Here is a 72,089-nt window from a genome sequence, read left to right as displayed (position 1 = left end):
AGCAATGTATTTGCAATTTCTTATCCTCAATAGCTACATACTTGCATTATTTTACTGATAATATCGCTAAGTAACCTGAAACTTGTATAATGTATTTCTTTTTCCTCTTAATAGCAAAATACTTACAATTCTATTTGCATAATAGTAATGTAAGTTGCTATTCCCCACAAATTCCCTTAATATGCACATACATGCACACAATGAATAAAAACAAAGCATACAATCGTGTTTAAATGCAAGGATAACCAAACATAACATTCATTTTTCGACTTCAGTCCCATTTTCCTCAAAAGAAAACACCACACTTGAAATTTTTTGACATCTGAATCCATGTGTAGCAAGACTTTAAAGAAACATTAAAAAGTTCATATAACACATAACAAATCAATTGTAAACCATATACTTAGGAGTAGCACTAAACTTCTGGTACCCTTTAATGACTTTGTTAACAGCATCAAGGAAATCCTTCTCAGTCACTGTCTTCCTCCTTGCCCTAATTGCATACATTCCAGCCTCAGTACACACACTTCTTATATCTGCCCCTGTTGAATTAGGGCAAAGTCGCGCCAAAAGTTCAAATCTCACATCCCTTTCACAGTTCATTGTTCTTGTATGAATCTTAAATATCTGTGTCCTACTTTCCATATCTGGAAGCCCAAATTCCACCTTTCTATCCAGTCTCCCAGGTCTCAACAGTGCTGGATCCAATGTATCTGGTCTGCAATTACACATACATATTCAAATAAAGTGCTGTATACATGAAGACAGTTTCTTTTTGGACTTGATGAAAGATATGAATAAAATGTACCTATTTGTAGCCATCAAAACTTTAATATTCCCACGAGCATCAAATCCATCAAGTTGATTCACAATTTCAAGCATGGTTCTTTGAACCTCATTATCACCGCCAGCTCCATCATCAAAACGGGCCCCACCAATTGCATCAACTTCATCAAAGAAAACTATGCAAGCTTTTTTGGAACGTGCCATCTGTTGAATTGAAGTCAAAGTTGTAAGTTGCTTAAATTAATGTCAAATTATTGACTTATTGTCAATTGAATTTTGTTCATTATGATGACCTGGAATAGTTCGCGAACCATGCGGGCCCCCTCACCAACGTATTTTTGAACGAGTTCACTTCCAATGACACGTATAAAGCATGCATCAGTTCTATTGGCAACTGCTCTTGCTAAAAGTGTTTTACCAGTGCCAGGTGGACCATAGCATAGGACGCCTTTCGGAGGATCAATTCCCAATTTAACAAATTTCTCAGGGTGGAGCATTGGTAACTCAACCACCTAAAAAGAAAAAGATTTTATAAAACTATAAACACTAGTGTAATTATATAATCATAATCATTATTCATTACATAATCTACACACCTCTCTCATCTTTTCAATTTGTTCCTTGCATCCACCAACATCATTATATGTGACATCTGGTTTTTCTTCAACTGTCATCATGGTTACACTTGGGTCAATCTTGGGGGGTAAAGGGATCTGAATTTGATACTTGTTGCGGTCAACACTGTAATTAGACAAGGAGATTTTAGATAAAAAAAGATTTAAAAAAGAAAAGATTTTTATCATGTTATAATAGCAAATTCAAATTACCCAACACGCATTCCTTCTTCAATATCGGTTGGTGAAACTTTGTCACCCAATCCAACAACAAACTGTAGAATGATAAAACAGAGTATCAGTATGTTAGAGAAACAAGGGACTTTAAATTTGTAATTAGGATATAGGAGTTGTGTGTTTTATACATACCTTTGCAATTTGCTTGACATTTATTACATATTTGGCGTCTTCTGTGTTGGGATTAATTATTTTGGTGCATCTGGCTACCTGAAGAGGTTGCTCCTCTTGCATCATTTGCTTATCAGAAACAAGATCCCATTGGCTAGGTGCAGCCAAACCAGTGTCAGACTCTTTGATGCCTAAAGCAGTTGAAAAGAGAAACAAAGGAAATATCTTTAACCCTTCATATCTAATTATCTATATATGTACAGGTATAAGGCCATTTATAGTCTCTACAAAGAAGAATGTTCTAACTTCTAAGTAGTAAAACAAGCAAAAAAGTAGAGTCTTCATACAAGCTTATTTGAGTCAGAAACCTCACAAAAATAAGCTTACCACATAAATCGTTGATCCTTTTAGCCATTTCCTTCACATCCTTTTCAGCTTTCTTGATGCTTGTGGAATATGGCCCCAATCCCTGCACAAGTCTTCATCAATTCAGTTGCCATAAACAGAACATTTCAACCAACACAAACTATCAACTCAAAAGTTTCTCTATAATGCCCACGAACTCTAGTAAAATGCAAGATAAAGATCAAACTATCCTAAGTTCCTAACAGCTGAAGGCATTTAAAAATCAATCTTAAATCAAATTGTATTAAATTGCATCAATTCGTCAGCGCACAAAGCTAATCATTCAAATCTTCAGTAGATGCTACCTTTTCCTTGATTTGATGTACAAAACCATTATGTAAAAAGTTGAATTTTAAAACAGCAAAGCCTATTTTAGTACACGGGTAAACAGTAAAGAAGCTGCGAACAGCCGAATTTCATCAAAGAACTAATTTTCACCCGATCCGTAGTGTTGCTCGATGGGTTAACAAGTTAAAAAGAACAAGAGCCAATTAAATAAGGGCATCGAGTGGAACAAGTATTAGGTCTTTAGTTTGTAAGAATCGCGATTTAACTCACATAAGTCTTGAGAAGAGCGATATCGTCTTCATCAAGAGGGGGAGGATTCTTCTCGTCCCTAATCTCATCTTCTATGTCAGTCGGCATCGCTTTTTTTTTTGTTGCTACCGGAGGGCAAGGATTTGATTTGGATCTCCTCGACGGAGAAGCGTTTCTTGCCGAACAATAAACTGGGAGACAGGGTCGGTCCCGTCGAGTATCATCTTATGCTCGTATTTTAGTAGAAATACAAGAATAGTCCCTTGACTATTTTCCTATCCATAACTTGTCGAACTACTGTTTCTTTTGTGCATTATCGGTCCAAAATAACTTGAGTTCATATCAGGATGGGTATGACCATCCCTGAATCGATCCAAAGTCGGGTATGACCGGTTGACGAAACACATACACAAACATGTGGGGGCGAGGTGGGCCATATTCACTGTCTAGAACCCGATAAGAATCACCGATAAATATCCACTTCCGACCCATTATTAGGTATGTCTATCTCCAACCTGACCCAAATTCTTATGGTTTTGGATTTTCCCGTTAGGTGAACGCATTTTTTTTTTCATTTCTAAACCAATAAAATAGCACTCGTGTACACATAATGATCATTAGTACACGTATAATTATAACAATTGTTTATGATGACGAATACATTTATTTTCTATTTTGAATTCATTTGATGTGACTTAAAAAAATGTAAATTAAGAGTTGTACTTATGAAAATGAAGTGTTTTTTAGAGACTTTTAGACTACTATAAATGGAGTTGTATAATGAATTCACAAAAGATCAAGTATTATTAATCATACAACCAAATTGTAAGAAAATGACATTATTAATCAAGTTCAACTTGGCCATATGATGCAATAATCCCATATATATATCTACATCGCTTTACTATTAGTAGTAAGTTACATATATAGTTAAAATATCTCCGTAAAACAAAAATTTTCAATATTTTAATTTTAAATGTAACACCCAGTTTTTGGTTATTTATTAATTCAGGGTTGTGGACCGAAGGTCGATCATGTAAAAACTTTGGGCCTTAAGGAAGTAAAGTTTAGACATTTTGGGAGGTAATAATGTTGGTTGTGAGATCTAACCTTTGAATTGTGTGTTGAACCGAATGGTAGAAAGGGGAAAAGTTATGGACTGGGGTTTTCTTGCATGAATTAAGGATTTTAGTTCGAGATGTTTTTTGTAACACTCGGATTCAGGTATGTTATATTTAGTCCTTGGATCATTGTTTATTTTGCAAAAGAGGTCTTTCGTACGCTGGGCGTACATATATGTACGCTTAGCGTACATGGATGGAGGGATCGCGGACTTGAACCACATACGCGAGGCGTACGTGGCCAGAAGCAAAACCCTAATTTTTTCTGGCATGAGCCATATTTAAGCTCATTTATGACCTTTGGACCTTCTCCATTACCAGCCTCCACACCTCTAAATGTTCCTAAAACCCTAGTTTGCTTTGGAGTGTGATCTTTGAGCTTGAAAGTGACCTTGTGGCCCTTTTTGGTGTGTTTGCAAGAAGAAGAGCTTGGTGTGCAAGCCTTGGACGTGGTTGAGCTTCAAGATCCTGCATCTACATCATCTTAGGAGGCTTTTGGAGGTAAAAAGCTCCTACCTTGTTAATCAATTTGATACTTAGAGTTAGGGTTTGTTCATAAGCTCATTTTTGGTCCATGGATTCTCTTTTGTGAGTTTGAGCAACTCCAGAAGCTTGTAATGCTAGAACTTGGTCCCTTTGGTGTGTTAGAGGCATAAAAATGCTATCTTGAAGGTTGTTATGGCACCATGCATGAGTATAGGTCTTTAAAGTAAGTCTTAATGGACAAATGGGATGTTGGGCTCCCATAAGGCATGCAAAGGCATAAAGTTGCCAACGTTATGCTCTACGACCCCTTATGTAACGACCCATTTTTTTCAAAAGAAATTTTTTCATTTTTAATTAACCAAAATACGTTCCACCAATCATGTAATCCCAAATACAGTTGTTTTCAATTTCATAATAACAACAATTTTTATTTTAAAACATTAGAGTGTCCCATGATAACGACTGAGAGAGAGTGTGCACACCGCGCCATCAAACCTTGCCCTTGCCCTTGGGCTCAGATGTTCCTGAAACAAATCCACAAACTGTAAGCTAATGCTTAGTGAGTCCCCCAGAGCATACCCCACACACAATCCACATAACACATATCATATTAGCTATAAAAGCTACGTATATCACATAAGCCATGCATACCACATATAAGGAAGCCATGGAAACCCTCCAGGGTCTTACACCTAGTGCCACTAGAACCCCCACGTGGACTTAGCTACCCGCCATGGGAACCCCCACATGGTCTTCCTGCCATGGGAACCCCCGCATGGTCTTCTCTACCAAGCAAATACAATGCAAACTAAACATGTAATATATACTATGATGCCATGGAAAGTTGGAAACCCTCCAAGGTCTTATACCAAATGCCACGGGAACCCCACAGAGTCTTCCATACAAATGCCCTACTAACATAACGCATAGTCAAATGACAATCCACATATCATAAGATGGGCTGACCTTGGTGCCTTAGACCCATTGGTATGGTGAGAAGACTCACCTCCCGAATGCTGAACTGACAAGCTAAGATCAGATATATCCCACGCGCTGCTCCTCCTCAACTGCCTATAGTCAACATGTGATTGACTTGTCATAATCCCATAAATACCCTCAAAGTCAACCCTGGTCAAAGCCAAGGTCAACAGTCAATGTTACCTTTAACTCGTTGAGTGCATCCTAACACTCGTCGAGTTCCTCCCATTTTTGCACCCAAAAGTGACCACATCCTTCCATAAAATGAGATCTAAGCAAATAGAGATCAAGGTGGTAACTTTTTACCTCTAAATGGATGCTCACAACCAGTAGATGCTGGATCCCAAGCTTTCTCCTCTCTTCAAGCTCCTCTACCTTCAAGTTTCCTTCTTCAAAGGCACAAGTTTCACTCTCTAAGGCTCACACACACTCAAGGAAGCTCAAATATGCGACTAGGGTTTCTTTCTGGGCTGTAAGGACGATGAGGGAGGCTACAAATGAGCCATAAGTCCTTTAAATAGGGTGAAAACCCCTAAAAATTAGGGTTTCTTTCTACATCGCCTACTCGTTGAGTCGGGGCCTTCCGACTCGTCGAGTAGCATCCAAATCCCGCGTCCTCATAATAGTCTCTACTCGACGAGTTAGAGCACCCCAACTCGCCAAGTCCATGCACAAAACTCTAAAACTTAGATAAATTAAATAATACCTAGAACATGTGTTACACCTTAAATGACCAAGATCTGGAAGTTGACGAATTGACTGCATGGATTAAGCACTTAATGTCTAAATATGCTTAACAACTTAGTACGTTGGGCGTACTAAGATGTACGATGCGCGTACTACCTGAAGACTAAGTACGCTAAGCGTACTGATGATTACGCTGCGCGTACGCCCAGTGGGCTGTTGGACAAGTTTTGGACTTTTGGACTATTGGGCCTTAACTAGTTATGGGCCTTAGGCTGTTTTGGATAGATGGGCCCAGTTTCTATTGTGGGCCTTGTGTGGCATGGTTTTGGCCTTTTGGGCCATGGAGCCTGTTATTGTGGATGGGTTGAATATGGTTAGCCCCATTATGGGATGGGCGAAATGGGGCATATTTTAGGAGTTGGACTTAGGGTTTTGGCCCATGTCTTGAGTCTATGACCTAATTCTAATTAGTGTAATTTGTGTATATTCAGTGTGAGATTGTTGGATCGGTAGACGAGCCGTCAGTATTTACCAGTAGATCGAGGTGAGTCTTCTCACTATATCAATGGGTCAAAGGCACCAATGCTTACCCATTACTTGACATGCGAAATGATAGTTGTCTATGTGTTTGTTTGACTGAAAGACCTTGGGGGTAGCCTGTGACACTTGTATCGAAGACCATGGGGGTAGCCCATGGCACTTGGATGTCGGACCATGGGGGCAGCCCATGGTATTCCAGGGAAAAGACCATGCGGGGTAGCCCATGACAATCATATGTATTTTGTGTGGTATATTTGCGATTGTATGTTATGTGGTATTTGGGAAACTCATTAAGCTTTTGCTTACAATTTGTATTGTGGTTTCAGGTACTTCTGGTAATAAAGGGAAGGGTCTGGCTTGATGGCGCAACATTCACTCTCCACTCTTTTCCGCACTTACTGATATTGTTACTCTGATAATTAAACATGTTTATTCTGTAATGGATTTTGGAAACAATTTATGACTGTAATCTCCTATTTGAAAATCGAAAATTTTATCCGGTTTTTGGGCTGTTACATTTTTAGTCCAAAGTAATTAGATAGGATTGTGGGGATCTTCAATACATTTCCATGCATATAAAAGAACGCCGAAAATGGAGTTGAAACGAAGAAGTTATGGTCGTTTGAAGTTGAAGTGGAAATTGTGGATTTATGGATTACGCAGGGTGTAACTAGAAGTTACGTCGGACACCCATTCAACGACCCTCCACCACACAGTAGATCAGTGGGTGAGAGTGGACACCTATTCAACGACCATTTTATAGGCCGCTTCCCTATATCCTATTTATAACATGGTTTCATGAATGAGGCGTACTAACGATTTTGACTGACTATTCTTATACATATATATATAAACCTTTAATTATATACATAGTATAAGGTGTATTTTAAAACATTTGAAAATACAAGGTTTAATCTTTTAATAAATTAAACTTTTAATTTAATTAAATTTAAACCATTTTATAGATTTATTAAATATCTTTTAATTAATCATTTAATTAAATTAATAATAAGATCCATAAGGATAATATTAATTAATCTTATAATAAGCAATATCTTGTCTAAGATTATCTTCTAACATTTAGGGTTTTATTTAATTATCTAATATAAGCAAAATTAGGATTTGACAGATTTTCTAAGAGATAATTACCAAATAATAACCATATAAATCATATTAGGCAGAAAAATACGAAATTCTGGAAATATTGTGCTCATGTCGTGAGATCAGTTAGACAAAAACAAAATTCTGAATTCTATTGTGCTCATGTCGTGAGCATTAAATTCTCATGTCGTGAGATCAATCCGACATAATTTTGTTTTTTTTTTTGTTCAAGTTCAAGCAATGTATATTCAATTGTTAGACAACCATACGCTCTGATATCACTGATGGGTTGTACATGCAATAACGCGGATAAATCCTTAACACTTAAGGGTACATGCAACCTATTAGATCTATGTCATAACACTATTGAATTAACATTCTATTGAACAACAAGAAACCTATGAACCCTATGTTTTTTTGAGACTGACAAACAAAATAGAAATTACATACCTTTTTTTATTTTTGTAGTAAACAATCAAGAAACCTTTCTTCTTTGATTTGGAAGCTAGCACCACAAGTGTCGTACCTCTGATGGTTCACACCCAAACCCTAGCAACCAAGGAAACTTGAAGAAAGAGGAAATAAGAGACAAAATTTCGGCTATACTCTTGAGGAGTCAAGTGACCGAAATTTTGAGACTATGAGACCCTATTTATAGCTGACCAAGAAACCCTAGATAACCCTTACTTGATTAAAATAATAATATCTTAAATCAGGTAATTACCTGATTTCCTAATTATCTCCAAGGGATATTCTAGAAACCCTATAATCACCCCAAAAACCGTCGACCTCTCATGGGGAAGGTTCTGGAACCTTTTTGTTCAACTATTGAACAATTACAGCTTAAGTCCTTGTACTTTTAATTAATCCAATTAACCTTAAAATTAATCTAATTAATTTCTGGTTAATTCTTAATTAAATAATATTATTTCTAATTAATATATTATTCTCATAATATATTAACAAATCATTTATTTTGATTTCTAATTGATTTCTTAATCATATAATCAATTAATAAATTAGACTCTCTCTCCCTCTCTAAAAGTTATCATATTCAATTACCAGGTTTGAGGGCAACCCAAAAGGACTGTGCTACCATCAATTCAAGTATATGTCAATTATAGTAATGAGCTTAGACACCTAATCCAAAAGAAACACCTAACAACAATGAAAAGTACCTACTCAGTCTACACCCTAAATCCTCTAAATTGACCAAAAGTCAACTATAGTCAAAAGTCAATGGTCAAAGTCAACTTGAAAGGCTTCCACGTCGTGGGCACCCATAGGCCACGTCGTGGCCACTCCAAAACAAAACAGTTAGCCATCAGTCAAATCCACACTGTGGCCACCATTGGCCACACCATAGCGTAGTCCAAAGGAAAAGGTCGCGGAAACACCAGTCACTACGTCGTGTCAACTGGTAGCCACACTGTGGGCACTTGGCATCATCAACTTAATGGATTAAGTTGTTATACCTCAATCACAACAACTCTAACACTCAGATCCGGATCCCCACAAGGTCTTGATGGATAAAGTTTCCAACTTCATCCATTAGGACATGCTATAAAGTCAAGATCTTAAATTCTAAGTTCTTAATGACAACACCAAGGCATGGGTTCACTCAATAATCCATGCAAGCCAACTTTCCAACCAACCCCAAGGTCCAAAAGCTAACAATGCACTCAAAGGTTCTGGAGTTCACTTAAACTCCAAGAACAAGAAGATTTGGGGCTAAAAACTCATAAAATGACGTAGAATTAGATCTAGAGAACTAATGATCAAGGTAGAGACTTTATACCTCCAAAGATGCAGCAATGAGATGTATATGACGAATCTAAGCTAGAACCACACTCACAAGCAACACCAAAAGCTCATTCTTCCTTCAACCTTCACAAAAATTGAGTTCAAGCTCTCAAAGCACAAAAGGAGGCTAAAGTTTGGATGGGAGTTCTTTTTCAGAAGGTGGAGGCTGCCAAATGAGGCAACCCTAGGAGTTAGTGTCTTAAACAGGGCACCAACCCCGAGATTAGGGTTTTAGGCCCAAAACGACTGCCACGTCGTGGCCACACAACGCCATGTCGTGGCCAAACACGAATGTGCGTTTTTCATTAACTGAGTGTCACAATGTGGCACTCCAATGCCACATTGTGGCCAAGCCAAATTAAAACAAAATAAATAATTTAAGACTTGAAAATTAATACATGGAACAAGGATGTTACATACACGGGTACCAGTTCGGTTTCAATACGATATCAATATTTTGGTACCAATTCAATTCTAACACGATTTTGAAATGTCGAACTTACAAAGCCAAAAATACACACACAATTAAATTAGCAACATCTTCAAAATTGTTGCAATAACTAAGAAAACTGAAAAACTTTAAACTAAAACAATAGCGACAATTTTATCATAAGTAACAACAATTTTAAAGTGTTATAAAGCTGGGAAACAGAAGTACCAACAAAAAATAAGTACTTTCGCTTCCAAAACAACCTATCAACTATCAATTATAAGCTATCAACTCTTCATTATAATATAGTTTTCTTTTATTTATCCCACATTGTCTTATTTTTAAGTATTCTCAACAAAGATATTATCAGTATAAATCAGTATTGTAAAAATCGGTCTAGGCGGCCGATTAATCGGGGATTAATCGCTAGGCGGTCTTCAACCGAATAGGATTAAGGCTAATCGGTCGGCTTAAACGGTTTTGGTCAAAGGGGGTCAAAGTCGGAGCTAGACGGTTCTAATCGGTCCTAGATAGCCAAATCGGCCAAATTTTCAAATTTTCAAATTTTCAAATTTTTAAATATTAAACCAAACTTTTCAAAATTTCAAAAGTTCATAGTATTTCAATGTTCAACTAATATATAAACAAATTTTAAAAAAAATAATTTTTAAAGTTTTTTTCCAAAATTTTCAAAATTTCTATGTTTTCAAATATATAAATACCAAAATTTACTTCTTTTCTTAAGATATATGTAACACCCGGTTTTGAAAAGTACTTCGGTTGTGGGTTTGGAGACCCAGCCACCCAGGGTATAAGCGATTCGGTCTTTTATGGGATCTCGGGTTTATCCGCAAGGTTTTAGAGTGAGGTTCCGACTTTCGGCACCGACTGATGATGCGAGGTCATGGTTCAGGTCTCCTTGGAAGAAAAGAAGGTGAGTAACTCCAGATTGGAGATTTGGACAGAGGAGCTAGAGATAACGGAGTTGATAGACTCGGGAGCAGTCTAGACCGGGCTGAGAACCGTGTGAGGATATTCCAGTCGTAGGTCGTGGACCTAGGAATCGCGAGAGTAATGTTTCATGTCATGGTACGTTTGGAGTCGACGTGATATCGAGATTTGAGTGAGTTACACTCGGTTGTGTCGAATCAGAGTAGATTGAGGGAGCTGCAAGGTTGGATCCTTGGGCTTCAAGTATGGTTGTAGGCATGGGTTATGTGAGAAGTGGTATTCGAATCTAGGGTATTCCATCATGAGGATGACCGGATCCTATGATTGATTGGACCTGGTGTGTTTGGTATTCCAACCCGAGGGTTGATTGGGCCAAAACATGCGTGGGAACGCGAGGGTATACCATCCTTGGGATGACGGGACCCGTTATAGGCGTACTTGGTATTCCAGCCCGAGGCTGATTGGGCTAGGTACGAATGGTTATGTGATGTAGCTGGCTGATTTATGGGAGTTGCTAGAAGCTGAAGGATGCAATATCCTGTCATGGTAAAAAGGGAATAGATTTGGGATGGGAACAAGATTCGTTCCCTATTGCAGGTTATCCGGGTTATCGCCAGTTTTGGGCGAAGGAAAGGTGGATTAGTGTTATAGCAAAGCTCAGTGGATTATTGTGGTGTCTAACTTTCGCAAGTCTCGAAGGTGTGTTCAGGTCAGGAAGGTGGCAGTATCATCGAGTGATACTGGATTGATGTGTTCTGACATTAAGTAGAAAAGGTCGGTGGTCGGACGGGAGTATTGGCAAGGATACCACACGAGAAGAAGTTATTTTAAAAGGAGTACAGTGGTAGGGTCTGGAAGGACCTGAGTTGATTGGGAAATCGGAGTCTGCAGTGCAAGAGGTATATTCAAAATCGTACACTGCAGTAGGCTTCGAGGACGAAGCCTAATTTAAGTGGGGGAGAGTTGTAACATCCCAAAATTTAGAAGTATGATTGAAGGATTTAATTGTGAATTGAAAAAGGTACTCGACGAGTAGGTATGCTTACTCGTCGAGTCGGAGCGGGTTTTGGTCGCAAGTTAAGTGACCAACTCGCCGAGTCGGCAGCTGGACTCGACGAGTTGGTGCTGAAAACAGAAAACCCTAATCTTAAGGGTTGTACCCTATTTAAAGGACCATATGTCCTCCTTTCAGCCTCCTTATTGCCCTTGAGAGTCAGTAAACCCTAAAATCGTGTGAGCTTCCATTGTTAAAGAGATTTGAGCTTTGGAGGAGGAATTTTGAGAAGGGGGCTTGAAGATTAAGAGGCTAGCATCAAAGGATTGGTGTAGATCCATAATCTACTTCAGCTTGGGCAAATTTTGGAGGTAACAAGCTGTTACCTTGACTCTATTGCATTTATATCTATTCAAGAATGAGATTTGGGGCCATTTTGGCATGTTAAGGATCTATTTCGGGTTAGGGGTCTAGATCTGAGGTTGCTACTTCAGATCTAGACTTGTCTTGGTCCAGAAACTCACAAAGTATCAGCCTTTGGCTTGTTGGTGAAGCATCCTTGTCTTAAACCTTAGCCCTAGAGTGATTTGGGATTATAGCTCCTTGTTTCCACGTAAAGTTTGCAACTTTACGTGAGAGTCATGCCCTAGAAGAGTGGATCTACAGTTTGGAGCCCCTGCATGACTCGAAAAGCCTCTGTATGAATAAAGGACTGAAGGGACTCGACGAGTCTGTTCTTGGACTCGGTGAGTCTGTTGAAGATAGGCATGAACTCGACGAGTTGGAGGAACAACTCGACGAGTCTGTTGAAGATTGTCGTGGACTCGACGAGTCTGTTCTTGGACTCGGCGAGTCAGAACGCAAAACCCCAACCTCTTCTAGTTAAGACTCAGATCAGCGAGTTAAGCGGTGACTCAGTGAGTTGGACATGATAGGACTCAGAGATTGTTGAACTCGACGAGTCATGGGGTGACTCGGCGAGTCGAGTCGTGATATGAGAGTTTTCTGAGTTTAGGAACTCGGCGAGTCAGCGGGTTGACTCGGCGAGTAGGGTCAATCAGGAAGGTTGACTTTGGCCAGGACTTTGACTTTGACCAGTTTGACCTTCAAGGGTATTATGGTAATTCAGATATTTATGTCAATTGATCATTGATGGCTATAGGTATTGGAGTTTGGGGCAGTGCTTCGGGATTGTGCTTTCGTGGTTCGGCTCGGCATTTGCAAGGTAAGTTATCCTCACTATACCCAAGGGTCTAAGGCACCAAGGCCGACCCTTTGATTTGTTATTTGAGTTAGTTACTGCTGTGATATGTTAGTTGGTATCCTGGTAGATAGGATGGCTTTATGATGGTATGTTCTGTTAGTTGGCATCCTGGTAGATAGGATGGCTATATGATGGTATGCTCCGTTAGATCGGTATTCTGGTAGAGTATTCCATCCCGAGGATGATTGGACTCTTAGTATGTTGGCATTCCAACCCGATGGTTGAGGGCCTGGGGTATTCCAACCTGATGGTTGATTGGACCCATAATATGTTGTTCATTGCTGTATGTGTATGGTTGTGTGTACGGGTATTTTGGGGGAACTCACTAAGCTTTCGAGCTTACGGTTTTCAGTTTATTGTTTCGGGTACATCAGTCGATCGTGGCAAGGCAAAGGCGTGATCGTACCGCTCCTCATATTTCATGATTTTGTGATTCGGTTCTGGGGATACTCTAATGTTTAAACTATTTTGAAAACAAATTGTAATAACTTAATGGTTTTTTTGAATGGGTTAAAATGTTTTAAATTGGATTGAATTTTATGGGTGTTATAAGTTGGTATCAGAGCCTTGGTTTGAGTGAATTAGAGGAACATTCGTGTGAATCCAGTCTCAAATCAAGGAAAGATTTTCAAATGGTTTTCAAAATAAGTAAAGGATGATGCAGAGGGTACGATCAACCGGAGCCAGTAAGTTGACCCCAAAATACCATACAAGTTATTTGATTATGTGATATGATTAGAACAGCATGCTAGTACTAGGCTAGGGATCTTCAGGAATTGCATGATAGAATTGCCTGATTACATGATGCCTGCTAGCCTAGGGTTTTCCTTGTATGAGATTGACATCATTACTATAGTTACTTGTGTATGCCTCAGGACTGTATATAATTAAGATCTTATAGCCTGAGAATGTTTAATTCGGCCTTATGTTCTATTCTTATTGGTTAGGGCTTAGGGTAGGATCGAATATTCGAAAGTCTATGGGGTCCAGCGTTATGTATGGCTAGCATACACTAGTGCTGCAGGGTTCGTGGAAGTTTCATGGATGGGTGGATGGTGTGAGACCGGTAGGCCAGTTATGAGATAATTAGCATTCCTCTAGGAGTGAGGATTGAGCATTCGTTATGTTATGTATGTTATTAGGGTGTTGTGGTGATACTTGAGACAAATATGGGTAGGTGTGGAAGGTAGTATGGGCCCGTACTACTGAAAGCACATGACCCATACGCGTAGCAAGGAAGTCACAACCCCTAGGGTTTAGAAGGGAGTTGGTCCCCGGTTATCTAGGCAGATTGTCTGATATTTTTCCTCTTCTATTTTCAGTATGGTGGTTACGAGGCGCGTAGTGACTGGATCCGGATCGGGATCAGGTCAGGGTGATCTGGGGGCCCCAGTGGCACCTGAGATTATCGGTCAGGAGGGGCCAATGTTGACAGAGGATCGGGTCAGGGAGATCATCCGCGAGGAGGTGGTCGGGATTGTCCGGGGTCAGATTCCGGAGTTGTTTGGGACTATTAAGTCCGCTATGAGGGAGTACTTCGATGATCGTTATGCACTCTTACTGAGACGGCTGCCGCGGCAGCTACATCGGCTGTAACAGTGGCAGGGGGAAGAGTCGGTCGGGGCTTTCAGTATCGGGAATTCGATAATACGAAGCCCCTACCTTTGACCGAGTTCAGGATCCGATTGTTGCGATGAGATGGTTGTCAGACGTGGAGGGATGTTTCTTCACGTGTTCGTGCCCTGCCGAGTAGAGGGTGAGGTGTGCTCTGAACCTTTTGAGGCTCGGGGCGAAGGATTGGTGGAGGTTGACTACGGGATCATATTCTGACGCGCAGCGGGCTGCGGTTACTTGGGATCAGTTCCGAGACATGTTCAGTACCCGTTATGTTCCGCGGGTAGAGCGGGAGAGATTGGCTCAAGAGTTTTTGGAGCTTAGACAGGATTCAGAGTCGGTGACGGAGATCACCAGGATGTTTACGGAGAGGGCAATGTTCTGCCCTGAGTAGGCCGAGATGACCCGGTATCTGAGTATGCTCAAGAGGGACATCAGACAGTTTGTATCCATGCAGAGTTGTGATACTTTGTTGGAGTTGCAGGAGGCCGCCAGGCGGCGCGAGCTAGAGATTGAGCTCCAGCTGAGGGAGCAGAGGCAGGCCCCGGTGCAGTCGCAGCCTGCGCCGAAACGGATGAGGGCCGCTGATTCTCGTCAGACAAGCCAGAGGAGTTGCACTTGTGGGAAGTGCGGTAAGGTACATGATGGAGTTTGTCGATCTTCTTCTGGGTGCCACAAGTGTGGCAAGGAGGGCCACATAGCCAGGGATTGTAGGCAGCAGGCTCCAGCTGCCGGAGTCCGACTTTGTTATCATTGTGATCAGGTGGGCCATATGAAGGCCCAGTGTCCTCTCTTGGCTGCCAGGCCAGTGTAGGTCCCAGCACCAGCCACTTTGAGACTTACTGACGGGGGTCAGGGTCGAGCAGAGCCTCCGAAGGCTCCAGGGCGTGCTTATCAGCTTGTGGCCGAGGAGATCGGGACAGCGCCAGAGGTGACAGCCGGTATGTCTTTTCCTTCTATATCTTGTTCATGTTATTATGAGTTGTTTGTTTCCTGCATAAGTTATTAGAGCATAGTAGACGATAGTGAGAAGTGATTATTGAGAAATTATAGAGGGGTAGTATCTGGTGATGCATTGAAGAGAGAGGAAGGTCATGATCCAGAGATTCAGAATCATCAGCGGGAACTCGGATCCCTTGAAGTTCGTTGTCTTGGATTGGGAAGATTGAGTCGCGTACCAGCTTCGCCGCCGGTAGAGAGTAGTTAGTGCTATAAGTGGGGGAGAATTGGAAATTCTCGGATGGGGCGTGGTTTGGAAGGATGTCGCCTAACGCAGTTTGGATGTCGGTTACGGGAAGTGGTGCGATGAGGCGTTCCAGTTATGGTAAGAACCCTGTCTGTATGGTGGATCTTTGAGCGAGCAGTGAGGATACTGCTATGCTATAACAATCAGTGGGGTTGTTCCCAAGTGTCGGAAATATTGAGGGGCATGCGAAAGACTCTTTATGGATGGTAGGTTATGCAATCAGTTTCTGAGTATATGTACGTGTTATGGGATAGCGACGTGCTCCACAAGTGGATGATGTAGAGTGAGGTTCCGACTTTCGGCACCGACTGATGATGCGAGGTCATGGTTCAGGTCTCCTTGGAAGAGGAGAAGGTGAGTAACTCCAGATTGGAGATTTGGACAGAGGAGCTAGAGATAGCGGAGTTGATAGACTCGGGAGCAGTCTAGACCGGGCTGAGAACCGTGTGAGGATATTCCAGTCGTAGGTCGTGGACCTAGGAATCGCGAGAGTAATGTTTCCTGTCATGGTACGTTAGGAGTCGACGTGATATCGAGATTTGAGTGAGTTACACTCGGTTGTGTCGAATCAGAGTAGATTGAGGGAGCTGCAAGGTTGGATCCTTGGGCTTCAAGTATGGTTGTAGGCATGGGTTATGTGAGAAGTGGTATTCCAATCTAGGGTATTCCATCATGAGGATGACCGGATCCTATAATTGATTGGACCTGGTGTGTTTGGTATTCCAACCCGAGGGTTGATTGGGCCAAAACATGTGTGGGAATGCGAGGGTATACCATCCTTGGGATGACGGGACCCGTTATAGGCGTACCTGGTATTCCAGCCCGAGGCTGATTGGGCTAGGTACGAATGGTTATGTGATGTAGCTGGCTGATTCATGGGAGTTGCTAGAAGCTGAAGGATGCAGTATCCTGTCATGGTAAAAAGGGAATAGATTTGGGATGGGAACAAGATTCGTTCCCTATTGCAGGTTATCCGGGTTATCGCCAGTTTTAGGCGAAGGAAAGGTGGATTAGTGTTATAGCAAAGCTTAGTGGATTATTGTGGTGTCTAACTTTCGCAAGTCTTGAAGGTGTGTTCAGGTCAGGAAGGTGGCAGTATCATCGGGTGATACTGGATTGATGTGTTCTGACATTAAGTAGAAAAGGCCGGTGGTCGGACGGGAGTATTGGCAAGGATACCACACGAGAAGAAGTTATTTTAAAAGGGGTACAGAGGCAGGGTCTGGAAGGACCTGAGTTGATTGGGAAATCGGAGTCTGCAATGCAAGAGGTATATTCAAAATCGTACACTGCAGTAGGCTTCGAGGACGAAGCCTAATTTAAGTGGGGGAGAGTTGTAACATCCCAAAATTTAGAAGTATGATTGAAGGATTTAATTGTGAATTGAAAAAGGTACTCGACGAGTAGGTATGCTTACTCGTCGAGTCGGAGCGGTTTTTGGTCGCAAGTTAAGTGACCAACTCGACGAGTCGGCAGCTGGACTCGACGAGTTAGTGCTGAAAACAGAAAACCCTAATCTTAAGGGTTGCACCCTATTTAAAGGACCATATGTCCTCCCTTCAGCCTCCTTATTGCCCTTGAGAGTCAGCAAACCCTAAAATCGTGTGAGCTTTCATTGTTAAAGAGATTTGAGCTTTGGAGGAGGAATTTTGAGAAGGGAGCTTGAAGATTAAGAGGCTAGCATCAAAGGATTGGTGTAGATCCAGAATCTACTTCAGCTTGGGCAAATTTTGGAGGTAACAAGCTGTTACCTTGACTCTATTGCATTTATATCTATTCAAGAATGAGATTTGGGGCCATTTTGGCATGTTAAGGATCTATTTCGGGTTAGGGGTCTAGATCTGAGGTTGCTACTTCAGATCTAGACTTGTCTTGGTCCAGAAACTCACAAAGTATAAGCCTTTGTCTTGTTGGTGAAGCATCCTTGTCTTAAACCTTAGCCCTAGAGTGATTTGGGCTTATAGCTCCTTGTTTCCACGTAAAGTTTGTAACTTTACGTGAGAGTCATGCCCTAGAAGAGTGGATCTACAGTTTGGAGCCCCTGCATGACTCGAAAAGCCTCTGTATGAATAAAGGACTGAAGGGACTCGACGAGTCTGTTCTTGGACTCGGCGAGTCTGTTGAAGATAGGCATGAACTCGACGAGTTGGAGGAACAACTCGGCGAGTCTGTTGAAGATTGCCATGGACTCGACGAGTCTGTTCTTGGACTCGGCGAGTCAGAACGCAAAACCCCAACCTCTTCTAGTTAAGACTCAGATCAGCGAGTTGAGTGGTGACTCAGTGAGTTGGACATGATAGGACTCAGAGATTGTTGAACTCGACGAGTCATGGGGTGACTCGGCGAGTCGAGTCGTGATATGAGAGTTTTCTGAGTTTAGGAACTCGGCGAGTCAGCGGGTTGACTCGGCGAGTAGGGTCAATCAGGAAGGTTGACTTTGGCCAGGACTTTGACTTTGACCAGTTTGACCTTCAAGGGTATTATGGTAATTCGGATATTTATGTCAATTGATCATTGATGGCTATAGGTATTGGAGTTTGGGGCAGTGCTTCGGGATTGTGCTTTCGTGGTTCGGCTCGACAATTGCAAGGTGAGTTATCCTCACTATACCCAAGGGTCTAAGGCACCAAGGTCGGCCCTTTGATTTGTTATTTGAGTTAGTTACTGCTGTGATATGTTAGTTGGTATCCTGGTAGATAGGATGGCTTTATGATGATATGTTCTGTTAGTTGGCATCCTGGTAGATAGGATGACTATATGATGGTATGCTCCGTTAGATCGGTATTCTGGTAGATTGGATGAGGCTATGCTTAGTGACCCGTAGTTGGTCTGACTGTCTGTATGCTGGTAGGAGATTACCTGTTATATGTGCACGTGTTGAGCAGTAGTAGAGGGTATTCCATCCCGGTAGGATGATAGGGCCCTAGTATGTTGTCTTGTAGACTGTTATATGGTTATTTGATAGGTGTACATGGTTGCTAGTATGTGGGCATTCCAACCCGATGGTTGAGGGCCAGGAGTATTCCATCCCGGTAGGATGATTGGACTCATAGCAGGTGGGCATTCCAACCTGATGGTTGAGGGCCTGGGGTATTCCATCCCGAGGGATGATTAGACCCATAGTAGTTAGTGTATGTATAGTAGGTGGGCATTCCAACCCGATGGTTGAGGGCCATGAGTATTCCATCCCGGTAGGATGATTGGATTCATAGTAGGTGGGAATTCCAACCTGATGGTTGAGGGCCTGGGGTATTCCATCCCGCGGGATGATTGGACCCATAGTAGTTATTGTATGTATAGGTGTGTGGGCATTCCAACCCGATGGTTGTGGCCCGAGAGTATTCCATCCCAAGGATGATTGGACTCGTAGTATGTTGGCATTCCAACCCGATGGTTGAGGGCCTGGGGTATTCCAACCTGATGGTTGATTGGACCCATAGTATGTTGTTCATTGCTGTATGTGTATGGTTGTGTGTACGGGTATTTTGGGGGAACTCACTAAGCTTTCGAGCTTACGGTTTTCAGTTTATTGTTTCGGGTACATCAGGTGATCGTGGCAAGGCAAAGGCGTGATCGTACCGCTCCTCATATTTCATGATTTTGTGATTCGGTTCTGGGGATACTCTGATGTTTAAACTATTTTGAAAACAAATTGTAATAACTTAATGGTTTTTTTGAATGGGTTAAAATGTTTTAAATTGGCTTGAATTTTATGGGTGTTACATTATGATAGTTGGTATATTTGTTGTGTAGAGGTGTGTGACTTTAATATGTGATAATATGCGGTAGAGATAGCCTGTGTGGCTAACGGTAGAGATAGCCTTTGGGGCTGACGGTAGAGATAACCTTTGTGGCTAATGGTAGAGATAACTTGATAGCTATTTGATATGTGATACGTGAGAGAGGTAGCTTTTATAGCTAATGGATATGTGATATGTGGTAGAGGCAGCTTTTGGTAGCTAATTGATCTGTACTATGTGGTAGAGGTAGCTTTTATAGCTAATCGATATGTGGTATGCGGTAGAGATAACTTTTATGGCTAATATGATATGTGTTATGTGGATTGTGTGTGTGGTATGCTTTGGGGGACTCACTGAGCTTTGTACTTACGGTTTACAGTTTTGGTTTCAAGTCTCAACGTTTTGGAAAAGAAGAACTCGGATTGATCGCAGTGCACACACCTATGATTTCCGCAACGAATGATTTTGGGATGAACTATGATAAATGTTTTACTTAACGATGATTTGAAATGTTCGAAATAAATGGTATTAATGTGTTAGCTATATTAAAAATGAAATTTTTGTCCTTGATTTTTGTGTCGTTACAATATATTAAAATTTGAATAACTTTTCTTATTAATTGGATGATAAATTGTTGTACTTGTTACACTTATAATTAAACTTTTATGCTTATTTATTTATATTATTACAATTAAAGTTAGATTTATAAATTTTTGAATAATTTTCTTAATAATTAATGGTCCCCGATTAATCTCCCGATTAATCCTCGCCTAGCCGATTAATCCCTAGACCCCAGTCCACCAACTAGCTAACGTCTAACGTTTTTCTGCAACCTTGGTATAAATTATCAACCCTTCATTATATTATCATTTTATTTTATTCGTTTGTTCCATATTGTCTCATTTTTAAGTATTCTCCACAAAGGTATCATCATCATCCTAAACATGCACAGTACACCATTACAATAAAAATAAACATAACACAAGGATACATTAATGATATATATAAACAAATACATTAATGATATATATAAACAAATCGGTACAACACTACAACTAGAATACATGAATATAGACATCAATAAAGAACACCCGCACCAGTTTGATTAGGTTTGTGCGGTCCATTTGCTCACCCTTAACCTATGCCAAGTTACCAAGTTGGCAAGAGGTCAGCTTTATATCTTAAAAGAAGTCATTTAATTACGGATATTACGATATCATTTAATATAATATTTAAAAAAATATACTAATAAATGCATAAATCAACCAAATGGTCATAGTCATAGGGCTCGTTTGGTTTTTAGAAAAAAAAAACTTTTTGGGCTCTTTCATCTGTCGGCGGGTAGACATTTACCCAAAAATATTCTTTGTTTTCTGGAAGACAAAATAGCCCAAAAAGCCTTTTTCATCACTTTTCCGGAAAGACCTAATAATACCTCTTCTAATCGTGGAATACATTTGTCGCCTCCATCGCCCCCATCTGATCTTTCCCCTTTCACGAGTGCATCTTCCCACAACGACGATCTCTCCACAACAGCCAATACCTCCAGCGGACATCGGTCTCACTCAGCCTCCGCCGCTCTAGGTCGCCGTCGGCTCATCAGGTATCGTTCCATCTCTCTTCATCCTTCTGTTCTTGGCTCTTCTGTTATGCGACTCTTCTGTCTTCTGCCTCGTTTTTCTTTTCTTATCTCTTCTCAACTTGTATTATCACTTTAGACTCCATTAACAGTGAAATCCCATCTACTATTTTGTCAAATAAAAACCTCAATGTTGTTGATTTCTCAAATAACTTCCAGTTTTCCCACCTTTATGTTTTAAAATCAATCTTAAAATCAAAATGGGATTAATTGTTAAGAATTTTGAGAAACTCTGAAAACCCATTTGATTTCTGATGGCAATAATAGGAGGGATATGAACTTGGTGTTGAATTTCATAGGTAGACCATATATTTTTAAGATTGAAAATTAGTATACATATTTGACATAAGTAGAGTACCTTTTAACATATGAAGTATGTGATGTTCTGATCAGAATATGATCAATTCCCATAACAATGAGACTTGGCTGCATTAGAATGTTGTACTCTATGCTTGAATATGAGTATATTTGATGTCATCAAAGAATGCATTGTTAATGTTGTTGATTTCTCAATGTTGTTGATTTTGTTACATGCTTCTAGTGTAGTGCTTTTATTCAATTTTGTTTCTTGATCAACATCATGTTATTTGTCATCGACTTTAGATTCATTTGCATAAAATGTTTCTATTTTATATTGTTTGTCTAACATGTCGAGACAAACTACAGTGGTCGAACGAGCAAGTAAAATGTTTATTAGATACTAGTATCAAAGAGGTCAACAAAATTGGTAGAAAAGGAGGTAGCATGCACAAGGAGTCTTGGGTGACGTTAGGGAAAGCTCTAAAAGAAAAGTTTGACATGGATACTTCACAAAACAATTGAAATTGCTGACCAGTTAATGCAAACTGTACAAGATGATGATGATGAGGAGGAGGAGGAGGATGACGTGGATGATGATGATGATGATGATGAGGAGGATGACGTGGATGAGGTACAACCACACGGAAGTGTAAGAGACCGGGAATATATGGTTCATCTACGAGATCAAATTGCTGACCGGTTAATGCGAAATGTAAAATGAATGATTTCATAAAAAATATGTTAGTTTTGTGAATTTAGTTTTAATATTGTAAGACAATCATGAAAACAATGCTTTATGTTTTTAAAAATATCAACTTTAATAAGTAAGTGGCCTTCCGGTTTGAATTGAAATATATATAGTTTATCTAATGTTTTAAAAAGTATTATAGGTTTGAAACTGTATGAAATTGTTATTGGCAAAGTTTGAGTCAAATATAAATTTTAATAGATTAGTAATGTATGAGATGCTGAGTTTTTAACATTTGGGCTTTGGTTGTTTCAACATTAATTTCAATGATCGGTTTTGTTGTTGAATAATGGAAATTAATGCAAATCGGGTGGTAACGTGTAAGTATACAATTCTTATTAAGAAAAAATCTAATGTGTTTTTTTTATGTTGCTTTTTCATATTATCTAATATTTTCTTACAAAATACTATAAATCTATTAAATTGTTCGTAAATATTATTAAATGGATAGATTTTTCAATTTATTAAAAACCAACGTGAATTATTCATATTTTAATATTAGAAAAAAATATGGTTAATTGATCTCCTTTATTACAAGATCTCTTAAGTTTTAGTTCATTCTAATTAAAAAACAAACAATCTTTTTGCATTAAGACTTTTTGTATGAATACATAAAAAAAGACTTTTAGTCCACATCTTCTTAGGCAGACATGGAAAAAGACAAAAGACATTTGACCACTTCCAAAACAAACACCACCATAGTCTATCGATATTATAAGCGCACTTATACGATGCATATTAATTGAATGTTCAAATCTTATTTTAGACAAATATATAAGTTTAAGAGTATATTAGAAGGTACATAAGTAAACTCTTATCATAAATCAATTTCTTTGATTCACTTTCTTGTATTTTAATTTTCAAGTAAGATGGAAGGAATTTCAAAACTATTTTTTTAGAACCGATGACATCACAATCACAATCATCGTTTTTGTTTTAGTTATTAACAATTTAACATTATCATATTTTAATGCATAAAACAGAATAACAAGAAGTCAATGCATAGGTTGATACCAAGAAATGTCTTGTTGACGTGAAGCTTCTAGATAGATATCTAGATACATGACTCGTTATATTATTCAAACAGAAAAATCCATCCCCGAGTCCTTCAAGTTTGGTTGCCAACATATAACTGACTTCTAAACCAAACCCCACAACCACATAGATTCTAAAAAGTGGATGGATGGATGGCTGCTCAACAACACAGATAAGGGCTGAATCTTTGTAAATTAACGCTTTCAATTTATATCCCATTATTTGTTCTTTAGATCAGGATAATACGATATTTAATTATTCATTCTGTTAATTTGCATTTAAATGTTTAACAAAGAAAAAGGTTTAATATTATTATTATTTTTTTATAAATTTTCAAGGAAAAGGTTACTAAATAAACAAGTAAAAGATGAAAATGAGTCTAAACGGTTGAGAAGTTTAGATTCTACCCGTCTGTTGAATTCGTCAAATAGCTATACATGGTCAAACAGATTGCCACTTTGAATACTTCTTCCTCTTTGGCAACCTAAAACGCCGCCACTACTTCACCTCATTTCACCTCCTTTTCCTCCTCCCTATAATATTCTCCCACTTCCTCCTCAACCTCCAATTTAGTTTTTGTTTTTCACTTCTTGGTTTCTCTTCCAATCAACAATTCTAAACCTTTTTCTAATTCTTGATCAAATTAAAGATGAGCGATAACAAATTGGATGATCCAGGTGTCATGGAGGTCACCGGAAGAGTCTTGATTGCCACCATCATAGCTTTATTCGTCGTCCTCATCCTTGTTTTCTTATTCCATATCTACGCCAGGTGGTTATGGCACCGCCGTCAACGGAGTATAGACGCCCACACCAACCGCCATCGCCAAGATCAGCACTCCGGCGTCACTGTCCTCCGCCGTGGCCTCGACGCCTCCTTCCTCAACACTTTACCGGTCATACTATTCGATGTAAAAGACTTCAAAAACGGGTTGGAATGTTCGGTTTGCTTATCCGAAATCATGGAAGGAGAAAAAACTCGAATTTTGCCTAAATGCAATCATGCGTTTCATGCGGAATGCATTGATATGTGGTTTCATTCACATTCAACTTGCCCTATCTGCAGAAACCCAGTTCAAGAACAAGCCGAAGTTTCGGTGGAGAGTTTACTTGAGAATCATCAAACACAAGAACAATCGACAAACAGTGGGGATTCAAACTCGCACACTTTCCCCGCAAATATGTTGTTTTGGGGTGACGAAACGGAAGTAAGCACTTTGACTTCTCAACTGGAAGAAGTGACTAATCAGCATCAAGCTCCTATTTTACCTTTCGAGCCACCTTCATCTTCTTCATCATCATCATCATCGCAGACAAATAATGATAGAGGGAAACCAGATTTGGTAATTGATATACCAAGGCAGGTGGTTAGTGAGGATGATGATGAGAAAACTCCAGTGTTTTCTGGAATGAGGTCATTGAGGAGAATTTTGAGCAGCAGGTTTAATCCTTTTAGCCCTGGTAATAACAATGGCGACGGCGGTCAAAGTTAATCGGTTTGTTCATTTTATGTTAATGGATGTGACAAGAGGCACCGCCGGCGGGGCTGCTAGCTGAGTTTGGAGACATAAGACATTGTCCCAATTAATTTGTTTATTTTTTTGATTTAATTTTTCATTTGTCAATTATGTATAGAACAATTGAGTAAATATGAATGTTTGCTTAGAAACATGTTTGATATGTATAATGGATGGGTAATAGTTCTAGTTAATTTGGGGGAGGTGATACTTCCACGATCCTTTAAAACAAATATGCTTCTTTTAAAAAGAATTGAAGATAAAGAATTTTACGAATCAAAGATGATAGTTTGTCATGTATGTACTTGAATTTGCATCCTTTAAAACGAATTGAAGATGAGAATTTGTATGGATCATTAACGTATTTTATTTATTTTAGGGATAATACTTATAGGGTAAGATACTTTTTGAAATGTACACATTTAGTCCCTATTCTTTTTTTTTTTGTAAAATAAACCCTTATACTTTATTAATATGTACACATTAGGTCATTTTCACCGGATTCTACAGGGTTTGCTGACGTGGAAGAGTTTATTTTACAAAAAAAAAAGAATAAAGACTAAATGTGTACATTACAAAAAGTATCTTACCCTATCAAGTCATTTTCCCTTTCTTTTATTTTGTTGAAATGAAATACCCAGGTGACATCCACATATCCACAACGAGATTTTTCCAACTTTTATTCATCATGAAAAAGAAGGAGAACCCCGATCTCCGACGACTCCTTTGTGTGTTCCTACACATCACTGGTAGCAAGGAGGAATGATGACAAAAACAACAAGGTCGAATGGGGAGGCAGGAGGAAGTAGAGACGGTAGTTGGCGGCGAGGAGCTGCTCTGGTAGCCCCCTCGTCGATTCTTACTTCTTTTTCTGGCAACATATCTCAAAGATGGAGGCAAAGAGAGACAGATCGGAGAAACACAACATGTAAAGGGTGTTTGGCTGTTGCTGTTCGACCGGAAGGAAGAGACGAGAAAGAGAAGGGTCGCCGCCCTTTTCTTGTTGCTGGAGGATCACCCACCTCCGGTGACTAAGCTAATTAATTGCTATTTAGTGCCACTTGTGCTTCCATATCAGCAAAACCTGTAGAATCCGGTGAAAAGGACCTAATGTGTACATATTAATAAAGTATAAGGGTTTATTTTACAAAAAAAAAAAAGAATAAGGACTAAATGTGTACAATTCAAAAAGTATTTTACCCTATCAAGTCATTTTCCCTTTATTTTATTGATTTTTATAAGAAAGTCTTTTTTTTTGTTTGGTTTCAATTAAAAATAGTGTAAACAGTACCAAAAAACAGTGTAATATGTTTTATATTTTTCAATTTTCATGTGTTAATTTTTATTTTAAATAGACTAGCGTATTTTCCATTTTCTATTTTTTTTTTCCAATTTTGACATCACATTTTTCATCTTACATGCCAAATCGGGTACTTTATGAGGTCATGATAAAATATCAAAATTGAACAAAATTGAAAAATATTAAAAAGTATGATGTTCGATTAATGTCAAAAAATATAATATGTTTGGTAGATATTTTATCCAACTCATTTTACTTTTTTCATATGCTATCTAACCCATTTTACTTCTAACATGCATTACCAGGTGATAAACCATGAGAGCTCACATGTATTTATTACTTAGGGGCTGTTTGGCAGGATCTTAATTTTTAAGCTCTGAATTTTTAAGAGGTCTGGATTTCTAAAAGGCTCTGAATTTTTAAGATCTGATTTTTTAACATACTGTTTGGTTGGAACCTCTGAATTAATGTGCTAAATAAGAAAAATGACCATTTTACCCTTCTATATTATTTTAAGCTAAATTCAATGTTTCTGTTCTATATAATAATTTAACCAACTTCTTGAATAGTTATAAAAAAATATAAGCATCATACAAAATCCAAATTAAATACAAAATCCAAATATAAACACAACACCATAAGAAATCCACAATAACATTAAAAATGAAAAAGATGTAAACAATTGATAAATAGAAATAGATAAACTATTGCAAACATTAAAAATGAAAAAGATGTACACAATTGATAAATGGAAACAGATACAACTATTGCAAACATGAGCTACACATTTCCACCTACCAACCACACTTTTAAAAATGACATACAAACTATTAGTAACCGGTTTGTCTGACGCCCGTATTGTCACCACCACCTGCCTCTTGCTGATCTTAACCACCACCTCTTGCCCCAAACCAGAGGTTTGTTGCAGGAATCTATTAACATCCATTTGAATATCATAATAGCCAAAATTGCTGCCAGGAATAACGCCTTTAGGAAGTGCTCGTTTCACCTCAACAAACTTCTTGTTGGGTTCATGGAAGGTCAAACGTGATTACTACATCAATTATATAACCATAAATTTCAAAGTATTGATAGAATTTTATGTCCATGTACCCCTGGAGCTCCTCCTAACATTGCTTCAGGTCTAGACATTTGTTGTTCTTCCCTCCACAAATCCCACTTAGCTTCCACCTGCACATCACAAATGAATGACATACAAACACCAGAGCATATACACTATAGATTTTGTTGCCAAATGCATAAATTAAATTCTCATTGATTTGAATTTCAAATGGAATACATGAATAGAAGAAGTTTATAACCAGAAAATGAGCCCTCTAAATCTTGTATATGAACAAGTTTAACCATCTGATGTAACATATTGATGCCACCATAATAAATTATTTGATTATTGTATAATACATAATGAAGATGTATTGAGTAAGAAGCCTCACAGTAGCATGTCGAATTTCATGGATTTCCAGGAAAGCCACAAGTCATTGCACCCAATATATAGAACTTGTCACAAATTTCATAGCAACTCACTGATTAACTCCCATGAGATCAACCACTTCGTATTAGATCCTCACCCAAAACAGAGATCGATTAACTAGAGCTCTTATTATCGAGTTTTAGGGCAAAGGAATAAAATTTCACTTGGAATCGGAAAATTTGGCTACTTCGACAAAGGGAGTCGACACTACCGACGGCGATCGAAGAGGCGGCCTCGTTGGAGGGGTTGTCGGCGGCGAAGTCGATGGTGAAGGGAGGCAGCTCGGAAAGGGGTTGAGTGGGAGAAACGGACGCTGGTCTCGTGAAGTATGGAGTGACGAAAAATAGCGCTGAAATTTTAGGGCAGGAAGGGAAAGCGTGTTTTTTTTTAAGTTCAGACATGGCTCTACATCTGAAACTTTAAGAGGTATTAACAAAATTAAGAGGCAAAAATTAATACCCAAACAAACGGTCTAAATCTGAATTTTTAAGAGTTTGCCTCTTAATTTACAGATTAAGAGGCTAATTTTGGGCGATGTTTCAAAAATAACGAGTCATTCTATTTTTTTTTTTTTTTTTAATTTTTAAATCCAGTCATATTGGTGCATAAAAAGCAGGCCTAGTGTAACCCAGTCTATTATAAGAAATTTCATAAAAGTTGTTATTAAAAAAACTATAATACCAATCTTATGGATTTATCGACCAAAAGCTTAGTGTAACCCCAACCGGTGGACGGGCTGCCCGATAAAAGTTGCATACTTTTTATTTTTATTTTTTGCATCTAGACACTACTATTTAGAAACAATTTTTGCTAGTTGAACATAAATACCTATAATAGCAACATACTTTGACATAAAAAAAAACAATATTGATAATATTAAATCGTAATGACTAATCAAAATATTTTACTTCTCATTCTTCCCACCCAACACATGCCAATAGTACATCACATTCAAGAATCAAACAAAACTAAAACAAAGGAAATAAAACATGAAAAAACCACCTACCTAAATCCATCATATTCTTGCCACAAGAGACATCGCTGCTAGTCTGCTACCATTGCCAAAGAGTGTTCACAATGATTTGAAAAAAAATGATGAAACCTCTCATGAAATTTTCAAAATACAATGTCTTATAATTAGGAAAAAGTAGAAGGTATAATGATGTAATAGGAAGAAGTAAAAATAGAATGCTATAACAAACATATTAACATAAGTATTCGCTATTTTTTAAATTGAAAACTTTAAATTAACATTACAATAGATATATGCACACTCCTTATGCACACTCACAACTACACCTTCTCAGCCAATACTAATCAAGAAAGATAAAAACTTACGTTCCTGCCATCTTCAATCGACCAATCTTCTCAAGAAGTGCCATGAGACTTTCGTAATGATAATCAGATCCACCTATAAAAGGGTAATCAAGAATAAATGTTAAAAATCGTGCATGGTTTCATGAGTCTAATTTAGTAGACGTGCATCAAACAATTAAAGTGAGTGTTTTTTTTTTTTTTTTTTTTTTTTTTTTTAATTCTTGCTATTTCATAGTATCATAGAAATCAACTAAAATCAATGTTGGACTCTAAAATAATATATGAAAAAGAAAAAAAAATAACTTGATTAATATGGGATAGAACTTAAACTTTTGTAGGCGTATAATCTTCAACTAAATAATAGCATAAACCTACACACCATGAGTTGAATAAAAGATAGAAGGCATAAGTAAAACAACTTCCCCAAATCAACAATTACAAAACCCTAAATCCTAATACAGGCTACTTCGAGGAATCTTTCATGGTTTTGATTAAAAATGCCCTGATAAGGCATTACTACCAAAGCTTATTATATTGACTACATATAACCAGAATTGTTTTTATACAAACCCCTACAAAAATATATATGATTTATTTAACAAAGTATAATTTGACTGCAAGTCACAAGCGATTTTCTTTTTATAATTGAGAGAAAACCCCTAATTACACACTACTTGAGATATGTATATATACCTGCAAATCACATCCAACCACCACTTCTGCAAACAATTCGAAAATAGGAGAACCAAAAGTTGGCGTGGGCGTATAGACGTATAGTTCTTGGTTGCAAACAGGGAAATAAATTCGGGTTAGCGATAAGATGCAAGAGAAATAGATTTTAGAATCGTTTGTGTTAAGGAGTTGTTCTTCGAATCAAAGACATTTGTCGACGATGTAAGAAAGGACGAAGAAGGATAGGAGGAGATGTTCTTCATTGTCTGACTAATCAATGACAGTAGCAAACACAAATAAATAGACAAATTGAGCAATATATATGGAATTGATCACCTTCATGATGCTAATCCGATCGAGATTTTCTATGAGCTCGCTGATTTCTCGTTCATATAGGTACCTCCAGTCCGTCATTTTAGATTGCGTTAATACTGAAAGGCCAAAGGGGTATATCAGGTATTCAAATCGTAGCTTAATTTACAAATGAATGATGTTGTAAACACGATGCTGTAAAGGAACGACTGATAGATTGATATCATATGTTTGAAGTATATATTGAGCAGAATACATCAAATTGAATGCAATTGATATCATACCTTATATACGAAATCGGATACCATAATAACATGCTATTAATCGGGTATGTAATGAATTTTTGAGTTAATATCTACAACTGTTATCACCAAGTAAATGGAAAGAAAACAGGGCGTTTTATCGATATTGATTTGTAGTTGAAACAAAGAAGGGTATAATTGATATTTAACTTTGGAATAATTCAGTTGTTTTGAATGGACACATGTACTTTTGGTTTTGTTTATTAGATAGGGAGATTTGAATGCCAAAAACAAGAAAAAACAAAAAACAAAAAAAGTCAAAACACATGTTGATACTTGATACCAAGAAATGTCCTGTTGACTTGAAGCTTCTGGATAGATACATGACTCTGCATATTATTCAAACAAAACACAGGGGGGAATCTTTGTAAATTACCTTTTATTAATTAATCCCATTACTTATTTTCTACACACTATTAGACAAAGATTAACATGTTTCTCGATTATATAATTAAAATATGAAATGAGTCAACCCTTTATAAGTTTAGATTCTACCCGTCAGTTGAATTCGTTAATGGCTATGAATGGTCAAACTCATGGCTACTTTGAATTCTCCTTCGTCTTTAGCAATTTCATCATCCTTATAATCTTCTCCCGTATTCTCCTCAACCTCCAATTTCAATTCTCACTTCTGGGTTTCTTTTCCATTCAACTAATCAAAGCTTTTCTAATTCTTTATAAAAGATGAGTGATCAAAGATTAGTTGATTCAAGTGTCTCGAAGCTCAGTGGGAGAGTCTTGATGGCCACCATCATTGCCTTGTTCATCGTCCTCATCCTTTTTTTCTTGCTTCATATCTACGCCAAGTGGTTATGGCACCGCCGTCAACAAGGTATAGATGCCCACAGCAACGGCCGTCTCCAAGACCAGCACTCTGGCGTCACTTCCCTCCGGCGTGGCCTCGACGCCTCCTTCCTCAAAACTATACCAGTCATACAATTCGAGGCAAAAGACTTCAAAGACAGTTTGGAATGTTCAGTTTGTCTATCTGAAGTCGAGGAAGGAGAAAAAGCCCGAATTTTGCCTAAGTGCAATCATGCGTTTCATGCGGAATGCATTGATATGTGGTTTCATTCGCATATAACTTGCCCCATCTGCAGAAACCCTGTTCAAGAACAAGCTGGAGTTTCGATGGAGAGTTTACTGGAGAATCATCGAACACAAGAACAATGGACAAACGGTGGGGATTCACATGGTGATGAAACCGAAGTAAGCACTTTGACTTCTCAGCTGGAAGAAGCCAATAATCAGCATCAAGTTCCAATTTTACCTTTCGAGCCACCTTCATCTTCATCATCATCGTCATCATTGTCATCGCAGACAAATAATGATAGAGGAAAACCAGATTTAGTAATTGATATACCAAGGCTGGTGGTTAGTGAGGATGATGTTGAGAAAACTCCAGTGTTTTCTGGAATGAGGTCATTAAGGAGAATTTTGAGCAGCAGTAGAAGGTTTAATCCTTTTAGCCCTGGTGATAACAATGCTGAAGGAGGTCAAAGTTAATCGGTTTGTTCATTTAATGTTAATGGAGACATTGTCCCATTTAACCTGTTTATTTCTTGATTTAATTTGTCAATTATGTATAGAAAAATCAAATGGATATAAATGTTTGCTTATAAACATGTTTACAGAGTTTGAGATGTATAATGATTAATGGATGGGGTATTGTAGTTAATTTGTTGGAGTAAAGAATTTTGGTTCAGAACTCAGAATGCTCTCGTTGGCATGTACGTGAATTTGCTTCCTATAAAACAAATTAAATGAAGATGAGATTTTTACAATGTGCTTATTCAACATACGTGATACTTTCAATTGTTATTTTGGTGTACATATTTTTATTATTTCTGAACACCGACATTATATCGAAGCAAAAAGCTAGCAAGAAGTCAGGAGGTAAAAGCAAAAACAGAAACAAACAAAGAAATAGTAGTGGGAGGATGATGCCATCAATATAATTGCGTAAAGATGATACGGAGAACAAGTTGGAATTGTCAAGAGTCCACCACCACCCACCATTTGGTCCAAACTCATCACTCGTCTCATCTTTATACCCCAAATTTATCACGCTGCAATTTTCTTACAGATTGAACAATAATACTATCTTTTTTCAACACGAGTATTAAAAAATTAATTTTGCTAATCAAACTAAGAAATTTGCATCCTAATAAAATGTTACATGTCTTATAATGTAACACCGTACCCATCAAAATTTTATGATTTTCTGATTGATTTTGTAACGTATTTACCCCTCTTCTTCCACAAATAAAAACAAACATAATAAAGTGAAAAGATTTTTCATAGTATGGTGTAATAAAAGCAAAAATATGCTTCATCAAATTGTTTGATATGTAAGTATCACATCATATGCGAGTGTCTCTTGTTCCACCCACTTCATTTAATACGTTTTCCCTTTTTATTTGAACTATTTAACAAAACTGCTAGATGCACCAAATCACAAGCGAAGCAATTAAGTTCATTATGTAGCTTCCACAATCTTTAGTCAATTGTTGTTTGCTAACATCATTTGTACATGTAGGCGACTTTGACAAAAAATAGATGATCTTGTTGTCTCCCATGAACACACAATACCCGGAGGTGGACTGTCTCGTGGCAAGGCATCCACCCCAGTCGTCAAGTAGGCGACTCAATGTGGGAGAAACGTGGATCTATAGGCCATGATAAATAACGCCTTGTAAGTAATGAAAGGTGCGTTTCAAAGTGTGCAGGTGAGGCTCATGTGGATCATGCATAATCAAACATATATGCTGAACAACAAAAGAGATGTTTGGTCGTGCATACCTTCTCAATGCATATATACCATCTCCAAAGAGAGACAAGTTAATCGTGGGAACAGGTTTTAACGACAACATAACCCTCCAACATGGCCTTGGTGCATTTATGAGAAAAGATTCTTAAATGTTGAGGATTAATGGACTTAGGATAAAATGATTTTTTTTTTGACGGACTTAAGAGATTTTGTGATAATATGGCACCCTTAGTCAAACATCATATTTAATGACTTTTGTATGGTCGGGTAGCATTTAAAAAAAAAACATTTACCAAAGTATTGCAGTTTCAAAAATATTAAAAAAAATGGTTTTTCATGTACCCAACATATTTTATTAAAAGCAGTTAAATTCAATAGAACCAAATATCTATCGTCGGAGACGATTCTCTCTTATATGTTTAGTTTCTTTGCCAGAAAATGAAATTGACTGATTCATATTGTTATTGTTATGGTAAAGACTATGTAAAAGTTTACAAAGTTATGTTTAAATCGTTGGCTGACGAAAGCATATACAAGCTTGGCAGAAAAGGAATATGCTCATGTTCATGAAACCATGAGGTTTTGGATCTTATATTATAAAAGAGTTGGATGCTTTCAAGATTGATGTTAATTAAACATTATTTAACAGAGAAAAGGACTGATGGGTTTCTTTGGGGGTACGTGAAAGGTTCTCCGAGGACTGATGAGAGGGCGACGAGGGTTCTTGTGGCCGTTATAGTGGTTTTCCAGGAGAAGAAAGTAACAAAAGAACAATCACGGGCCAAAATGAAGTGATCATTTTTCATTTTTTTTTCTTTTATGTTTAAAAGGTACTATATATTAAGTGGTAAATAAACTTAAAAGTACTATAATTTGGATAAATACGTTTTTCAACTACAATATTCTGGACTTCAGTGTTTAAAGTCTAAGTTACTGAATACTGATGTACTACTCATGTACAATAAAATGCTTAGGATAAGAAAGTAAAATGATAGGAATGGACATAGGGCCCATGAAAACACGTGTTAGGGAAAATTAAAGCCATGCCAAACACATTACCATCAAATGGATTATTTAGGTAGGAACGGATTAACAAAATTGTTTTATCATATGCATTATACTTATAGATTACCGAACGATGATACAGTATAAATCATACAAGTTAAACTACATATGTATAACTATATCATAAGCCAGATTTAACTAGGAAGACCAATCCTTATTCAATTGTGCCCCATGATATGGGGCATTATTCATTTTCATTAAAAAATGTATAAAAAAACCGATATAAAATTATACTGCATTTACTACAAATTGAGAACCACAATGTCTAAAACATAGAAAAATAGTTAACGTAAGCATTTTTAATTAATTACTTCGTTTTATTCAATTTGGTAGCAATTACTCAATTTAATAATACGGAAAACTACAATAAAGTCCTTACATATTAGCCTTTTAAACGATTTAGTTTATATATATATTTTTTATTTAATTAAGTCTCAAATACCGGTAATCGTATTCAATTTAACCATTTGACTCGGTCAACAGGTCATCCAACTTTCAAAACTTACATTTTTGGCCCAAATTTCAAAATTTATTACAAATTTGGTCCAGAATTTACACTTTTAGCCCATATTTTAAATTTTGTTACAAATTTGGTCCAAACTTATCCTTTTTGCCCAAATTTTAGAATTTTATTATGAATTCATCCTAACTTTAGATTTTTTACAACTTTTTTTTCTCAAAAAGTTATTTCTAATATGTTTTTTCTTTATAAAATCATATTTATAAAAAACATATTTTCACATAAAAATCTTATATTTTCTATATAAAAAAAAATTTTAAAAAGTTTTTTGTATATGAAATATCAAGTTATAAAAATAGGTATTTATTAAGTATATAAATATATACAAATCCGTTTTTATAAAAAAATGTATACAAACACCTATCACCTTATATATATATATATATATATATATATATATATATATATATATATATATATATATATAGGTGTGTATCTATATTTTCTTTATAAAATCGTGTTTGTTTATAATTTTTTTTATAAAAACGTGTTTGAATAATTTTTTATATAATACATGTTTGTATACATTTTATAAAATGTATACAAACACGTATTATATAAAAAATGTAAACAAACATGATTTTATAAAAAATATATATAGATACACACCTATATATATATATATATATATATATATATATATATATATATATATATATATATGTTTGTATACATTTTTTTTGTAAAATACGTTTTTGTATACATTCTTTTATAAAAACGGATTTGTACATATTTATATACTTAATAAATACTTATTTTTATAACTAGATATTTTTCATATACAAAAAACTTTTTATAAAAGTTTTTATATAGAAAATATAAGATTTTTATGTGAAAATACGTTTTTTTTTTGTATAAATATGATTTTATAAAGAAAAAACATATTAGAAACAATTTTTTGAGAAAAAAAGTTGTAAAAAAAACTAAAGTTAGGATGAATTCATAATAAAATTCTAAAATTTAGACAAAAAGGTAAAGTTTGGACCAAATTTGTAACAAAATTTAAAATCTGGGCCAAAAGTGTAAATTTTGGACCAAATTTGTAATAAATTTGAAATTTGGGCGAAAAATGTAATTTTTGAACGTTTGATGACCTGTTGACCGGGTCAAAGGGTTAAATTGAATACGATTACCGGTATTTTGGACATAATTGAATAAAAAAATATATAGGAACTAAATCGATTATGAGGCCAATATGTAAGGACTTTATTGCAGTTTTTCCTTTAATTTATTTATGAATTTAAATTTATCATAAAAGCTTTATGGTGGAAGAGATCTAGTGGAGGATGATGATGATAAATATCCGACTTTCACTCGTTCGTCTTCCACTCAAACAACATAGCTTTATTCTCATGAATATATCCAACTCCGGTAAAGCACTTTTATTTCTAGTTTCTTCCCTCCTACTAACTTTACTTGTCCATGGAACTCGTGATCTTCCAGATTCCAAACTCATCAAATCCTCCTGTTCCACTACATTATACCCAGACATATGCTACTCCACCCTCTCCACCACCAAAACCCTCGCAACTAAAAAGGACATAATCGAACACACAATCAATAAAACAAAGGAGATCATCCATGCCAACTTGCACGCCATAAACAAGCTCACGACCACCGCCAATGTCACCAAACGTGGCAAAATCGCTATCCATGACTGCTTACAGATGGCAGCTGGAACGCTAGAAGCACTCGACAAGGTGATCGGAGACCTCAGAGAGTATCCAACTAAGAAATCTCTTCGGAGACATGCCGACGACCTCAAAACACTCATGAGCACCACCATCACCAACAAGGAAACTTGCTTAGATGGCTTATCCCATGATGCAGAATGTAAGCTGTTGCGTAATTCAATTGTCGGAGGCCAGGAGCACGGGGGAAAGATGTGTAGTAATGCGCTAGCTATGATTGTAGACATGACGAATACGGATATGTTGAATTCGAAGGAGGCAAAGTTGGATGTGCAAGTACAAGAGGTGACGATGTGGCCGGAGTGGTTGTCTGCGGGAGACAGGAAACTGATGCAGTCGGGAGACGTGACGCCAGACGTGACTGTGGCGGCGGATGGTAGTGGAGATTATACGTCGGTGGCGGCAGCGGTGGCTGCGGCACCATCTAAAAGTACAAGCAGGTATGTGATAAAGATAGCGGCAGGAGTGTATAGGGAAAATGTTGAAGTTCCAAGCAGCAAAACCAATTTAATGTTTATCGGGGACGGAAGAAGTAACACGATTATTACGGCAAGCCTGAGTGTCGCCGGGGGAAGCACCACCTTCAACTCTGCCACCGTAGGTTAGTGAAGTGTTTACTTAGCATCCCTTCAACTTTTACTGATTCATTAGTTCTACCATATACATTTATTTGCAGGTTTTAAAATACTATTTAAAAAGCCAATTATCTTATCCCTCATGATCAACCATTTCATAATTCATTGAACCCAAATTCATATCGATCCGGGTGGATTTTTATATTAACTTTTAATATAAAATAGATAAGTTATGGATCTGTTTGTTATAATTAATTATAAGGAAAAGTGAATAATTATGTATTTCGTAAAAAGATTTTTTTCTTGCAAACGACAATTATTCAAACGACACTTTCACAATTCATTAAATAGTTATTAAAAACGGTTGGTAAGATTTGCTTGTATGTTTAGAAAAATAATTTTGCAAATTTCAAAGGTTTTGTGAATTTTTTATGAGAGATGCATAGTAGTACTTTTTTAATAATTTTAGAAAAAAATAATGATAATTCAGGGTTAATATTCCTCCTGTTTTGCTTATTTTAGTGAGTATATATCTAGATTATTATATTAATCAAGCACGTGTTAGGTGAAAATTAGGTGTACATAATTAAAACATTTTTTGTAATTTGCATGCATTCTCTTTAGTTTAATATATATTCTAACTTTCCTTCACTTTAACTTTTAACTTTTAATATTTTAAAGTTATCATGGATATATTTACCTTTTCAATGATCAATCAAGAGATATAAAGCAAGAGATATAAAGGGTATTATATAAGATTGTAATAATAACAATAAAAGACAATTTTGATGAATATAAAGAAGGAAAATAGTTAATATTTGAGGATACACAAAATATATATTGATTTAGCAAGAGAAAAAAAAGGAGCTTTCAATTCGAATTAAGAACTGACTAAATATCTTGATCACAGCTGCGGTAGGTGATGGATTCTTGGCACGAGATATAACATTTCAAAATGCAGCCGGGCCATCGGGAAATCAAGCAGTAGCACTACGTGTTGGGGCCGATTTATCTGCATTCTATAGATGTGGTATACTAGCCTACCAAGATACCCTTTACGTCCATTCCAATCGTCAATTCTTCGTTGACTGCATGGTCGTCGGCACCGTTGATTTCATCTTTGGCAACGCCGCCGTCGTCCTCCAAAACTGTAACATCCAACCCCGCCGCCCCAATCCCAAACAAAAGAACATGCTCACCGCTCAAGGTCGAACCGACCCAAACCAAAACACCGGCATCGTCATTCAAAAGTGCACCATCGTTGCCAATTCAGACCTGCTACCGGTTCAAGCCAGTTTTCCGACGTATCTTGGAAGGCCATGGAAGGAGTATTCAAGAACAGTGGTGATGCAGTCGTCGATAAGTGACGTCATTGACCCTGCTGGATGGTACCCTTGGGATGGGGATTTTGCTCTAGATACGTTGTATTATCGGGAGTATCAAAACACAGGGCCTGGGGCAGATACGTCTAAGAGGGTAACATGGAAAGGGTGGGGTGTGATTACGGATGTTGCGGAGGCCGAAAGTTTTACTGCTGGAAGCTTCATTGCAGGTGGAAGTTGGTTGCCATCCACTGGTTTCCCTTACTCTCTTGGTTTGTAAATTGTAATGCATGCATGGCCTTGTAATGATACTTATTATAATAATTATGGAGTTGGTGCTCCCGTGTGGTGTAGTATGTATTAGTTTTCGGAATAATTTTATAATATTCTAAGATATTGATTAGTTTGTTTTACATAAACTTAGGATTGATTGCTAGATATGTCAATTGCTAATATTGTCATACTAAAGAACTGAGACTAGGGAAAGCCCACCAAGAAAAGAAGTAAGCCAACACAATTCGTCTACATGAGAAAGATCAAGAGCACAATATGATAATATCACTACTAGAAAACAAGGGCAAAAACTGCGTAGGTAAATTTGTGACAGTTTTCTGACGGAAGTAGTTGTGACAGATTCTTGTGACGGATTCCAGACGGTTTGTGTTTGTGAGTTTTGACAGACTACCGACGGATTGACCATTTCAACTTCTCAAACACTTGCAATGGGAAATCATCTACCATACAATATTATTTAATATACCCCCTTGTATCCACTTATCCTTTTGCTCAAAAGTATGAATTGGGATGTAATTTTCAAATAATTGATTTGGTAATACACTTTTTGTGGTCAGATTTATTCAGATATGAAAAATAAATACAAAGCCACAATATGCCAACATTACAGATCGTTACGTTCAATAACACTCCAAAGTAGTCTCCATAGATCAAGATTCTTCTCAATGGTGTAACAAGAAAGACAATCATTTTCCTTAAACAAGTGACTAATCTGTCCGTATTCAGTCTCTAAATTCGGATTACCCACATCCACAAACAGATTTTCGTTTTTCAAGGTTCATTTTTTTTTCACTCAATCTTTTGTACAACTAAATTATTCATGGTCCATGGTATACCTTTATTTAACCAAATTATATGTACTATTTACATATGTACGAACACTACAAGAAAAAAGGGAATTAGCAGTGACAAAAGTCGTCAATAAAGACTAGAAAAGTCGCCGGTAAAGGTAATAGCGGTACATTTTGTGCACATTTTTGCACACCTTTTAGTCCCTTTTTATGCATTTAATTAGCTTAGTTATACTTCATTCTTCTTGCATTTTATCATATTCATTTTAGTATCTAGAACAACCTTATTTGCACACTTTCATGTCTTTTTCAGGTAAAACGGAGGTTGGATTGTGATTTTGGAGGTGCCGGGAAGCATTGGTGAAGATTTCGGATTGATCGAACGCAAAGCGGAAAAGTTGAAAAAATAAAGTTTGAAATTGGAGTCAGAGGGGTAAACGGACCATGTTGGTTTTACACTGCAGAATGGGCACGAGCCGTGTTGACCATAAAAGAAGAGTTTGACCCTGCTGAACACGACCCGTGTCATTTTAGCCTATTTTGACACGGCCGTGTTGGCCCAGCTGAACAGTTTTAAGCATCAAACTTTGGAGTTGGAATTGAGGATTGAAGACCATTTTTCACTAAACATGACCCGTGTTGATTTACTCTATTTTGACACGGGCCGTGTTCGACCCAAAAACTGTCTTTTGACAGTTTTTCCTATTTTTCTTATCACGGGAATTGGGTCATTTTTAGGCATACACAACATATCAGAGCACTATTGGTGAGGGAATCTCGAAGGTTTTTGCAAAGATTTGATCGTTTAGCATTTGGAAACATTATTTCTCTTATTCGTAAGTTGTAATTGCACATCATTTCCATCTTTACAACTTGTGATTTTGTTCTAGCCATGTGTGGCTAGAACCCTAGTCTCTCCAACTTCATGTTTTGACTTCTTGGTTGTGATTTCAATCATATGACTTGATGTTTGCTTTTAATTTCTATATAGTGAAATTGATTTTGCTTCAATTGAATGTTTGATTCTAATTGTGATTCTTATTGGCCATTTGAATTAGGGTTAGGTCATTCAAGTTATTTATTTTGCAAAATCCGTAATTGTTTTGTGAATTGGACTAAGTAACAAGCATTAAATTGTTTCCGATTGAATGAATTTAGTGTAAATCATTTCACACACTTTTACACTCCCGAGCTTGTGAGAAGTATTGGGTGCTGTTGGGAATATTCACATAAAGCTTAATACAATCTTTTAATCTAATTCTAAGAGCTTGTTTAGATTAGGTTAGTAAGGTTAGGGTTAATCAAAGAGTTTGTTTTGGTTAATTAATGTGGTGAATGGGAAGTGTTAGAGCTTGTTAACACTTTCAAGTACCAACTTAGATAGAATTGAGCAAATATCATGTTATCTTGGAATCGCACTGCTAAGTTGTCATACATAGAGTTGGAGTCCTTATAAATTCTGAATTTAATTCACTCATTTAGCTGATTACTTGTGTTTTTAATTGTTTGTTTTAATCATTGCATTCTAAACCCCTCCTTTTTACTGTTGGTGACCATAGTACCTTGTGCAAAGAGGTATAGACTGATTATCCCGTGTCTCTGTGGATCGACCCTACTTGCCTTGTACTACCTTTTAGTGCAATATAGTGAGTGAAACGTCCCAAAATACAACCCAAAATATTTTTGTTTGAAAACTTTACTAAACCATAATATCAAATATTATAAGATAAAACCATGAATCATGTATCTCAAAACGTCATAATAAACTTATCAAATCGAAACTAGTGTCAAATCATATCAAGATAACAGAGTAAAACTCCCACGATAAAACTATAACTGTGGTGTGTGCCATGCTATCATCCCGAGCTCTTCCCCTTGCTAGCGGAAGTACCTGAAACCAAAACTGAAACTGTAAGCACAAAGCTTAGTGAGCTCCCCCAAACTACCACATACCATACAATAACATATAAAGCACATACTGGGCCTTGCCCACTGCATCAGACCGAAGTCCGGAAACTGCATCGGACCGAAGTCCGGAACTAACCATGGCCTTGCCCTCTGCATCAGACCAAAGTCCGGAAACTGCATCGGACCGAAGTCCGGAACTAACCAGGGCCTTGCCCTCTGCATCAGACCGAAGTCCGGAAACTGCATCGGACCGAAGTCTGGAACTAACCAGGGCCTTGCCCTCTGCATCGGACTGAAGTCTGGCAACTGACTGAACATAGCATAACATAATCGTAACTACTAGCATGAACACATATACTACATACTGCATCGGACCGAAGTCCGGAACACATAACACAAAGACATGCTTGAATCAAAAAGACCTCAAGCACACTGAACTACTGCATCGGACCGAAGTCCGGAACTACTGCTAACTAAACGGGTTGGCATTGTGGCCGTAGACCCGTTCCTACTGGAAGGAAACTCACCTTGTAATGCTGGCTGCTGAGATGCTAAATCTGAAACTGTCTGACTGCTGCTCCGGAACTCCCTGGCTACAAATCCCATAAACACTAAATCAGATACTGATAACTACTCTCAGGGTAAAATGACTATTTTACCCCTAGTCAAAGTCAACATCCTGGTCAAAGTCAACTTTCAGTTGACCGGACTCGCCGAGTTGGGCCGCCAACTCGCCGAGTCCCTATCATCCTTTCTAATCCTCTACCCGCTTCTACTCGTCGAGTTTGGCAAAGGCTCGACGAGTTCTTCTTCGATACTAACATCTAGTTCATCTTCATCTGACTCGCTGAGTTGTATGAACAACTCGTCGAGTCCTCCTTCATCGTATGAATGAGATCAGTCCTTGACTCGTCGAGTTGTATGAACAACTCGTCGAGTCCCTCCACTACTAGATCTGAGTCTTAACTCACCGAGTCCATTACCTACTCACTGATTCCACCTTAAACTCTCAAATGGGGAAAATCGGGGACTCGCGACTCGACTCGTCGAGTCTGAAGAACGACTCGCCGAGTCCCATGTATGTCATTACTAAACAGTCGATTCTTCTCTAATCCAGTGCATTCCATTCATAGATCTGGGCTCCTAGGGCTGGTTTTTCACGTAAAGTTTCTAACTTTACGTGCATGCATGCTAATATGAAGCTCAAATACCCAAAATAAGCTAAAGGAAGAGATCTAACCTTGGAATGGAAACTTGGATCAATAAAGGTGGCAACCTTGAGCTTAAGAGGCTCTGGAAAGCTTAGATCTGAAGTCCATTCATCATATTAACTCTTAATTTGACCTTAAGGTCTAGAAAGGGCTCAAAATCAACAAGAGCAAACTTCTCAAGAGATCTAATTGATAATAAGCAAAGATTCAAGCTTGATACCTCAAAGGGGACTGAAATGCAACCAGAAGTCTGGATCTACTTGCTCCCCTTGAATACTTCTCTTCTCTCTTCTTTCCCAAATCCCCAAGATGCACTAAAAACCTTCACAAGTGAGAAAATGCTCCAAAAATGCTTAAGAACGGCTAGGGTTTCGTATGAGACTCTTTGCGAGTGAGGGAGGCTGGTCTTGGGGCACATAAGATGTTTAAATAGGGTGCAAACCCTTGAAATTAGGGTTTCATCCAGACTGGCAGACTCGCTGAGTCCGGGAATATGAACTCGTCGAGTCGCCAACTTAAATCGCGTGCAAATCCTGCTTCTACTCGACGAGTCGGGCTACTGACTCGTCAAGTACCCCTTAAGAAATGAAAATTACTTTATTTAAATCACATACCAGAAATGGGGCGTTACAACTCTCCCCCACTTATCTTAGACTTCGTCCTCGAAGTCTACTGCTGCTGAATCTATAAATATCTCTGGGTAATGCTCCCTCATTTCCTCATCGGCCTCCCACGTCCATTCTGAACCCTTCCGGTGCTGCCACTGCACCTTCACTAGCTGGACTACCTTGTTCCTCAAGGTCTTCGTTTTCCGATCCAAGATTGCAACGGGCCTCTCAATATAATTCAGGCTGCTATCAACCTGAATATCCTCCAAGGGTACAACTGCTGACTCGTCCGCCAAACACTTCCTCAACTGAGAAACATGGAAAGTGTTGTGGATCTGGCTAAACTCTGCTGGAAGATTCAACCGATAAGCAACCCGAACCACCCGGGCTAAAACCCTAAACGGACTAATGAACCTGGGGCCCAACTTGCCCCTCCTCCGGAACCTGATAACACCCTTCCAGGGTGATACCTTCAGGAGGACCATATCACCCACCTGAAACTCCAAATCCGAATGCCTCCTGTCGGCGTAACTCTTCTGCCGACTCTGCGCAGTCTGCAGTCTGCTACGGACCTGCTGGATCAACTCTGTGGTCTTGAGTACCACCTATGTACTCCCCGTGACTCGCTGACCGACCTCACCCCAACAGATTGGGGTCCTGCACTTCCTCCCGTAGAGCATCTCGAAGGGAGGTCGGTCTATACTGGAGTGGTAGCTGTTGTTATACGAAAATTCCGCCAACGAAAGATACGTATCCCAACTTCCACCAAAATCTAGTACACATGCCCGAAGCATGTCCTCGAGAGTCTGAATCGTCCTCTCGCTCTGTCCATCCGTCTGAGGGTGGAAAGCGGTGCTGAAATGGAGACGAGTACCCATATCGTCATGGAACTGCTTCCAAAATCTGGAAGTAAACCGGACATCTCGGTCTGACACCACCGAGACAGGCACTCCATGCCGTGCCACTACCTCACGCACATAAATATCAGCTAGCTTCTCGGCCGATATACTCTCCTGAATCGGTATGAAATGAGCGCTCTTGGTCAGCCGATCCACTATGACCCAAATCGAATCAACTCCACGTGCGGTCCTGGGAAGCTTAGTGATGAAATCCATGGTGATATCCTCCCACTTCCACATGGGAATGTCTAACGGCTGCATCTTGCCGTGGGGTCTCTGATGCTCCGCCTTGACCTTCCTGCAGGTTAGGCATCTCTCCACGTACCAAGCTACGTCTCGCTTCATGCAGGGCCACCAATAATCGGGTCGAAGATCTCTATACATCTTCATCGCCCCTGGATGGATGGAGAATCGAGACTTGTGGGCCTCATCCATCAACACCTTCCGTACTCTTCCCCAGTACGGCACCCAAACCCTCCCATGAAGGGTCAACAATCCTCGACCCTCATAATCGAAAGAAGCTACTCAGCCCACAATCCTCTCACACTTCTGCCTCTCCTCCTTCAGGCCCTCGACCTGTGCCTCTCTAATCTGCTCCAACAATGGAGTAATCACCGTCATCCTCAGACATATATTCCTGATCGGGGCTGCTACCGCCTTGCGGCTCAGGGCGTCAGCCACTACGTTGGCCTTGCCCGGATGATAAAGGATCTCACAGTCGTAGTCCTTTACCACATCTAACCATCGGCGCTGCCTCATGTTCAGATTCGGCTGATCCATGAGGTACCTCAAACTCTTGTGATCCGTGTAAATGGTACAGCGGACCCCATAGAGGTAATGTCGCAAAATCTTGAGGGCAAACCCTACTGCCCCCAACTCTAAGTCATGAGTCGGATAGTTAGCCTCGTGAGGCTTCAACTGTCTAGAGGCGTAGGCTATCACATGGCCTCGCTGCATCAAAACCGCTCCCAAACCTGTGATCGAAGCGTCACAGTAGACTATAAAATCCTCTACTCCCTCTGGAAGGGTAAGAATCGGCGCCTCGCACAATCTCTGTCTGAGGGTCTCAAATGCTGCCTGCTGCTCAGGCCCCCATCGAAACACCACCGACTTCTTAGTCAGTCGGGTGAGCGGAACTGCTATCTTGGAGAAATCCTGGATGAATCTCCTGTAGTACCCTGCCAGTCCTAGGAAGCTCCGAATCTCAGTTGGAGACCTCAGGACCTCCCACTGCATCACAACCTCTATCTTGGCCGGATCTACTAGTATACCCTTCTGGTTGACGAGGTGACCAAGGAACTGCACCTCGCGCAACCAGAACTCGCACTTGGAGAACTTCGCGTAAAGTCTCTCCCTCCTCAGCGTCTCTAGCACCTCTCTCAGGTGCTCCTCATGCTGCTCCTGAGTCTTGGAATAAACCAAGATGTCATCAATGAACACTATCACTGACCGATCCAGCATCGGTCTGCATACGCGGTTCATGAGATCCATGAACGCGGCTGGAGCGTTGGTGAGCCCGAACGGCATCACCACAAACTCATAATGACCATAGCGGGTCCTAAAAGCGGTCTTCTGCACATCCTCATCCCTGACCCGCATCTGGTGATATCCTGACTGTAGATCAATCTTGGAGAACCAAGATGCTCCCTGAAGCTGGTCAAACAAATCGTCTATCGCCGGAAGTGGGTAACAGTTCTTCACCGTTACCTTGTTCAGCTCCCGGTAATCTATTCACATACGGTGCGACCCATCCTTCTTCCTCACGAATAGGATCGGGGCTCCCCATGGTGAACTACTCGGCCTGATGAAACCCTTGTCTAGCAGCTCCTGCAGCTGCGTAGACAACTCCTGCATCTCTGGAGGAGCCAGCCGATATGGTGCCTTGGCTATCCGAGCCGCACCCGGAACCAGGTCAATCCAAAACTCGACCTGTCTTTCCGGAGGTATCCCAGGCAAGTCCTCAGGGAATACGTCCGGATACTCTCGCACTACTGGTACATAGTCAACTGTCGCCTTACCCTTCTCCCGGGCATCTATAACATAGGCGATGTACCCTGCGCAACCCTGCTGAACGTAGCGCCTCGCTCTCGCTGCTGAACAAAGAATCGGTCCTCGCTGTGGCCTCTCGCCCTGAATCACTAACTCTCGCCCACTAGGAGTGCGAACCCTCACTAACTGCAGTTCACAATCAATCACTGCCCTATTGGGGCTCAGCCAATCCATACCCACTATAACCTTATTCCCTCGCAGGGGAATGGGAACCAAGTCCACTGAAAACTGCTCATCAAATAACTGCAGCGAACACACCCTATGTACTCTCGCGACCCTGACGGTCCTGTCATTAGCTATCTCAACCTCAAGTGGGAAATCTAGCTCCCCCGGAGCTCTGCTAAACCTCTTGCTAAGTGCAAGTGAAACAAATGATCGGGTAGCCCCCGAGTCAAACAATACTGTAGCTGAAATGCCGTTCACTAAGAACGACCCTATACGAAAACATATAACCATGAGAAACAATCAATATCAATCAAGAGATAAGAGGAAAATACATACCCATCACCACATTATGAGTCGCTCGCGCCTCCTCTGCTGTCATCTGAAAAGCTCTACTCTTCGCCACTGGCGCCTCACCCCGGCCCTGACGGTCGTCTGTAATCCTCAAAGTAGCAGGGGCAGGTGCTGCCACCTTCCCTGCTGCTGCTAAACTCGGGCACTGAGACTTTTTATGTCCCCTCTGATTGCAATCGAAGCAAATCAGATCAGCTGCTGTGGTGGTGGTGGTAGTAGCTGTACAATCTCTACTCATATGCCCGGTCCGGCCGCACTTATAACAACCGACACTACCGACCTTGCACGCCACATCGTGCAATATCCCACACTTGCCACTCCGTCTGTGGCTCTGCTGTCCTCTAGATCTGTGATATGATACATTGGGCTTTTTGCCCAAACTCCCTGTGCCAGATGCCGCCTATGGCTTCCTCTTCTTCTCCATCTCCAAATCTATCTCTCTCTCACGAGCCCTCGCAATCATATCATCCAGCGTTTTACAGCTGGACCGGCTCACAAACTGGCGGATATCACTCCGCAACATCTCATGATAACGGGCCTTCTTCATTTCCTCATCAGCTGCGTACTGAGGAACGAGAAGAGCCCTCTCCCTGAACTTGGCGGTAATCTCCGCCACTGTCTCTGTAGTCTGGGTGAGATCCTGAAACTCCCTGGCTAACTGCTACACCTCAATAACCGGTGCAAACTCGGCTCTGAACTTGGTAGTAAAATCAGCCCAAGTCATCACATCAAGTGTTGCGTCATCCCCGATGACATGCCCGATCTCCTCCCACCAATCTCGTGCCCTGTCCTTCAGAAGACAGGATGCTAGTCTGACCTTGTCCCCCTCGGGACATCTGCTGGTGCGGAACGCATTGGCGACATCTGCCAACCACCTGGTACTCGCAATGGGATCCCGCGCCCCATGGTAGTCTGGAGCTCCACAAGCCCGGAACTCCCTGAAGGTGAGTGTGCGCGATCCCATCATGGCCACCACCTCAGCACGGAAGGTGCTCAACCTCTCGTCCATCAGCTCTAAAATACCCTCCTTGATCGAACCGAAGATCACAGGAGTCTGCTCAAGTATGGTGCGAGTAACCTCTGAAGAGAGGAACTCCATGGTCTGCTCATCTAGATGCTCGGCCCCCGAGCCTGATCCTGATCCCTCGCCAGCTCCTGAACTGCCGACTGCTGGCCTAGGGCGTAAAACCACCATTCTGAAAACACATCATGACAAACGTCAGAAACACTGATATATCTCAAGGGATTGCTACTACTACAAGTTTCCTGGTCTCATCTCAGCCTTCCTCGATTCAAGTACGGATCCTCTGCTTTCAGTAGTACGGGCCCATACTACCTTCCACATCTATCCGTACTTTCCTCAACTACTGCCTCGACTCCACCAAGTCACTTCTACTACTACTGATCTCTTCTACTCTCATCCTAGGCTTGCCCTAGGGAAATCTCTGACTCCACCCGATCCAGTCCTCAGCTGCTGAAGGCCTCCTTGTAATGCCAATTAGCCATCACTTGAATACCATCACATGTGACGAGGCTCAGATAATCCTTCGAGTAAAAGACTCGTCCCTACACCGGTTAGACTCAAACAAGAGCTGTGCAATAGGGCCAAATCCAGCACTCTGAGATTATTCAACCCTGATCACATGTGACGTGACGTATTCACCTAATGGCTAACTCCCATCACTCCGAGTCCTACAAAGCACGAAGCAAGCAGCATTCGGACACAGGAAATTACTCAAGCAATTCTATCCTCATAACAAGAAACTGTACTAGCATACAATGCTAAGCTCATACTATCAGACATAACCTAAACAGGCTATCCTACTACTGTCTACTCAATACTAACATGCAATTCTCGTAAAGCTGAAACACATATAGCGGGCACAAAAGCCATCCTCCTAGATCCTTAGTCCTATTCTAGCATGCTGTTCTACTGAAACTGAAACTGATAATCATAACATAAACTGGTATGGGTAATTTGGGAGTACTTACTTGAGCTCGGCTGATCACATGCACCACACCCTTTTTCCCTTTTCAAAAACGCTTTTCTTTTTCAAAAATTCTTTCGGAAACATTTTTTTTTGAAAATCTTTTTACCATTTCCTTAGCTTGAGTCCAGTCACACCCGACAGTGTGCCTGAATCCCTCAAACCAAGACTCTGATACCAACTTGAAACGTCCCAAAATACAACCCAAAATATTTTTGTTTGAAAACTTTACTAAACCATAATATCAAATATTATTAGATAAAACCATGAATCATGTATCTCAAAACGTCATAATTAACTTATCAAATCGAAACTAGTGTCAAATCATATCAAGATAACAGAGTAAAACTCCCAGGATAAAACTGTAACTGTGGTGTGTGCCATGCTATCATCCCAAGCTCTTCCCCTTGCTAGCGGAAGTACCTGAAACCAAAACTGAAACTGTAAGCACAAACCTTAGTGAGCTCCCCCAAACTACCACATACCATACAATAACATATAAAGCACATACTGGGTCTTGCCCACTGAATCAGACCGAAGTCTGGAACTAACCAGGGCCTTGCCCTCTGCATCGGACCAAAGTCCGGAAACTGCTTCGGACCGAAGTCCGAAACTAACCTGGGCCTTGCCCTCTGCATCAGACCGAAGTCCGGAAACTGCATCGGACCGAAGTCCGGAACTAACCAGGGCCTTGCCCTTTGCATCAGACCGAAGTCCGAGAACTGACTGAACATAGCATAGCATAATCGTAACTACTAGCATGAACACATATACTGCATATTGCATCGGACCGAAGTCCGGAACACATAACACAAAGACATGCTTGAATCACAAAGACCTCAAGCAGACTGAACTACTGCATTGGACCGAAGTCCGGAACTACTGCTAACTAAACGGGTCGGTATTGTGGCCGTAGACCCGTTCCTACTTGAAGGAAACTCACCTCGTAATGCTGGCTGCTGAGATGCTAAATCTGAAACTGTCTGACTACTGCTCTGGAACTCCCCGGCTACAAATCCTATAAACACTAAATCAGATACTGATAACTACTCTCAGGGTAAAATGACTATTTTACCCTTGGTCAAAGTCAACATCCTGGTCAAAGTCAACTTTCAGTTGACCGGACTCGCCGAGTTGGGCCGCCAACTCGCCGAGTCCCTATCATCCTTTCTAATCCTCTACCCACTTCTACTCGTCGAGTTTGGCAAAGGCTCGACGAGTTCTTCTTCAATACTAACATCTAGTTCATCTTCATCTGACTCGCCGAGTTGTATGAACAACTCGTCGAGTCCTCCTTCATCCTATGAATGAGATCAATCCTTGACTCGTCGAGTTGTATGAACAACTCGTCGAGTCCCTCCACTACTAGATCTAAGCCTTAAATCACCGAGTCCATTACCTACTCACTGATTCCACCTTAAACTCTCAAATGGGGAAAATCGGGGACTCGCGACTCGACTCGTCGAGTCTGAAGAACGACTCGCCGAGTCCCATGCATGTCATTACTAAACAGTCGATTCTGCTCGAATCCAGTGCATTCCATTCATAGATCTGGGCTCCTAGGGCTGGTTTTTCACGTAAAGTTTCTAACTTTACGTGCATGCATGCTAATATGGAGCTCAAATACCCAAAATAAGCTAAAGGAAGAGATCTAACCTTGGAATGGAAACTTGGCTCAATAAAGGTGGCAACCTTGAGCTTAAGAGGCTCTGGAAAGCTTAGATCTGAAGTTCATTCATCATATTAACTCTTAATTCGACCTTAAGGTCTAGAAAGGGCTCAAAATCAACAAGAGCAAACTTCTCAAGAGATCTAATTGATAATAAGCAAAGATTCGAGCTTGATACCTCAAAGGGGACTGAAATGCAACCAGAAGTCTGGATCTACTTGCTCCCCTTGAATACTTCTCTTCTCTCTTCTTTCCCAAATCCCCAAGATGCACTAAAAACCTTTACAAGTGAGAAAATGCTCCAAAAATGCTTAAGAACGGCTAGGGTTTCGTATGAGACTCTTTGCGGGTGAAGGAGGCTGGTCTTGGGGCACATAAGATGTTTAAATAGGGTGCAAACCCTTGAAATTAGGGTTTCATCCAGACTGGAAGACTCGCCGAGTCTGGGAATATGGACTCGTCGAGTCGCCAACTTAAATCGCGTCCAAATCCCGCTTCTACTCGACGAGTCGGGCTACTGACTCGTCGAGTACCCCTTAAGAAATGAAAATTACTTTATTTAAATCACATACCAGAAATGGGGCGTTACAGTGAGATTCTTTTGGAGTATATCGTACCCCTTTATTTATTGGGTTTGACACGCCTAACAAATTGGCGTCGTTGCCGGGGACACGGTGTTACTAATTGTTTATGCCTAGATCTTTTCGTACAGGTACACCACTGTCAATTGATTCGGAGATAGAGAAGACTGCAAAGAAGTTAAGGAAGCAAGCCAAGCTTCGTTAGAAGCAAGCCAAGCTTCGTTAGAAGCAACCGGGCTCCGGGACTTCTTCATCATCTAACCCTCCAGTAATCAACATTTGGGAGGACATACCCCTCTCAAGTGTGTCCGCATCCAAAACAGAAAGCCTATCACTCTCATATCAACCATCCTCACCCAAAAATACCACTCCACCATCTTCACCTACTTATAATATCCCAAACACTACACCTACAGAAACTTCAACCACTACTCACACCATGGGAGATAACCATGGAGGGAATCCACATCCAAACCCACCACCCGAACAAACTCTCCATCAATGGTCGAGGCAAGAGGTTACTCAACAACCTCTTTACATCACATATCCGACAGCCACTAACTTAGAACTAAAATCCGGACTCATCCACTTACTCCCCACCTTTAGAGGTTTGGAAAATGAAGATCCTCACAAGTTTCTAACTGAATTCCATGCCGTATGTGTGGGAATGAAGCCACACAATGTTACGGACGATCAAATCAAGCTTAGGGCATTCCCCTTTGCGGTGCAAGATGCAGCAAAAGATTGGCTTTATGACCTCCCACCGGGGACGGTTACTACTTGGGTAGATCTTGCACGATTATTTTTGGATAAATACTTTCCCGAGATGAAAGCTTCAGCCCTACGGAGGGAAATCATTACAATCAAGCAACATAAGAGAGAGGCTTTTCACACATATTGAGAGAGATTCAAGAAACTTTGCGCCCGTTGTCCAAAGCATGGAATCACCGAATACCAGCTCCTCCAATACTTCATTGAAGGCACGACTCCAATGGAAAGAAGGCTTCTTAACGCCTCAAGTGGCGAGTCTTTACCCGACAAGATTCCCACATAAATCCGCAACTTAATCAAGAATATGGCTGAAGATTCTAAGCATTCAAGTCATGATGAAGAATGGTACACGGATGCACCCCGAGGTGTAAAGGAAGTCCAAACTCCTCAAATTGAAGCTCAATTGTCTGAGCTTACAAAAGTGGTCATGATGCTAGCTAAAGACAAGGGTGTGCAGCCCACACCCCGCCCGTGCGGTATTTGTATTCAAGTGGGGCACCCAACCGACATGTTCCCTCAACTTCAAGATGAGGATTATGAAGAAGCAAAAGCCATGGGAGGCTTTCCTGGGTCAAATCAAAGGGGATATGAGCAGCCACGAGGTGATCAAAGATGGAACAACAATCAAGGTTGGGGAGGAAATCAACATGGAGGTTATCAACAAAGACCACCATTTCCTCAACATCAACAAAGGCCGCCCTTTCAACCTCAAAATTTCCAGCCTAGGCCACCACCACAACAACCTCCACAAGCGGGTTCATCAAGTATGTCATTGGAGGATATTGTAAAAAGCCTTGCCACTAGCACTCAAAGTTTCCAACAAGAAACCAATGCTAGCATAAAAAGCTTAGAGCAACAGGTGTCACAACTTGCTCAATCCGTGAGTAGGATGGAATCACAAGGCAAGCTACTTTCCCAAACCGAGAAGAACCCGAAACATAATGCATGTGCCATTACTTTGAGAGGAGGAAAAAGCTATGAAGGCCCAAGGATTCCGAATGAATAAGAGGAAGAAAAGGAGATTGATGTGGAAGAAGCTGTCAAAGAAGAGGAAAGGAAAAATACTTCAAGGTCAAAGAAGCCAATAGATACCGAAGTGAAAGTAACTCCAACACCATTCCCTTCAAGATTAACAAGCACAAAGATAGAACGCGAATATGATGAGATCATGGCCATGTTCCGGAAGGTTGAAATCAACATTCCCCTTTTAGATGCTATTACACAGATTCCTAGATATGCTAAGTTCCTTAAGGAACTTTGCACATCTAAGACAAAGCTTAAAGGAAATCAAACTGTGAAAGTTGGGGAAAACGTTTCAGTCGTATTACAAAAACGGCTACCGAAGAAATGCAAGGATCCGGGTGTATTCACGGTTCCTTGTAAAATGGGTAACCTTTTTGTGCCACATGCGATGCTTGATCTTGGAGCATCAATTAATGTTTTACCCTACTCAAGCTATAAAACAATGGGAATTGGACCTCTAGCCGAAACCGGAGTCATAATCCAACTTGCCGATCGATCTTTGGTACACCTAAAAGGTGTATTAGAGGACGTATTAGTGCAAGTCAATGAACTTGTGTTTCCCGCTGATTTTTATGTGTTTGATATGGGAGATGATGACCAAACCTCAAGTTCCATACTTTTAGGTAGACCATTTTTAAAAACAACAAGAACAAAAATTGATGTCTACAATGGTACATTGTCTATGGAATTTGATGGGGAAGTCATTAACTTCAATATCTATGAAGCAATGAGGTATCCAAGTGATGTTCATTGTATAAATTTTGTTGATGTGATCCAACCTTTGACTGAAAAGTGTTTTGAGTTGACTAACCATGATTCTTTGGAGTTAGTTTTGAGCAGGAATTTTAATAACAATTTGGTCAAAGAAATTACAGCAAATTTCAAGCTTGATGAGAAACTACTAGAAATTATGGAGTTCATGGAAGAGAGGAAGAAGATGAGGTATGATAATACCAAGCTGAAACTGCCCATTTCTAACACAAAACTTCTTCCTTCTGTTATGCAGCCACCAAAGCTAGAATTGAAGACTCTTCCTGAGCATTTGAAGTATGCATATCTTGGAGAAGAGGAGACATTGCCTGTCATTATCTCCAATAAGTTGTCCAAAGAAGAAGAAAATAAGTTGGTGAATTTGCTGAAAGAGTATAAAAAGGCCATTGGATGGACGATTGCTGACATAAAGGGGTTTAGTCCCTCTTTATGTATGCATAAGATTCTCATGGAGGAAGACTTCAAACCAACCCGAGAGGCACAAATAAGATTGAATCCCCCGATGATGGAGGTAGTAAAGAAAGAAATCATGAAGCTTTTGGATGCAGGTATGATCTACCCTATCTCTGATAGCAAATGGGTGAGCCCCGTTCAGGTAGTCCCGAAAAAGGTTGGGGTCATAGTTGTCAAAAATGATGAGGTAGAATTGGTGCCAACCCGTGTGCAAAATGGGTGGTGAGTTTGTATTGACTATAGGAAGTTGAATGCTTCAACAAGAAATGACCATTTCCCCTACCATTTATTGACCAAATGTTAGAGAGATTGGCGGGCAAATCCCACTATTGCTGTTTAAATGGTTTCTCGGGCTTTCACCAAATTCCGGTAGCCCTGGAAGATCAAGAGAAAGCCACCTTCACTTGTCCCTTTGCCACATTTGCTTATAGGCGTATGCATTTTGGTCTATGCAATGCACCCGCAACATTTCAGAGATGCATGGTGAGTATTTTTTCTGAATATGTCGAAAACATCATTGAAGTCTTCATGGATGATTTCACAGTCTATGGAAACTCCTTTGATGAATGCTTGAGCAATCTAACAAAAATTCTGCAAAGGTGCATTGACACAGATCTTGTACTTAACTATGAAAAATGCCATTTCATGGTGGACAAAGGATTGATTTTAGGTCATATTGTGTCCCAAAAAGGCTTGGAAGTTGACAAAGCCAAGATAGATGTTATCAAGAGTCTTCCTTACCCGACAAATGTTCGGGAAGTTCGTTCGTTTCTTGGTCATGCAGGTTTCTATCGGCGGTTCATCAAAGATTTTTCAAAGATTACGGTGCCGATGTGTCAACTACTCCAAAAAGATGTTGAATTTGAATTTACCCAACCATGCAAGGAGGCTTTTGATCGTTTGAAGGATTTACTTACCTCCGCTCCAATCATCCAACGACCTAATTGGGATCTCCCGTTTGAGATCATGTGTGACGCGAGCAACACGGCTGTAGGGGCGGTATTGGGTCAAAAGGTGGATCAAGCACATCATGTCATCTACTATGCATCAAGGACCCTTGATAGTACACAGAGCAACTATACCACAACAGAAAAAGAGTTGCTTGCTATTGCTTTTGCACTAGAGAAGTTCCGGCAATACCTCCTTGGAACTAAAGTGATCATATATTCGGACCATGTAGCCATAAAGTACTTACTACTCAAGAAAGATTCGAAGCCGAGGTTAATACGGTGGATGTTGCTTTTGCAAGAGTTTGATATAGAAATCAAAGATAAAAGTGGGAAAGAATTTGGTTGCAAATCATCTTAGTCGTATTGTGCCACCCGCAGACACCACACCAATCCGTGACACATTCCCAGATGAGCATTTGTTCGTTGTCAAGGAAGCCCCATGGTATGCGGATATTGTCAACTATTTGGTCACAAATTAGTTTCCCCCGGAGTCCACACGTTGGCAAAAGGACAAAATCAAGAAGGAGGCCAATCGGTATGTATGGGATGAGCCTTACCTTTGGAAGTATTGTGCAGACCAAATGATCCAAAGGTGTGTTGAGCAAAAAAAGGTACAATCCATCCTTAACTTTTGTCATTCCTATGCTTGTGGAGGTCATTTTGGACCCCAAAGGACAGCTAGAAAAGTCATTTTTCACGATTCTTATGTGTTGTGTGCACATTCTGATAAGTGCCAAAGATCCGGGTCCTTAAGCTCTAGGAATCAAATGCCCCTTACTCCCATTTTAGTATGTGAGATCTTTGATGTATGGGGTATTGACTTTATGGAACCATTTACGCCCTCTTTTGGTTGTTCATATATCTTGTTGGCGGTGGACTATGTGTCCAAATGGGTGGAGGCCAAATCCACCCGTACTAATGATTCTAAAGTTGTGGTGGATTTTCTTAAGGCACAAATTTTCTCCCGATTTGGTACTCCAAAGGCTCTCATAAGTGATCGTGGGACTCATTTTTGCAACCGGATGCTTGAAGCCGTTCTGAAGAAGTATGGGGTGACTCATAAAGTATCAATAGCCTATTACCCACAAACCAATGGGCAACCATAGGTTTCAAATAGGCAAATCAAAAGCATTTTGGAGAAAACAGTCAATCCAAACCGCAAGGACTGGAGTATAAGGTTGGATGATGCCTTATGTGTAACAAATCGTTATTTCAAACCTATGTAGGTCAATTTGTATTTCTTTTTAAATAATAAAGAGAAATTTTAGCATATTGTGTATATTTACATAATTGACCCTCAAAAATAAATTATTAAACAATCTCGGTTGGGATGAACCAAGTGATAGAGATTGTAACAAGGTTTCCAAAAACATAAAGAACACTAAAATCCGAGTTATAACAAAGAAGTTATGACCAATCGAAAATCCGCGACAAAACCGGCAAAACACTGTTCAGTGTAAAAACTGAAATTTCAATAAAAGGCTTTTTAGCCTTAACAATCTAAATGAAAGTTGTAGTTTATGTTAAACCGAGAACTTTCATAAAAAGAACGGCAAAATCTGACTTCGTATGTGGAAGTTACGATTTTTCTAAGTTTCAATATAGCAGTGTACAGCTAAAAACTCGAAATAAAGATCGAGTGATTTTTATCCGACACAACCTAAACGAGAATTGAAGGTCTCGTCAATAGTATTACAACGGTAAAAAGACAGACAAGAACGGACGTCGGATGAAGAAGTTATGAATTTTTAACGGATTCCCGTCCCGGTCTGTTTAAAATAATAATATTAAAAATAAAGTCAAAATTAGCCGACGAAGTCTAAACGAAAGTCATAGAGTATGATTTTACCTACGCGTGCTTATAAAGAACGCCAAAAACGGAGCTTGTATGCGAAAGTTATATGATTTTCGCAAGTTTTTGGCACAAAAATAAAGAAAAATGGAAAACCGGGATTTTTCGCAAGCATGACCTTCGGACACGTCATCCTCGCACGTGTCGGCTGCTGATTGGACCGAAGCCTTGCGTGGCACCTTCTGATTCGACCAACTCCGCGGTCTAGTCATCTTCGGACAACCTCGCATGAGACACACCGGAGACACCCCAGACATCACCCTCGGACGCTCCTCGGACACCCCCTTCGCACGTGCCCTTCTCCTACTGGACCGAAGTCCGGTCCAGTCCGACCTGCCAGCTGCGAGCCTGCTGTCCGAAGTAAGCCCATTCCTTCACCACCTGTCATGGCCTCGGGTCCGAAGCTGCGGCCTATATAAGGCATACGAGGGCTTCCGATTTATTTACATTTTTCACCCTAAATTTCACTCTTTTTCATATTTTCCACTTCCACAAACTCATACATAACCCCTAAAGCCCCGGTATCAAGCCTCAAACCCTAAGCAAGCCTCGAATCCCCGAGATTCCCGAGAAGTTAACCTCTCTCCAGTCGAAACTCTGCTCAATTTGAGCCGGTTTCTCGGCAAATAAACTCCTTTTCGTGAAACGAAACTCTGTCCGATTCACCACCTATCAAGCGAGTACATACTCCCGTATTTTCATAATTTCTACTTTTTTAAGGGGGGGAATACAAGCATAACACAAGAACTTTGTGTTATAAAATCATGATTTGAAATCATGATAAAACGACATTAAATCATTAAAAATACTCAAAACATTAAACTCTTTTATCATCTTATATTTTTCCCCAACATTCATGTTTATATATATATATATATATATATATATATATATATATATATATATATATATATATATATATATATATATATATATGTATATGTATGTATATAACTAAGATTTAAAAGGCTTAGGACTCATAACTCATTCCGGGTCCTTTTCCTTGTTTGGATGTGGGCTTATAGTACTGGTTATTTGTCTGAGTGTCGTTTAAATTTTACTTATATATAAAATTATATATGTATATAAATATAATAGTTATTTCATCAGTTTAACTACCTTTGTAACATGCTGAGCAAGGGATTACATGCAAACATGGTTAAATACACATTCAGAAAGTACATATAAATTATAATAGGTATAATTTATACATAGAACAATAATTAATGATTCAAGTATACTAGAATACACAGTCTTACAAGAAACAAGGGTTTTGATACAGAACAAATCAAGGGTTTACACTTATAAAATACATGTCAGAAATTCTAATTCAAGAACATATTTCAGAATGATTGGGTTTTGATTCAAGAACATACTGTCAATCATTTATTTCAGAATGATTGGGTTTTCATAACTAATATACATGTAACGTTTATATGCTTTTTATGAGACACTCAATTCAGGTTGTTTAATTCATTTTAGACAACATAGGAAAAGCCCTGATATTATAACCAGAATCTCAAGCCGGGGATCGAAACAAGTTGTGTGTAGATCTATATCGGGATTGACAACCCCGCACTCAGGCTGCTAGCTACAGTCAGGCATACACGCCGATGAGTGGCAATTGTTGTCACTAGTTTAAATGGCCACAAAGCGTTTGTTTCAGGCCATCCGTCATAGTATGGTTATAATAACTCATTAAAAAGATATTAACAATACGTTAGTGTATAAACAACTAAACGAAAGTACACCTTCAAAGTACCAGTTTACAGAATACAAAATATAATGGTTCAATACAGTTTTCAATAACAGCTGGTGGATCCAGGCACACTCTCAGATATAAGTTTTCATAAAGGAATACAAATACAAAACATTAATACAAAGAGAACGGTTTAATGGGAATAAAACTACTTTTCATATAGAACAGAAAATATAGGATTTTCTGGAACAATTTACATATACAAGATGCAGAGACATCCTTTAAACATAAACACTTATGCACTCACTCAACTTTATGTTGATACTCTCTTTTCAAATTACTTGTATTCTCAGGGAAATAATACACAGGTACTCCCCGAGCTTTTTGAGAAGATGGAGCTATGTTGAGTCATATCTTCTTTTGTATAACTATATTTTGGTTCAATATACAATGATTGAACACATGTAAATACTTATACCTTTTAAATATAATGGTTGTTTGTACTTTGATTACTATGATGCATGTGTTGTGATACTACCATTGAAGTCCTCCAACCCCGGACGTTTCCACCGTCTGGTTTGGGGGTGTGACAGGTTGGTATCAGAGCATTGTTTATAGTGAACTCAGTATATCAATCCATAAAAGATATACAAACTATAAATACATCGGGACAAGGAGCTCTGACTACAAGTATACTTTTAAAGATTTAAGTATTTTTATAAGAAGTATACTAACACTCATACCTACAAGTATAGTATCACAGTCATAAGAACACACTCATACTTACAAGTACAATATCACAATCATAAGAACTTAAAAGTATTTGGATGTTGAACACTATAGTCAAACCTGGGCAGTTATGTAATCATATCTGGAATTAATATAGCCTGATCAACTATATTGATTTGAGATATGACCAACATGTGTTTGGGAGTGATAGTGGTGTTGCGACATGTCTAAAACTTACCATATACCTACAGAAGAACTATAGAACAGAACACACATATTAAAATACTACGGAGAGTATTTTACTAACCTTACTTCTAATACAGAACCTATGGCTGAACCCAATTTACCGGGAGACCCCTACAATCCACAGAATGCAGGCTGGATCACAGACTCAGACGAAGAACCCTTTGAGGACAGCGAGTCAAGTGGTACAGATACAGAGCCACAAGTCTGCAACCCTGGGGAGCGTCCCCTGAGGCAAGAGGAAGCAGAACCCATACCCGAGTGGGGCCAATACATAAACCATTGGAGTCGACAAGACGGCCAACGCCCTCCTTACGGAATGGCACGAGGTTTCTATAACGTCTCTAGAGGAGGAACCGCTGACAGAGCTCTTCCAGTTATAGTAAACCGAATAGCCCGGCAGTTCGATCAATCAAGGATGTTGATCAATCAAATCCTAGAGTTGAATGCGGTTGCGCAGGCTAACACTGCAGATATCCTTCGTCTTGACGAGATGCAAGATGACACCCAGCACCATACTGAAGCCCTTCAAAGGCAACTTAATGCTGCTGAATCAGAGATAAGAGAGCTGAGGGAGCATCAAACTGCCCAAGAAAGGCGCTGGAAAGCACAAGACGAAGCGGAACCTAGCAATTGTCGTAGAAACCGTCGCAAGTAGTGTTCACACTACTTCTACTTTCTACTTTCTATATCGAATGTATATACTACTTTTCACGATATGTACAAAACCGAGTATCAATAAAACAATAAGCACTTTACTTCAACAAGAGTTAGTACAATTCTCATAAACATCCTATTCCAAAATTTGGATCACAGAAATGTTCCAGTGTTATTTTTCATACTTTCACTACGACCGCGAAAATGTTATTCTTGGTAGGTCGGTTTGGTGTCGACATGGGGTATATTATAATCCTGCTTTAAGGTCAAGTTTTCTGGACCTTATATACTTAATATACCAATACAGTCGACATGTACATTCATACTCTTTGAACAATAACCATTCAATTTCATATTATCTTGTTGCAAGTTGTACTTGCAGTGGATTTCTATTTCCAATTCTTTGTGAAATTCATGTTGAATTAAGTGTTTAGTTCAGAGATATCAAATTCATATTCATTCTTGATATCTCACTATCTTTTTATCTATTAACTTTTATAGCAAGAGATGCCTCCTCGTAGAAATCCAAGACGTATCAACACCAATGAAGCACCGACGCCACCCCCACCACCACCTCCTCAATTCGACCCTGCTATGTTTCAAGCGGCGGTCACGGCGGCTGTAGCGGCTGCCATGTCTCATATCCATACTCCTGGTGTTAGTGGGTCGGGAGTCGGTGCACATCCTTCTAACCATGGCGAAAGTCATGGGCATTCGCGAGAGTGCACTTATAAGGATATTTTTAATGCCAAACCCAGGACCTTTAATGGGACCGGGGGAGTTATGGCACTAAGACAATGGATAGAGAAGACGGAAGCAATCTTTGAAATTTGCTCCTGTCCAGAGGGTAGCAAAGTTAAATTTGCTGCCTGTACTTTTTCTGATGGGGCTCTAACATGGTGGAATGGCCACATTAAGTCACTTACTCTAGTAGTGGCTAACTCCATTAGCTGAGAGAACCTGAAAGCCATGTTAATGCGGGAATACTGTCCGCGATGGGAGATACAGAAGCTGGAGCAAGAACTATGGGCTCTTAAAATGGTTGGTACTGACATATCAACCTATACCAGTAGGTTCTGTGATCTGGCAATTCTTTGTCCGGATATGGTTCCTATGGAGAGCAAGAAGATTGAGAGATATATTTGGGGTATGTCGCCCCAAATTCAGTCAAGTGTTTTAGCTTCAAAGCCTATTACTTTTGACAGTGCCAAAGAGCTGGCACAATCTCTTATCGACCACGGAGCCCGTCAAAACTCTGTGTTTTCTGATCCAGAACAACCCAAGGAGAACAACAACAACAGGAAGAAGAAGGGTTGGAACAAGAGGAAGGGAAAATCTCCTCTGGAACCTGCAAAGAAGCAACAAGTAGTGGCAGTCCATGCTACTACTGTACATGCTACCATACCCGCTGCTATACCTGCTGCTGTCCCTAATAACCTTGCACCAACTAAGCCCTATGCTGGTATCCTCCCTAAATGCAACAAGTGAAATTTTTATCACAACGGAAATTGCCGAGAACTACAGTGCCGTAACTGCAACAGGAAAGGGCATACTGCCCGATTCTGTAGAATACCACCCCAACCACTTACCCAAGTACCTGCCGTTGGAGTAGGCCGAGCATGCTACCAATGCGGTGATGTGGGGGCATTTCATGAAAGATTGTACAAAAGCTGGAAATGCCGGTGGAGTTGGGAGGATTTTAGCATTGGGTCACGAAGAAGCAGTGGCAGACCCTGTAGTGGTCACGGGTACGTTCCTTCTCAACAATACTTATGCATGCATTCTATTTGATTGTGGTGCTGAGAGGAGCTTCGTGAGCCATAATTTTAAACATCTACTAAATCAAAACTCCCAACTACTAAATGAAACGTTTACAGTAGAAATGGCTAACGGGAAATATGAATCCACTAACGATATATACATAGGATGTATCCTTACCTTGAATGACTTGTCTTTCCCAATAGACCTTATGCCGGTCTCTATCAAAAGTTTTGACATCATAATAGGTATGGATTGGTTGTGCCCCAACCATGCCGACATCCTATGTTATGAAAGAGCTGTTCGTTTGAACTTGCCAACTAATGAAACTCTTATTATCTATGGCGACAAACCCGGAACGAACCTTCAGATCATTTCTTGCATCAAGGCACAAAAGTACCTTCGCAAAGAGTACTGTGCTTTCTTAGCCCACGTCGTAGACAAAAAGCAAGAAGTGAAAGATATCGCGAGCATTCTAGAGGTTTGCAACTTTCCCGATATTTTTCCCGATGATCTTCCAGGAGTACCTCCCGAACGACAAGTCGAATTCCGAATCGACTTAATCCCTGGAGCTACCCCTGTAGCCAAATCCCCCTATCGTCTTGCACCTTCTGAAATGCAAGAATTATCCAGCCAACTTAACGAACTCCTTAGTAAAGGTTTCATAAGACCAAGCTTCTCACCTTGGGGAGCACCGGTTTTGTTTGTAAAGAAGAAGGATGGATCATTCCGAATGTGCATAGACTACCACGAGCTAAATAAACTTACCATTAAAAATCGATATCCTTTACCTCGCATTGACGATCTGTTCGACCAACTTCAAGGTGCGAACTACTTCTCGAAAATAGACTTAAGATCCGGGTATCACCAGTTACGGATTTTGGAGGAAGACATTCCCAAGACCGCGTTTAGAACTCGTTATGGTCATTACGAGTTTATAGTGATGCCATTCGGATTGACGAATGCACCTGCTGTGTTCATGGATCTAATGAACAGAGTGTGTCGTCCATTCCTGGACAAATTCGTCATAGTCTTCATTGACGACATCCTTATCTACTCAAGGAGCAAGGAGGAACATGGCCTACATCTTCGTCAAATATTACAAACCCTTAGGACAGAAAAACTCTATGCGAAGTTTTCAAAGTGCGAGTTTTGGATTAGGAAGTTTGAATTCCTAGGTCACGTGGTCAGTTCAGAAGGAATACACGTGGACCCTTCTAAAATCAAAGCAATTGAAAACTGGCCAGCACCCAAAACACCTACAGAAATCCGTCAATTCTTAGGTCTTGCTGGCTACTATCGCGGATTCATCCAAAATTTCTCCCGAATCGCTAAACCGCTTACCACCCTGAGGCAAAAGGGTGTAACTTTTAGTTGGGGAGGGAAGCAAGAAGCAGCATTCCAAACGCTCAAACAAGCCTTGTGCAGTGCACCGATCTTGTCTCTACCCGAAGGGACAGAGGACTTTGTAGTGTACTGCGATGCTTCAAATCAAGGGCTTGGGTGTGTACTTATGCAAAGAGGAAAGGTTATCTCCTACGTGACTTTTAGGGTTTTTACCTCCCTTTTTATAAGATCTAGTGAGTATGAGGTCCCCTTTGTGTTGATGATATCAGATCTGGACCTTGAGAGGTCCATAGAGTCACTACCTTCTAGCTTTTTGCAAGCAAATAAGCAATTGGAGACTAGGTTGCCATTTCTAGTGATATTTCTCCATTTGAGGCTTGATATGGGTTGCATGCACGTAAAGGTTGCACCTTTACGTGACTTTTGAATGTTAGAAGGATGGATCTACTGTTTGGTGAAGCAGATCTGACCTCAAGAGATCTTTTGAGAGTTTTCATGGGAGGAACTCGCCGAGTCCATAAGGGACTCGACGAGTCGAGTCGGGTTGCCCCGTGACTCGCGATCTGTAACGACCCGGGGAGTATAGGGTTGACTCAGTGAGTCAAGTGAGGACCAGGAACGAGGAGGCAGGCATGTACTCGCCGAGTCACTCTAGTGCACTCGGCGAGTCTGGTCAATGTTGACTGTTGACTTCTGTTGACTTTTAGGGATTAGTCAGTGTTTGGACTTATGAGCCATTAGAGGGGCATAATGGTCTTTTACCCTTCTTAGAGAACTTATAGAGAGGAGTTGGCCTAGCCTTTAGAAGTTGTATTAATTAGAGAATTTATTTATGTGATTAGGTGAAGGCTAGTGCAGTATTTCAGAGTTCGAGGTTTACCGAGTTACTCGAGGTGAGTCTTCTCACTATACTTTACCTAGGGTGGTAATTAGAGTTATGTGACAGAGTATTTTGTATGCTTTTGCATGATGTGATTTCTATGTGATTTATGCTATGTATGTTACAGAGTTTACAGATTTAGGACCGGAAGGTCTGCAGAGTTAGGGCCAGAGGGCCCACAGAGTTATGGGACTGGAGGGTCCCACTGAGACATATTGACCAGAGGGTCAAACAGAGTTATAGCCTCGAGTGGCTAATACGTGTTGTGTGTGGTATTTTGGGGAACTCACTAAGCATTTATGCTTACAGTGTTTTGTGTTATGTGTTTCAGGTACCAGTGAGGATCGCGGGAAGGCGCCGACATGATCAGTACACACTATTGGGGTTTTATACATTATGATCTTGGGATGTGTTTTTATGGATTTGATATGTGATACATTGGGATTCGAGAATATTTATGAATGAAATTATATTTTAAAAAGAGAAAAATTGTTTTGAAATTTACGGTGTTACAAGTTGGTATCAGAGCCTTGGTTTGAGGGATTCGGGTGCATCTTCGGATGAATCTGAACTCAAACTGAGGAATTGAGAAAGTTTTCATAAAATAAACAAATTTTCTAAAAGAGTAAAAAGATTTTGAAAAGAGCAGAGCAGAGCAGTGTGTACGATCAGCTAGCGCCTGAACGGTGATTTCCCAAAATACCCTTACATTATGTGTTATAAGATGTGTTATGATATGATATGCATGCTAGAGTAGGCTAGGTATTACTATTAGGACTAGAGTGGCCTGATCTGTGATGCCTTAGCCTAGGAGTTACTGCTACTATGAGATGCTTCGAGCGTAAGTAGGTAGCAGCGAGGAACTTATGAGTGGTTTACTAGAGAGTAGCCTGAGTTTAGTGAGATATGGAGTACTGGTGACCTGGGATCCAAGGAGGAGGACTTAGGGTGAATACTGATGCGGAGTGGACGGTAGTATAGGGCCCGTACTACTGAAGACACCGGAGCAGTGCGCACTCTAAGTAAGAATCCTTTGGGTACTAAGAGAGCAAGTAGGGTCGAGTATCGAGTGCGAATATACTCGAGCGAGTCTCTGATTCCTTTTGTGTTGTATTTCAGAGACATCATGGTTGGGACACGCCATCACCCAGGGGGCAGTGGTACCAATGGTACCAGTGATGAGGAGATCCGTAGGCTGATTCACGAGGAGGTGGTTGCGGCCATCCGAGCTGAGATACCAGAGATGTTCGGGTCTATCAAGACCATGTTGATCGAGACTTTTGATGAGCGGTACGTTGCTCTCACTGAGACTGCTGTTGCTGCGGCCACCGCAGCCGTCGCTGCTGCCAGGCCGCAGGGGGGTGACTCGTTGCTGTACCGAGAGTTCAGCAACACGAAGCCACCAGAGTTTGATGGGACGCAGGATCCGATTGCTGCGATGAGATGGGTTTCTGATATTGAGGGATGCTTTTATACGTGTTCTTGTCCGGAGCATCTGAGAGTTCGGTTCGCGCTGAACCAGCTTTGCTTGGGAGTGAAGGACTGGTGGAAGTTTGTGATAGCGCACTATACACCTGCAGAGTCTGCCGCAGTGACCTGGGAGAGGTTCACCGCTATGTTTCGTGATGAGTACGTTCCCCCGGTGGAGAGGGAGCGTTTAGCCCAGGAGTTTCTGACCCTCAAGCAGGGTACTGAGTCTGTTACTGTGATCACCAGGATGTTCCATGAGAGGGCGATGTTTTGCCCTGAGCACGTGTCTACCGAGCAGGCACGTATGAGTCGGTATCTGAGTATTCTGAGGAGGGACATACGAGAGTTCGTGGCGAACTCGTCATACCGGACATTTGCTGAGCTTCAGGCAAATGCCCGGAAGAGGGAGATAGAGCTAGAGACTCAGGCTAGAGAGGAGGCGGAGTCTCAGGGGATAGATCGGCGACCGGCACAGTCCCAGCCGGCAGCCAAGCGGGCCAAGCCCGCCGATTCGAGATCAGGGAACCAGAAGGGCCGCACTTGTGGCAAGTGCGGCAAGGGTCACGAGGGAGTTTGTAGAGCAGGGTCTTGCTACAAGTGTGGCAAGGAGGGGCACATGGCCAAGGATTTCCCCAAGGGGTTTGTAGTTTGTTTTCACTGCAACCAGACCGGACACCGGAAGGCAGAGTGTCCGCAGTTGCGAGGGTCAGCTCAGGGAGCTTCTCAGGGATCTGTCCCTGCTGCCGTGGGGAGCGCCGATCCTTTTTGTCAAGAAAAAGGATGGTTCACACCGGATGTGCATTGACTACCGGGAGTTGAACAAGTTAACGATCAAGAACCGTTACCTATTGCCGAGGATCGATGATCTGTTTGATCAGTTGCAAGGAGAGTCTTGGTTCTCCAAGATTGATCTGAGGTCTGGATATCATCAAATGAGAGTGCGAGATGAGGATATCCAGAAGACGGCGTTCAGGACTCGTTATGGGCATTACGAGTTCGTGGTGATGCCCTTCGGGCTTACCAATGCACCAGCAGCATTCATGGATCTCATGAACAGGGTGTGTAGACCGATGTTGGATCGATCGGTGATCGTGTTCATCAATGACATATTGGTGTATTCGAGATCCAGAGAGCAGCGTGAGGAGTATTTGAGGGAGATCCTCGGAGTTCTGATATCGGAGAGGCTTTACGCCAAATTCTCCAAGTGTGATTTCTGGTTGCGAGAGGACCGGTTCCTGGGACATCTCGTTAATCAGAATGGGATATTGGTCGATCCGGCCAAGATTGAGGCGGTAATGAGCTGGGAGGTGCCGACGACCCCCACCGAGATCGGGAGTTTTCTGGGGTTGGCCGGCTATTATAGGAGATTTATTAAAGATTTCTCTAAGATCGTCGTGCCTCTCACCAGGTTGACCCGGAAGGGCGTTGCTTTTTCGTGGGGTCCTAAGCAGCAGGCCTCGTTTGAGACTCTTCGCCAGAGGTTGTGCGAAGCCCCGGGGTTATCCCTTCCAGAGGGAATGGAGGATTTTGTGGTGTATTGTGACGCATCGATATCAGGGTTGGGTGCAGTGCTTATGCAGAGGGGGCATGTGATAGCATACGCATCAAGGCAGCTGAAGCCTCATGAGACAAGGTATCCCACTCATGACCTAGAGTTGGGGGCTGTGGTGTTCGCTCTCAAGATCTGGCGTCACTATCTATATGGGGTTCGGTGTACCATATACACGGACCACAAGAGCTTGAAGTATTTGATGGATCAGCCCAACCTGAATATGTGCCACAGGAGATGGTTGGACGTGGTAAAGGATTACGATTGTGAGATCCTGTACCACCCGGGCAAAGCTAACGTTGTAGCTGATGCCCTGAGCCGTAGGGCGGAGAGTGCCCCGATACGAGATGTTTGCTTGAGATTGACAGTGATGACTCCGGTGCTGGACACCATTCGGGAGGCCCAGGCAGAGGCTGTGAGACCGGAGAACCGCAAGAGGGAGCGGGTGATTGGGCAGGCACCTGAGTTCGTTACCGATAGCCGTGGGCTTATGACCTTTCAGGGTCGGGTTTGGGTGCCGTATACGGGCGGGAGGCGCATCACTTTGATGGAGGAGGCGCACAGATCGAGGTTCTCGATCCATCCCGGGGCCACTAAGATGTATTTGGACCTGAAGAAAGATTATTAGTGGCCCTGTATGAAGAGGGATGTAGCGTGGTTTGTGGAGAGGTGCTTGACCTGTCGCAAGGTTAAGGCCGAGCACCAGCGTCCGCATGGTAAGTTGCAGCCGCTTGATATTCCCCAGTGGAAGTGGGAACATATTTCCATGGATTTCATCACCAAATTGCCGAGGACCGCGAGGGGTGTCGATGCAATTTGGGTGATTGTCGATCGGCTGACGAAGAGCGCGCATTTTCTTGCAATCAGTGAGAGCTCTTCTGCTGAGAGGTTGGCAGAGTCGTATGTGCGGGAGGTGGTATCGCGTCATGGAGTACCGATCTCGATTGTGTCAGATTGAGATGTACGTTTCACTTCCAGGTTCTGGAAGAAGTTCCACGAGGATTTGGGTACGAGATTGCATTTCAGTACCGCCTACCACTCCCAGACGGACGGACAGAGTGAGCGGACGATTCAAATGCTCGAGGACATGCTCCGAGCATGTGTGTTAGACTTCGGAGGAAGTTGGGACATGTATCTGCCATTGGCTGAGTTTTCCTACAACAACAGCCACCATTCGAGTATTGGTATGCCTCCCTTCGAGTTGTTGTATGGGAGGAGGTGTCGGACTCCCATTTGCTGGGGAGGGGTAGGGCAGTGTGTGATGGGTAGCACTGAGATAGTGCTTCGGACGACAGAGCAGATACAGCAGGTTAGACAGAGGTTACTGACGGCCCAGAGTCGTCAGAAGAGTTACGTGGATAGGCGACGATCCGATCTTGAGTTCCAGGTGGGGGACTTCGTACTCATGAAGGTATCTCCTTGGAAAGGAGTGATTCGATTCAGGAAGAGGGGCTAGCTGGGGCCCCGGTACATCGGTCCATTCAGGGTGACTGCGAGGGTGGGCAGGGTAGCATATCGGTTGGAGCTACCTGCGGAGTTGAGCCAGATTCATGATACCTTCCACGTGTCTCAGTTGAGGAAGTGTATAGCCGATGAGTCGGCAGTGGTGCCACTGAAGGATATTCAGGTGGATGCAAGCCTGAATTATGCGGAGAGGCCAATCACGATTCGGGATCGGAAGATCAAGGTTCTGAGGAACAAGGAGGTGTCACTGGTGCAGGTCCAGTGGCAACATCGGAAGGGGTCCGAGCTGACCTGGGAGCTGGAGTCGGAGATGCGGGAGCAGCATCCAGAGTTGTTTGCCGAGCAGGACTTCGAGGGCGAAGTCTGATTCTAGTGGGGGAGAATTGTAACATCCGGATACCCAGGTATCTTATTTTAAGTATTTTGTTGAATTTTAGAAAGGGACTCGGCGAGTAGGCGCTCAGACTCACCGAGTGGGATCGCGCTTCTGCCAGCCTGGATTTAATGAAGGGACTCGGCGAGTCCATGCGTGGACTCGGCGAGTCCGCGCTGTTAAATGAAGTTCTAATTTTCGGGGCTTGTGCCCTATTTAAAGGCCCTTATGGCCGTCATTTGAGGCCACCTTGTTCCAAAGAAACCCTAGAGAGAGTAAGGAAGGCTTGAGTGCAAGTAAGGGCTTATAATCTTCATTTTGGGGTGTTTTTTGCTAGAGAAAGAAGAGAGGATCCATCTAGAACGTGAAGGGAGCTTGGATTGGAGCTAATCATCTTGAGATATTGTCTCTGGAGGTATAATCCCTTCTATTTCGTATTGATATGATATATTTCATGATTTTAGGGGTTTTACCTCCCTTTTTATAAGATCTAGTGAGTATGAGGTCCCCTTTGTGTTGATGATATCAGATCTGGACCTTGAGAGGTCCATAGAGTCACTACCTTCTAGCTTTTTGCAAGCAAATAAGCAATTGGAGACTAGGTTGCCATTTCTAGTGATATTTCTCCATTTGAGGCTTGATATGGGTTGCATGCACGTAAAGGTTGCACCTTTACGTGACTTTTGAATGTTAGAAGGATGGGTCTACTGTTTGGTGAAGCAGATCTGACCTTAAGAGATATTTTGAGAGTTTTCATGGGAGGAACTCGCCGAGTCCATAAGGGACTCGACGAGTCGAGTCGGGTTGCCCCGTGACTCGCGATCTGTAACGACCCGGGGAGTATAGGGTTGAATCAGTGAGTCAAGTGAGGACCAGGAACGAGGAGGCAGGCATGTACTCGCCGAGTCACTCTAGTGCACTCGGCGAGTCTGGTCAATGTTGACTGTTGACTTCTGTTGACTTTTAGGGATTAGTCAGTGTTTGGACTTATGAGCCATTAGAGGGGTAGAATGGTCTTTTACCCTTCTTAGAGAACTTATAGAGAGGAGTTGGCCTAGCCTTTAGAAGTTGTATTAATTAGAGAATTTATTTATGTGATTAGGTGAAGGCTAGTGCAGTATTTCAGAGTTCGAGGTTTACCGAGTTACTCGAGGTGAGTCTTCTCACTATACTTTACCTAGGGTGGTAATTAGAGTTATGTGACAGAGTATTTTGTATGCTTTTGCATGATGTGATTTCTATGTGATTTATGTTATGTATGTTACAGAGTTTACAGAGTTAGGACCGGAAGGTCTGCAGAGTTAGGGCCAGAGGGCCCACAGAGTTATGGGACTGGAGGGTCCCACTGAGACACATTGACCAGAGGGTCAAACAGAGTTATAGCCTCGAGTGGCTAATACGTGTTGTGTGTGGTATTTTGGGGAACTCACTAAGCATTTATGCTTACAGTGTTTTGTGTTATGTGTTTCAGGTACCAGTGAGGATCGCGGGAAGGCGCCGACATGATCAGTACACACTATTGGGGTTTTATACATTATGATCTTGGGATGTGTTTTTATGGATTTGATATGTGATACATTGGTATTCGAGAATATTTATGATTGAAATTATATTTTAAAAAGAGAAAAATTGTTTTGAAATTTACGGTGTTACAACTCTCCAGCACATCTTCGATCAGAAAGAGTTGAATATGAGACAACAACGTAGTAGCTGACGCCCTTAGCAGAAAAGAATACTCAGGTCGCCGAGTAAAGTCGTTGACCATGACAATCCATTCACATCTGTCCACACAGATCAAATAAGCTCAACTTGAAGCCTTGAAACCCGAAAACGTGGCAGGTGAAACTCTGAGAGGAATGGATAAGAACTTCGAAGTCAGGGATGATGGAGTCTATTATTTCATGAACCGGATCTGGACACCAAAGTTCGGTGGTTACAGAGACGTGGTTATGAATGAAGCACACAAAACCTGATACTCCATTCATCCAGGTTCAGACAAGATGTATCTGGACCTTAAGAAACTATACTGGTGGCCTAACATGAAGGCCGAAATCGCTACCTTTATGGGCAAGTGCCTTACTTGTGCCAAAGTCAAGGTAGAGTACCAGAAACCTTCAGGTTTATTACAACAACCTGAAATCCCTGAATGGTAGTGGGAGCGGATTACAATGGATTTCATAACCATATTACCCAAGACTTCAGGTGGTTATGATACTCTTTGGGTAATCGTCGACAGATTAACCAAATCCGCACACTTCTTGCCACTAAAAGAAATCGACAAGATGGAGAAACTAACCAGAACTTACCTCAGGGATATTGTTAGACTGCATGGTGTACTAATATCTATTATTTCGAACCAAGATAGTAGATTCACTTCTCTTTTCTAACAGTCTTTACAAAACTCTTTGGGAACTAGGCTGGACATGAGTACAGCCTACCATCCACAAACCGACAGACAAAGTGAGAGGACGATTCAAACATTGGAAGACATGTTGCGAGCTTGCGTGATAGACTTTGGAAAAGCATGGGATATTCATTTACCCCTTATTGAATTCTCTTATAACAATAGTTATCACACTAGCATAAAGGCTGCTCCATTCGAAGCCCTCTATGGCCGCAAGTGTAGATCCCCTCTGTGTTGGGCTGAAGTGGGTGATAAGCAGCTAGCTAGAGGTCAAACTCCTCACAGTGCTCTCACTGGTCCGGAAATCATTCGAGAAACCACCGACAAAATCATACAAATTCGGGAGCGACTTAAAGCTTCCAGAGATAGACAGAAAAGCTACGCTGACAAACGGAGAAACCCCTTGGAATTCCAGGTTGGTGACCGCGTCTTGTTAAAGGTCTCACCCTGGACGGGCATGATACGCTTTGGAAAGCGTGACAAATTAAATCCAAGGTACATAGGACCTTTCGAAATTCTTGCTAGAATTGGTCCTGTAGCTTACAAACTTCGACTACCCCAAGAACTAAATAACATTCATCCTACTTTCCACGTCTCAAACTTGAAAAAGTGTCTATCTGACGAGACTCTTGTGATCCCACTCGAGGAAATCGAGTTAAACGAGAGCCTCAACGTTGTGGAAGAACCCGTAGAGATTCCAGATAGGGAAGTTAAGAAAACCAAACAAAGCCGTATCCCGATAGTGAAGGTTCGCTGGAATGCAAAACGGGGGCCTGAATTCACTTGGGATCGGGAGGATCAAATGAAACAGAAATATCCACATCTTTTTCCCTAGTCTATCTGAAATACTAATTTCGGGACGAAATTCTCTCTAACGGGGGGGATAATGTAACAAATCGTTATTTCAAACCTATGTAATAATGTAGGTCAATTTGTATTTATTTTTAAATAATAAAGAGAA

General features: G+C 40.6%; 5 protein-coding genes and 1 long non-coding RNA gene across 7 annotated transcripts; 4 read left to right on the top strand and 2 right to left on the bottom strand.

Annotated features, from left to right (window-relative positions):
• Window positions 1-242: 242 nt before the first annotated feature.
• On the bottom strand, window positions 243-2,899 carry LOC145146126 (26S proteasome regulatory subunit 7 homolog A). Its single transcript, XM_079074982.1, has 8 exons — window positions 2,712-2,899; window positions 2,136-2,217; window positions 1,770-1,939; window positions 1,614-1,675; window positions 1,383-1,527; window positions 1,080-1,298; window positions 809-990; window positions 243-718 (listed from the first exon to the last, which is right to left on the bottom strand). Exons 1-8 carry the CDS (start codon window positions 2,796-2,798, stop codon window positions 385-387), a joined length of 1,281 nt encoding a protein of 426 aa, XP_078931108.1. The 5' UTR covers window positions 2,799-2,899; the 3' UTR covers window positions 243-384.
• Window positions 2,900-23,893: 20,994 nt separating this feature from the next.
• Window positions 23,894-25,077, top strand: LOC145146110 (RING-H2 finger protein ATL60-like). The gene has a single exon (XM_079074981.1). It carries the CDS (start codon window positions 24,017-24,019, stop codon window positions 24,857-24,859), a length of 843 nt encoding a protein of 280 aa, XP_078931107.1. The 5' UTR covers window positions 23,894-24,016; the 3' UTR covers window positions 24,860-25,077.
• A 3,820-nt stretch (window positions 25,078-28,897) lies between these two features.
• On the bottom strand, window positions 28,898-30,471 carry LOC145146094 (uncharacterized). Of its 2 annotated transcripts, XR_013727056.1 has the most exons (4): window positions 30,261-30,471; window positions 30,001-30,095; window positions 29,686-29,771; window positions 28,898-29,086 (listed from the first exon to the last, which is right to left on the bottom strand). It is a non-coding gene; the product is annotated as an uncharacterized LOC145146094 (long non-coding RNA). The 2 variants fall into 2 exon arrangements; XR_013727050.1 differs by having other exon boundaries at window positions 29,686-30,095.
• Window positions 30,472-30,811: 340 nt separating this feature from the next.
• LOC145146078 (RING-H2 finger protein ATL2-like) lies at window positions 30,812-31,937 on the top strand. Its single transcript, XM_079074979.1, has one exon. It carries the CDS (start codon window positions 30,963-30,965, stop codon window positions 31,782-31,784), a length of 822 nt encoding a protein of 273 aa, XP_078931105.1. The 5' UTR covers window positions 30,812-30,962; the 3' UTR covers window positions 31,785-31,937.
• Window positions 31,938-35,915: 3,978 nt separating this feature from the next.
• On the top strand, window positions 35,916-38,624 carry LOC145146062 (pectinesterase-like). Its single transcript, XM_079074978.1, has 2 exons — window positions 35,916-36,925; window positions 37,810-38,624. The coding sequence occupies exons 1-2, from the start codon at window positions 35,920-35,922 to the stop codon at window positions 38,499-38,501; spliced, it is 1,698 nt and encodes a 565-aa protein (XP_078931104.1). The 5' UTR covers window positions 35,916-35,919; the 3' UTR covers window positions 38,502-38,624.
• Window positions 38,625-52,674: 14,050 nt separating this feature from the next.
• Window positions 52,675-53,979, top strand: LOC145115169 (uncharacterized). Its single transcript, XM_079051393.1, has one exon. The coding sequence runs from the start codon at window positions 52,675-52,677 to the stop codon at window positions 53,977-53,979; it is 1,305 nt and encodes a 434-aa protein (XP_078907519.1).
• Window positions 53,980-72,089: the final 18,110 nt, after the last annotated feature.

The sequence above is a fragment of the Lactuca virosa genome, chromosome 1 (assembly GCF_052849685.1).
Source record: "Lactuca virosa cultivar CGN04683 chromosome 1, Lactuca_virosa_CGN04683_v6, whole genome shotgun sequence".
Lineage (NCBI taxonomy): Eukaryota > Viridiplantae > Streptophyta > Magnoliopsida > Asterales > Asteraceae > Lactuca > Lactuca virosa.
This window is presented reverse-complemented; position numbering and strand designations above follow the sequence as displayed.

Coding starts and splice junctions, on each gene's coding strand:
- LOC145146126 (XM_079074982.1), bottom strand. CDS start 2,798: ATGCCGACTGACATAGAAGATGAGATTAGGGACGAGAAGAATCCTCCC. Junction 2,218..2,711: donor TCGCTCTTCTCAAGACTTAT/GTGAGTTAAATC, acceptor AGACTTGTGCAG/GGATTGGGGCCATATTCCAC. Junction 1,528..1,613: donor GAAGAAGGAATGCGTGTTGG/GTAATTTGAATT, acceptor GTCTAATTACAG/TGTTGACCGCAACAAGTATC.
- LOC145146110 (XM_079074981.1), top strand. CDS start 24,017: ATGAGCGATAACAAATTGGATGATCCAGGTGTCATGGAGGTCACCGGA.
- LOC145146078 (XM_079074979.1), top strand. CDS start 30,963: ATGAGTGATCAAAGATTAGTTGATTCAAGTGTCTCGAAGCTCAGTGGG.
- LOC145146062 (XM_079074978.1), top strand. CDS start 35,920: ATGATGATGATAAATATCCGACTTTCACTCGTTCGTCTTCCACTCAAA. Junction 36,926..37,809: donor CTTCAACTCTGCCACCGTAG/GTTAGTGAAGTG, acceptor TCTTGATCACAG/CTGCGGTAGGTGATGGATTC.
- LOC145115169 (XM_079051393.1), top strand. CDS start 52,675: ATGGCCATGTTCCGGAAGGTTGAAATCAACATTCCCCTTTTAGATGCT.